This window comes from Muscardinus avellanarius (assembly GCF_963383645.1).
Source record: "Muscardinus avellanarius genome assembly, chromosome: 1".
NCBI classification, from domain to species: Eukaryota; Metazoa; Chordata; class Mammalia; order Rodentia; family Gliridae; genus Muscardinus; species Muscardinus avellanarius.
In genome coordinates this window covers 64,483,392-64,555,480 of record NC_137786.1, presented here as the reverse complement: position 1 = coordinate 64,555,480, position 72,089 = coordinate 64,483,392, and the positions used below count along the sequence as shown (strand labels likewise).

Here is a 72,089-nt window from a genome sequence, read left to right as displayed (position 1 = left end):
CACTCAACAGAATTCATTGAATACCTGCTACATGCCAAGCACTGCTATAGGTACTCTTGAAAACACAGCATTTAAAAAGACAACAAAAGCCATTTGTGGTGGCGCACACTTGTAATCCCAGCATTCGGGAGGCTGAGACCAGAGGATCACAGTTCACGGACAGCCTCAGCTACTTAGTGAGGCCCTCTGCAACTTAGTGAGACCCTGTTTCAAAATACAGAATAAAAAAGGGGGCGGGGGGCATAGCTCAGAGGTCAAATGCTTCTGGGTTCCATCCCCAGACCCGCAAAAATAAATAAATACATACATACATACATACATACATACATACATACATACATACATACCAGAATCCCTAACTCCGTGGCATTTATTCTAGTGCCACTGACTCCCAAGTTTTTATCTCTAGGCTTAGGCACTACAGATCCAGATACTCAGTTAATGGCCTACTTTATATATATGCTTGGGTGTCCAAAATAAAAATCTCGATCATTCTTCAATCCAGCCTGCCCCCTTAAAACAAAAAAACTGTTCATTCTTTGATTTCCTCCATCTCAGAAAATGATATTTCCATTATCCAGATATCTAGGCCAAATATTTGGTGGGTACTTCTTAGTACTTCTCTATTTTTCTGATAACCCCATCTATATCACGAGGCCCTAGTTTCTTTTTTTCTGATCTTGTGGTACTGGGAATTGAACCCAGACACATTCTGCCTGTGAACTACACCTCCAACCCTATTTTATTTTTTATTTTATAAGAGGATCTTGCTAAGTTGCTGAAGCTAGTTTCAAACCTGTGAGCCTACTTTCTCAGCCTCCCAAGTACTAGGATTACAGATGTGTACCACCACCCTCTGCCAGGTTCTATTTCTTTTTCCAACTATATTTGTCTCTGTGACCACCTTTCTAGTCCAATTTACTATTACCTCTTGCCTTTACTATCATAAAAGCCTCCTAGTTGGCATACCTTTGATTCTTGACCCATTCTTTTCCCCCCACAACAGCTAGATCAAGCTTTTTAAAATGTACCTCAAATCACTTTTTCCTCTACTTAAAAACTAATGTACAGCACATTTAAAATAAAATCTAGATGACAGTAGGATAAAGGAGAGTCAAAACCATCTAATATAGATTATGTCTTAAAACTTTGGTTTTCACCATGTAAATTATGATCCAAATGTTCATAACTCACTTAGCCCAGACTTAATTCAGCAAAATTAATCACTAGAGTGGATTTTCCTATAGGTAGATGCTTTCTGCACTGCAAAAGGACTAGAGCTGAAACCTCCTCTTCTTTTGGCTATGCAAGAAGAGAGTCATTTATCCTCGCAAGCTAATAGGAGAACCTGCCTTCTGTATGTGGATAGCAATTTGTGTATGTAAAGGAAATTTGTGACTATTAGTCAAAAATTGAAGGAGGGTCAGTTAACAGAGGAATAGATATAGAATGACCCAGATATATTGATCTTTATGAACTAACTGCTTTTCTGTGGGTTTATCTATGTAGTGAAATTTTTTATTCTTAAAATGATGATACATACTACTTTTGTACTTTTCTTGCTATGTCTTTGTTTTTTCACATCTATTTGGAAAGTATTACAACATAGTATATAGCTTTATTTTATCCAGGACCTTCTTGGACCCTATCAACATCTTTTCAAAGTCATGTACCTAGTGACCTCATTAGGTCTTTTTCTTTGCTGTTTTTTCATTACTAATAATGTATTTAAAAATAACCCTATAACTACCACAGTGGTGAATGCCTGTAGTCCGTACTTAGGAGGCTGAATCAGGAGGATTGCAGGTTCAAGGTCAACCTCAGCAATTTGTCAGGGTCTGCAGCAGCTTCGTGAGGCCCTGTTTCAATCATCAGTACCTTAGCTTGGAGTTAAAATACCCCTGGCTTTAATTCCTAGTGTCAAAAGAAAAAAAAAGAAAGAAAGCTCTATGTAGATAGAATGGAAACTTTAAATGTAGTTGGGGAATGAATGTTTTCTCTTTCTAAATAAAATTTTACAAATAATGTCAGATTTTACAGAACCTGTTTTTTTTTAATTTGCATTTATACATTTATCTTTCAGTAAAATTACTACTTTATAAGTAAGGATTAGCTACATACTAGTTTTATCATTGACTATATATGCACATATAAAAGGAAAAGTTATTGTTCAAAAGTCCCTTCTGTGTCCAGCCATGTTAAAGTTCTTCCTTGTCACACTGGTCATGGTTTATGACATTTGTTAGATTCATAATAGTAAACTTAGTACTTAAATTCATAACTATGTTTCATATCTAATTATTTTGCTATTGTCAACTCAAATGCAGTTTTATTCCAGAATCTCCTAGAAACTTGTCTTTAGCCCAACCTTTGCCGTGCTTTTCTTAATTTCCTTTCCTTGATTTAGTTATATTGTGGTCTTTTTTTTCTTTTTGGTACTGGGGATTGAACCCAGGGGCATTCTACCTCCTACACTCCCAACCCTATTTTTTATTCTTTATTTTGAAACAGAGTCTCACTAAGTTGTGGAGGGCTTCACTAAGTAGCTGAGGTTGGTGGCAAACCTGTGATACTCCTTTCTCAGCCTCCCAAGTACTGGGATTACAAACGTGCACCACCATACCCGGCCATTTGTATTTTTATTATATACAATGGCTACTGTGGGGACTGCTCTTCCTGATTGCCTAGGAGTTTTAAGGTCAATAATGGCTTCTTGATACTTTCTTTATCTCTTAGAAATATTAAGGAATCTAAGTGCTGTGTTTTGTAGGCTCTCTACGATCTCTGGATTTTCTCCTCTTCCGAACTTCATGCTATCCTTGGCCACTACTCACACTACCTTGGCTCTTCTCACACCCAGAACTCTTCTCCTCTGGCTTTCCTAGCTCTTCTAAACTGGCCCAATTTATAGCATACAATATGATGCTGTCTCTCAGGCCATACCAAACTTACCTGCAGTTGTTTGCCAAAAATCAGGAGAAAGTTCCTTTCTGGACTAAGTCTGATCTATTTTAAAAATGATGTAACAGGCAGAAGGTTTCAGGACCTTAAAAGGCCAAAATGCCAGTCATTTAAAGTTGTGTTCTATTACCTTTTCTTTTCTGGCTAGCACAACATTTAATATATTGCCCCAATTGATATTATCCCTCTGCTACTGATATCCCTTCTCTTTGCCTCTATCCCTAGGCCTCTCGATTAGGGATAAATACAGAGAGGTTTTACCCTCAGTAGGTGAAAATGTTCTGGGTGATTATTTTAATCTAGTCTAGAGCAGAAATGCTTGGCAGTATAACATTTAATCAGACATCTCATTTCTTCTGAGGTACAGCTCATTTTTAATTTTTCATAAGTGTTATAACACATGCTTGTACAATTTTTGGACAATTTCTCACAAAAACTTTGCAGTTATTACATGTGCAGCAATTGTGGTGAATTAAAATTTGTCTTGGGAAAGATGAACCACATTTTTGTGACTTGAGTTGTGAGTTATAATTAAATGTTTCTATCTTTTTCCTTAAAATGAAAGGCAGAATTTTGTGTGTGTGTGTGTGTGTGTGTGTGTTACTGGGGTTCCTGGAAGCCCTTCTACCTCCGGGCTACACTCCCAGACCTATTTTATATTTTTATTTGGAAACAGGGTCTCCTAAGCCAGCACGCGCGGCTGGCTTTGAACCTGTGCGATCCTCCTGCCTCCGCCTCCCAAGCACAGGGATTACAAGTGTGCACCACCACGTAGTTTATAATGTCAAACATATTTCCATATACTTACTGCTTTCTGTGTGTTCTCTTCAATGAAATATCTGTTCACATCCTTTGCCTCTTTCTGATTGCTTTGAGACCTAGAGTTGAGTTTTGAGTTTAGGGTTTTGAAACTTCTTTATATTTAAGATACATGCTCTTTAGCACATATGTGGTTTCCTTTTTTTTTTTTTTTTTTTTTTTTGCGGGTTTGGGGATGGAACCCAGGGGCATTCGACCTCTGAGCTACACCCCCTGCCCTATTTCTTATTCTTTATTTTGAAACCCGGTCTCACTGAGTTGCAGAGGGCCTCACTAAGTAGCTGAGGCTGTCCGCGAACCACGATCCTCTGGTTTCAGCCTCCCAAACACTGGGATTACCAGCGTGCGCCACCACGCCCAGCTACATATGTGGTTTTCAAATATTTCTCTGTAATTTGTCCTTTTATCCTCTGATAGAATCTTCCTCTCTACCACAGTTTCTAATTTTGAGAGCATTTCAGTTTATCAATGGAACTGATCCATTGTTTCTAAGTTGTTCATAATCATGAATATTATGATTATTGATAGCATTTCTTTATTCTCTTTTTAGTGGTTGCAGGATCCATACTAATATCTTCTAGTTTGGTACTGCTTTGGGTGACTTATGCCTTTTCACTTTACCTTTGTCTTGCTAGAGGTTGTTTTGTTTCACTAAAATAATAACAGCTATTTGTTTCATTGAATTTTTTTTTTTTTTTGCTGTTTCTAATTTTATTGATTTGGGCTCTTATTGTTAGTAATTTCATCCTTTTTGCTTGTTTTGAGTTTATTTTGCTTTTATTTTTCTATATTCATGAAATAAGAACACAGATTATTAGTTTATAGCATTTAGTATTATAAATTTTCCCCTTGGCACTGGTTTAGCTGCATCCCACAAAATTTGACTTTTTTCCCTGTCTTTTGAGAAGATTTTATACTTATATTTTTTTCAAAACTTTTTTGTTGGTCCATAGATTATTTTGAAGTATGTTGCTGTGTTTTTTGTTTGTTTGTTTGTTTTTTGTTTTGTTTTGTTTTTTTGTTTTTTTTCCAGTACTGGGGATGGAACCCAGGGACATTCTACCTCCGAGCTACACCCCCAGCCCTATTTTTTATTCTTTATTGTTAAACAGGGTCTCACTGAGTTGCAAAGGCCCTCACTAAGAGCTGAGGTTGTTCGCAAACCCAGATCCTCCCATCTCAGCCTCCCAAATGCTGGGATTACAAATGTGCACCACCATGCCCAGCCCAGCTCAAGAAATGACCTAACCAATGGAGATGCAGGATTTTTTTTTTTTTTTTTTTTTGTACTGGGGGATGAAACGCCAGGGCATTCTACCTCTGAACTACACCCCCAGCCTGATATTTTATTCAGTTACAAAGGACCTCACTAAGTAGCTGAGGCTTTCCTCAAACCACAATCCTCCCATCTCAGCCTCCTGAAAGCTAGGATTGCAAGCGTGTGCCACCACTCCTGGTTCTGCTTAATTTCTTTTCTTTTCCTTTTTTCCTCTCTCCTGGGGGTGGAACCCAGGGACATTCTATCTTTGATCTATACCCCTAGCCCTATTTTTATTCTTTATTTTGAAACAGGATCTCAGTGAGTTACAGAGGGCCTAAGTAGTAGCTGAGGCTGTCTGCAAACCGTGATCCTCCAGTCTCAGCCTCCCAAATGCTGGGATTACAGCCTCCCAGGTACTGGGATTAAAAGCATGCCCATCACACCTGATTTATTCCTTATTTTGAAACAGGATCTCATTGAGTTGCAAAGGGCCTCGCTTAGTAAACTAAGCCTGGCCGTGAACCGGAATCCTCCTGTCTCAGCCTCCCAGTTGCTGAGATTACAAGTTTGAGCCATGATGCCCGGCTGTTTAATCTTTCTAAGTAAAGATTTTTCTTCCATCTTTCTGTTATTGATTTCTAATTGTATTCCATCATAGTTAGAGAATCTACTTACTGTATATGATTTTAGTTTCTTTTTTAATGTGTTGGGATTTTTGTTTCATTTTGTTGTTTGGCTGAAGATAATAGAATATTGCAGTAAATGTTTCATGGGCACTTAAAAGTATTTGTATTCTTTTGTGTTTGTTTGTTTGTTTGTTTGTTTGTTTTGGTACTGGAGTCTCTGGAAGCCCTTCTACCTCTGGGCTGCACTCCCAGACCTATTTTTACATTTTTTAAAATTTGGAAACAGGGTCTCTTAAGCCAACGCGGCTGGCTTCGAACCTGCGCAATCCTCCTGTCTCCACCTCCCAAGTGCGGGGATTACAAGCGTCCGCCACCACGCCTGGCAAAAGTATTTGTATTCTTAAAGTCCTCCTTTCTGAGGTGAAGTATTCTATAAATGTCAGTTACAGCTTGTTGATTGATGGTATTGTCCAGTTCTTTCATATTTGTGTTGATTTTTGTCTGGTATTTGTCAGTTGTTGAAAGTGAGGTTTTGAAGTCCAGCTGTATGTATGTATGTAATCTGTTTCTTTTTTCATTCCTCCCAGTTTTTGTTTTATGTATTTTGAAGCTCTATTGTTTAGTGTATATACAATTAAGATCACTATATCTTCTTGATGAATTGACCATTTTATGATAGCATAACATTCTTTTTTCTATAATGTTTTTGTTCTGAAGTCTACTTTATCAAATATTAGCATAGCCATGTCTGCTTTTTTATATTGTTTGCATATTTTTTCATTCTTTTATTTTCTATTTGAAGTGAGTTTAAAGTTTGAAGTGAGCTTTTTTTAAGTGAGCTTCTTATAGACAGCGTATAGTTGGGTTCAATCAGTTAATCTCTGTCACTTGTTACTACAAGAGAAAGCATGTAATTGTTATTTTTCATATGTAAATCATGGCCATTACTGTATTTTTTTTTTTTTTTTTTTTGCTTTTCTGTGGCTTGGTTTTGTCAAGGCAGTATCAGATGTTTGTTTTCATGTTTATGCTCTTACACTGGATTGAAGACAGAGAACTTATCTTTTTCATCTTTATATCCCTGCACCAGCATCTTGCACACATGTAATCTTCCTTTGGTACCCGAAAGATATTGGTTTAAGTACCCTCCGTGAATACCAGAATTCAAGGATGTTTGAATCCCTTACATAAAATGCCCTAGTATTAATAAAAACTTACATATATCTTCCCATATACTTTAGATCATCTCTACATTACTTGTAATACCTAAAACAATATAAATAATCTTTATATTGTACTGCATAAGAAATAATGACAAGAAAAAAGTCTGTACATGTTCAGTTCAGGTGCATTTCCCAGTAACTTAGGAGGCTGAGATAGGAGGATCGCAGGTTCAAGGCCAGCCTCAGCTACTTAGTATTCAAAATTAAGAATTAAATATAGGGCTGGGGGCATAGCTCAGAGGTAGAATGCCCCAGGGTTGAAACCCCATTTTCACAAAATAAGTAAATATAAGCAAACAAGCACATATTTTCAACCCACCATTGATTGAATCTGCAGATACAGAATCCATTAATATACAGAAAACTAAACATAGAATAAACTTATCATAAATTGGGGTGGAATATAGAAGACTGAACTTCAGGCCTGCTTAAGTCAAAGTCCTATTTTGAAACACTAATTTAAGATTCTTACTGCACTAATAGGTGGAACAATAACGGGTGCGCATTATTTTGGATAGGATTGTTAAGATGGGATTGGTAAACTTTCATAAAATTTTTATAAAGATACATTTTGACTGATGGGTTTGAACTAATTTTTTGTATTCATCATATCCTCCTTATAGTAATTTTTATAAGGTATTCTGAAGGAATTTTATAGCAGAAACATGAAGTGTTCCTGTCACTGATATTTTATGTGTATTCAAATTAACCAAATATGAAAAAAATAATTTAGTGTCAGTGCTTACATGTCTAAGCATAGCATAATTATCTCTGAAAGTAAAGTCATAATCTAGTGTTTGAGGCTTTTTACTGTATCTTATTATTAAAAAGTCACAAGTTTAGCAGTACATTTCCACCTGAGAAAATATATGGGTAGAGAACATTCTTATATCATTTCTGGTTTCGTTTACAATATGAGCTAGGACAAAACTACTAGAGAAAGGATGAAGACACTGGGACTTATTAGAGTTTTTACTAAAGTACAGTATTACTACCATTAAATTATCTCTCCTTTTTATTTTATGTAAGCTAGATAATAAATATTCATATTGAAAGTTCAAATTTTTTACCCATTTTTCTGAAAGTATTTGACCAAACATAATATTTTTGAAGTAAATGTTAAGATCTGTGAGCGTGGTAGCATACACCTGTAGTTCCAGGTACTCGGGAAGATCAGAAATTCCAGAATCGTTTTGGCCATTAAGGAAGCTCTATCTTAAAATGAAAAGGCCTGGAGATATAATTCAGTGGTAGAGCACCTCTGGGTTCAGTTCCCAGTACCACAAAAACAAAACAAAATAAAATGGTATCTGCGTTTCATTGTTGGAATAGTTTAAGGAAATAAAGCGTACTACCACCTTGAGAAAAAAGTCTTATTTTAGGCTCGATATCTGACACTTAATTTATTGATGAGGTTCCCAGTTATTGATTTCACTTTTTTCTTTTATAATTTGATTTTTTTTTAATTCTTTATATATTCCAGATTTTAGTCCTCTGTCAGCTGCCAAGGATTTCCTCCCATTCTGTAGGTTCTCTCTTTAGACTCTTGTCAAGAGATGGGCAATAGAACTGAATAAACACTTCTCAAAAGAAGAAATACAGTTGACCAATAAATATATAAAAAATGTTCAATTTCTCTAGAAACCAGGGAAATATCAATCAAAACTACACTGAGTTTCTACCTAAAACTTCATTTAGAATGGCATTTATCAATAATACAATAACAAATGCTAATGAGAATATGGGGAAATAGGAACCCTTATGCAATATTGGTGGAATTATAAGTTAGTACAGCCACTATAAAGATCTGTTTGGAGGTTCCTAGGAATGGAACTGCTATCTGATCAATGTCTACCACTTTTTGGTATCTTTTCTAAAGAATTAAAAGCCAAAATGGTATAGTAATACATGTGTACCCATGTTTATAGCAATGTAATTTACAGTAGCCAAATTATGGAACCAACCCAGATGAATGGATAAAGAAAATGTAGTCTAAATACACAAAGGAATTTTGCTCAACCATAAAGAAGAACAAAATTCTGTTATTTGTAGGAAAATGGATGGAACTAGAGAATGTTAACGCTAAGTGAGATTAGTCAGTTTTCAAAAGTTATGGTTAATGCATTTCTCCTCGTATATGGAAGCTAGAGAGAACATAGGCGATATAAAGGACTTTAAATAATGCAGAAACACTTGTAGAGTAGTTGAAGAGGGCTAGGGGTGTGTGTGCAAAGAAGGAAAGAGTTTAAATAATACTGTGGCAATATGTGAAGGTGTTACTACCAACCTCACATATGTGGGGAGGGAGTAGGGAGAGTGGGGTGGGATGTGCAGGGGAATACACAAGGGCTGTGTGCATGTATGCCAATTACATTGAACCTCACTATGATGTCTAATTGCAATGTACTAATAAAATAATTAAAAATAAGCTTTAAGTGGCAAATGTTCCGTCCAAAAATGTCTTCTAGAAAAAATGTGTCTATTTTTAATTCTTTGGTATTTGTCTTCAAGAGAAATAGGCAAGAAGTTCAGATTCAGAGGGGTGCCACATTGGTAATTTGGTTCAAACTGCATGGGGAGCATAATCTCTCTCCTAAAATGAAGCACAAGGATAAGTAATAACTTTTTATGCATGATAAGCATCAAAAATATGAACCTGCTGGTCTTTGCTTTTCATTTTTCTTTACCTCTGTCTTTCAGTGAGAACCTCCTGCAGTGTGCACACGATGTGATCAATAACTCAATAACTTTTTTCATGCAGTAATTATCTCCCTGTGATATTATCTCAACACTGTTTTTCTTTATTACTCAAAAGATGCAGGAGATATTTATATAACCAGCTGATCCCATTTTGGATAAAGGTGCTTTGTGACAGCAGGGGAAATAGTTTATTTTAAATAGCCTTTTAAAATAAATGTTTTATGAAAAGGTTTTCCACTTAATTTTACTTACCATGAGGTGATTACCAAAAAATAAAACATAACAACAAAAACGAACTTTAGTACAAGTTCTGAAATTTGTACTTTGTATATTTTAGAGTCTGATCTAACTTCTCATACACAATTTAATTTAGATATGGAACCACTTACCATCATAATTTTTATGATTATCCTAAATCATTATATACAGTGATATAAGCTAAACACACATAAGTTCTATCATCTCTACATAACTCATCAAGATTCTCCTTATAGACAGAAATCCTACAAGAGTCCCGGATGATGATACCAGATTGCCAGCGCAGGTTAGAAGCTGCATATACTGATCTTCAGCAGATATTAGTAAGTAAAGATTTCTGTCTTATATTTAATAATATATGGAGGGCCAAAATTTTAAATATTTAACATTCATTTTGAAACAGTTGCTGAGGCTACCCTTGAGCCTGTGATTCTCCTGTCTCAGCCTTCCAACTACTAGAATTACAGGAGCACACCACTACATCCCGCCTTTTAATCTATTTTTAATAATGAACTCTTTTGTATGATGATGATATAATGACAAAATAAAAGTTAAAGTTTTATTTAAATTTTTCTGAGGTTTTTAATTACTTGATTGCTGATAGCTTTAGATGGCCAAATCGTTAACTTATTGTATGAGAATATACAGTAAAATAAAACCAAGCCTATTATTTCTTCTCTTTTCCTATAAAGAAGGAACAGAACTGTGAAGTCTATGATTATTTTGCTTTTAATTTTTGAATTGTTTACATTAATGGTTTGAATATTTTCATAAATAACCAAGTACTGAAATTTGAGAAGGATAAACCTAATTTTTATTATATTTCACTTCAGGAAACTGAAAAAGACTTGGAAGAAGCTGAAGAATATAAGGAAGCACGTTCAGTACTGGATTCCGTGAAGTTAGAAGCCTGAACCTTTTCCGTACAGGGTATATTATGCATTAAATCCTAGATTTCATTTTGCAGTTCATTGTTTGTAACCACTGCTGTGTGCTCAAGTAGTATGAGAATGTAATGCCTTTTTTGTAGTTGCATATGTTTATTTGCATATTTCAATGTGTCAAATAAATGATTTCCTCTAATAAGATTATTGATTTCATACTTTACAAAACCTTTTACCATTAAATTGTGTAAACATTTTTGACTTAATTAAAATTTGTTAGTTTCTATCTGAAGTTTAAATATCTTACTTCATAAGCATAGATTGAGTTATAACTGGTATACTCTGTTTTTAGATAAAAACTCAATTTTCAATTAATTATTTTTTATAGGCTCACATCATAATGTAGTTCAGAGCAATAGTGACAAAAATGCACAAAACATCTTGTGAGCTTCCCCCGGCCTCCCTCCCTTTCCCCAACTTGATACTGATATTGGCATTGGTGTTCTCACGTATATACATAACGTTAATGGACGTGTTTCTTCATTAATTCTCCCATCACACTCCCCTAGACCACCGCCCTCTTTTCACTTCTCCGTTATCTAATGTTTCTCTTGTATCTCAATTACTCTCTTGCTTCTACATATGAGAAAATATATGACCCTTCACTTTCTGTGACTGGCTAATCTCACTTAGCATAATATTCTCTGGGTCTATCCATTTTTCTAAAAATGACATAATTTTGTTCTTAATTGCTGAGTAGAAGTTCTTTGTGTATATATCCCATAATTTTGTAATCCATTCATCTGTTGATGGATACCTAGGCTGGTTCCATAATTTGGCTATTTTGAATTGCGCTGCTATAAACATGGATATGTATGTATCACTGTAATGTTCTGATTTCAGTCCCTTCAAAAAGATACCCAGGAGTGGTAGGAGTGGTATAGCTGATTCATATAGTGGATCCATTCTCAGTTTTCTGAGGAATTGCCACACTGACCTCCATAATAGCTGCACTAATTTGCAATCCCATGATCTTAGAGTTTTCACTGACATAATCCAAATAACTGAGCATACAATTTAAAAGAAGGAAGATTTATTTGCTCACAGTTTCTTTGGAGATTTTGGATTCAGTCCATGTGAGGCAAGTGTGTATATATCTGACACGGTCGTGGGAAGCAGAGAGAAGGAGAGCACAAGGGCTCTGTTCTTTACATCATGGAAGATGGACACAGGAGAGAGCACGCAAGGGGATTCAAGACACAAGCAAAGTCCCCAAGGCCACACCCACAGGAACCCAACCTCCAGCCACACCCTACTGGCCCTGGTCACTACCCAGGTAAATCCATTGCATGTCAGCTCTAAGATAATACATGAGCTCTTCAGGGAACATTCTGTATCTAACCATGACACCCACCAACAGTGCATAAGAGTTCCTGTTCCCCATATTCTTGCCAGCATTTTATTGTTAGACTTCTTGATGATTCCCCCCCCCTTTTTTTAAAACAGGTCTCATTGAGTTGCACAGGGCCTCACTAAGTAGCCGAGGCTGTCCACAAACCACGATCCTCCTGTCTCAGCCTCCCAAATTCTGAGATTACAAGCATGCACCACCATGCCCAGCTATGATTTCCATTCTAATTGGAGTTAGATGGAATCTCGGTGTAGTTTTGACTGGGATCTTCCTGATAACACATATTGTGCATATATGTATGTGTCACACACACACACACACACACACACACACACACACACACACACACTTCCTCTGGTATTCTGTTCCTTTTTTTTTTTTTTTTCCTTTTTTTTTGGTAGTACTGGTGATGGAGCCCAGGGGCATTCTACCTCCGAGCCACACTCCCAGCCCTATTTTTCTATTGTTTATTCTTTATTTTGAGACAGGTTTGTAAGTACCTGAGGCTGTCCGCGAACCGCAATCCTCCTGTCTCAGCCTCCTGAATGCTGGGATTACAAGTGTGTGCTATCACGCCTGACTTGATTCATTTTTTATGGTGATTGTGATCACTAAGTTGATTTCAGTGATCACTAGTTGATTTCACCCCTGTGAAAAACCCTGTTCTAATAAACAATATAAAATTATTCTATTTATGAAAATTAAATAAGTACATATATACACACAAATACATACACACCAACTTAAAGGTTATCACAGCAGTTAACTCGGGAAATGTGCAGAATTATAGATATGGCAGATATAAAACATCTTGGTAAAGTATAATCATTTGGCATTTGTAATACGCCTTCAGTCTTTGCACAAATAAAGTGGCTTCCATAAGAAAGACGGCAAACCTATCTGTATTTCTTTGTACAGTAAAAGGTGCATCATTTCTATGTAATAAAATGCATAGGACAAAGAAAGTAGAGGTAAGGTGTGGAACCAGTTAAGTGACCAAATCTCAGCTAATTTTATATATATATATATATATATATATAATATTGTGTGTGTGTGTGTGTGTGTGTGTTACTAGGGGTGGAACCCAGGGGCTTTTCTACCTCCAGGCTATACTCGCAGACCTATTTTATATTTTATTTGGAAACAGGGTCTCACTAAGTTGCTGAGAGCCTCACTAAGTTGCTGAGGCTGGCTTTGAACCTGTGCGATCCTCCTGTCTCAGCCTCCCAAGCGCAGGGATTACAAGCATGCGCCACCACGCCTGGCTAAATCTCAGCTAATTTTAATTTCGTTGAAAGAATTCCCAAGTCCTAGCTTCTTCCTTGTACATTGTTGGCTAATGGGGAGATCAATCCTAATACATCAAAGTAACTTCCCTATATGGTCCTGGGCAAAGACTTTCTGGCTGAGCTTTTGGCACATTTACATTTCTGAATGAGTATTAATATCCCAAGAACTAGGTTTTCCTTTATTCTATTTTATACTGTGTGGAAAAGTCAGGAAGCAGTTCCTTGGGAAGGAGTGGAACATGTGGAGAGGGAGGAAACGTACTGATAAGCACATGTTTATTTTATAAGTAATGAAAACTAGTTAAGCTGTGATATAATGTTTGACACTTCTCAACTTTCTGGTCAGCAACATTGAAAGACTAATATTTAAAAATTGCCTTTATGCCTATACCTGTGCATAGAACCTCATCCAAATTGAGCAGTCAAACCTGTTTAAATCACTTTGCAAACTTCATTGCATTGCTTAGCTTTTTAAAAATCCTATCAAATTTAATAAGGACATATCCTACAGCTGGTTAGCACTTAAATCTTATTATTTGGTCATTTAGATAAACCAAGGACAAATTAATCCTTTCTTGGATGGGGAATTAGGGCCTTTAAATGTCAGTGGGAACTTGACATGTATGTGTTAGCAAAAGCTAGGACGCATTTGGCATTAAAGGGTTAATCAGATCATTTAGTCCTTGAAGATCCTTTGAGTGCTTTAGCTGGAAAGAAATTGAATGGTTCAGAAATGGTGCACTATGAAACAAATTATAAGTATTAGTGTACTTGAAATTTTCAAGAGTGCTTCATAAAAATCTACATTGCACTCCACTGTTCATTTTACTGCTCTTTCAGCATGAGAAGTATTTGTTCATGTATTGGACTGTTGCACAGAAAGGTACCATTACTTTCTGTTACAGTAGATCTGCATCCTATGGTTTGTTTTGTGCTTTCTGTTAGCTGCTAGTTAGTTGACAAGGTGCTTCCAAAGTCTTGGGGGGGGAAATATTTTCAATGTCATAAGAGATTAATGCACAAAAACTCTTTCAAATTAAAAATGTGCAGTGTAAAATGTAGACAGCAGACAAAAACACATAGTTTACAGAAGAAGAAATGCAAATGGGTATATATATATATATTTTCTTTTTTGTGTGTGTGTGGGTCTGGGGGTGGAACCCAGAGGCATTTGACCTCCAAGGTACACCCCTTGCCCAATTTTTTATTCTTTATTTTGAAACAGAGTCTCACTAAGTAGCTGAGGCTGTCTGCGAACCACAATCCTCCGGTCTCAGCCTCCCAAATGCTGTGGATATTTTTAAATATTCTCCAATAGTAATCAAATTTCCATTTTTTAAAACAGTGAGGCCGAATTTATTTTAACAATAATGAATACTTACCTGTTGACTGGGTATAAAAACAGGCCAGCTAATGAGATTAGAAAGGGAAGAGCCGGGCGTGTGGCACACACTTGTAATCCCAGCATTTGGGAGACTGAGACAGGGGGATTGCAGTTTCCAGACAGCCTCAGCTACTTAGGCCCTTTGCAACTCAGTAAGACACCGTTTCAAAATAAAGAATAAAAAATAGGGCCGGGGAGCCAGGTGTTGGGGGGCATGTGGCACACACTTGTAATCCCAGCATTCAGGAGGCTGAGACCAGAAAATCACAGCAGACAGCCTCAGCTACTTAGTGAGGCCCTCCACAACTTAGACAGTGTTTCAAAATGAAGAATTAAAAAATGCTGGAGGTATAGCTTGGATGTCAAATGCCCCTGGGTTCCATCTCCAGACCTGCAAAAAATAAATAAATGAAAATAGGGCTGGGGGTGTAGCTCAGAGGTAGAATGTCTCTGGGTTCCATCCCCAGTACCACCCCCTCACCCCCCAAAAAAAGGGAAGAAATGAGTAAATATTGGAAACGAGATATCATTTCATTATATAAAGAAGAGAAGTACCAGAAAAACAAAAATAGTTAGAAGCAATTAGGAAATTAACAGGCTCTTGTAAAATATATAGGACTGTTAGACGTTATATTATGTCACCCAGAAAAATATGTTGAAGTCCTAACCACCAGTACCTCAGAATGGACTAGAAAGTCAGGTCCTTGCAGAGGTAAAGGTGACGCTGTGCTATAGCAGTGATGTCTTAATAAGGAAGCATGTCGACGCGGGAAGGCCACGTTACAACATGGACTGGAGTTATGTCCCTGAAGCCAAGGAATTCCAGCATGACATCAGACACTAAGAGGAAGAGGAGGAAAAGAGTTTTATCCTTTGTTGCACAGAAGTTTGTTTGTTTGTTTTTGATGGCTGCCACGCCTTCTTCTCAGTCTAAAACTGAGCAGGTCTCGTTTTTGCAGGAATGGCAGACATTCCCTGGAACGGGCGTGTGATGTCTCCTGGGGAATAGTATTAGGCATGGGTATTTGGGGATTTTTTTTGAAATTGGCCTTATTACCAAAAAGATACTTGAGACTTATGTTATTAATGCCGCCAAATTGTTTAAAATAATTCAAGATTTACTCCCTGAAGCTTTAACATTTATATATGGGTTACACTTAAATTTCCTAATGACCCATCTAACAAGAATTCTATAAAGACTCAGTAACAAACAGAACAAACCTTAAAGGCAACCGATCCTCCCCAGGCTTTTCCCAAGCAAATATTAACAATAAACCTAAAACAGAGCCAAGACAAGTTGTTCCCACCATCATGAATTCTAAAAGGCCAGCATATTTAATCAGAGGTAGGCTATGGTGGAGTGACCACTGACCCCTAGTAACCCTGCCCCCTTTGGTTGTACAATGGATACATGGACAGCAGCAGAATAGATGGGTACCCCGCACAGCCTTGGGACATGGGAAAGTATGAAACGTTCCTCTCCTCAGTAGTGCCTATTGATTAAAAAACAATGTTGTATGTTAGACAGTATTATGCTTAGTATAGGATATTATTTTGATATTACATTAGTAGTTAATAATAAACTTTTGATCTTTTCCATGGTTGCTTGTAAGAGGAGATGTCCCCTTGAAAAAGAAACTGGCCGTTTGTCACCTTGCCTTGATGTATTAGTTCTTTATATACTTACTGATGTATTAATTCTGGAAAAAATTGTAGCCAAAAAAGAAAGTATAAAATGCTTGCCAAAACCGAAAGTAGAAAGAGCAAAAGTAGAAAGTAAATAGAGCAGCTTCACTCTCCATTGAGTCTGTGTGCCGTTTCTCCACTGTACTTCGCCAACTCCTCACTACACCGCTCGTGGACCCCCGACTCTTGCTAGGGCTGGACCCTGGCAGATGGCATTTCATTTAGTAATTTTTTAATTTTATTTCCTGAGCTATAGGACTCTTGTTATGGAAGTCTACCAGTGCCTCTATGTTGGAAAATTGGTCCTATGTTTTCTTCTTAGTAATTTCAAGTTTCTGGTTTTGTACAGGTTGAGAAATAGAATAATTTTATTCTTTTACACACGATGTCCAGTTTTCACAACACTATTTTCCCCAGTATATGTTTTTGGTACCTTTGTCAAAAATCAACTGACTATAAAAATATGAGATCTATTCTAGTCCATTCATCTATATGTCTGTTTTTAATGCTGGTACACTGTTTTTGTTACTGTAGTTCTGTAGTATAATTTGAAATAATATTGTGATACCTCCTGCACGGCTCTTATTAATCAGAATTGCTTTGGATATTCTGGGTCTTTTGTTCTTCCATGTGAATTTTAGGACTATTGTTTACTATATGAAGAATGACACTGATATTTTAATAGGGATTGCATTGACTATATAGATTGCTTTTGGTAGCATGGCCATTTTGACAATACAGATTCTGCCTATTCAAGAAGATGGGAGGTCTTTCCATCTTCTAAGATCTTCAGTTTCTTTAGTGTTCTATAATTTTCATTTAGAGGTCTTTTTGCATTTTAGGTTAGATTTATTTTTAATGGTTTTTGTTGTTTTGTTTTTGAGGCTATTGTGAAGGGATTTGTTTTCTGGATTTTTCAGTTGATTTGTGATTGGTGTATAGAAAAGCTAGTGACTTTTTTAAAGTTGATTTTGTACCCAGCTACTTTGCTGAATTTATGTATCAGTTCTAGAAATCTGATTCAGTTTTGGGGGTCTTTTTTTTTTTTTTGGTGGTGGTGGTACTGGGGTTCCTGGAAACCCTTCTACCTCCGGGCTACACTCCCAGACCTATTTTACATTTTTATTTGGAAACAGGGTCTCTTAAGCCAGCAAGGCTGGCTTTGAACCTGCGTGACCCTACTGTCTCCGCCTCCCGAGCACGGGGATTCACAAGCGTGTGCCACCACGCCCAGCTTGGGATCTTTTAAGTATAGAATCATACCATCTGCACATAGAAATCATTTCACTTTCCCTCTTTGTACCCCTTTCATTTTCTTCTCTTGCTGAATTGCTCTGCTAGCCTATCTTCTTGATTAAAGAAGGTATATGCATACTCTTCACCCAAATCCAAAAGACAAGGTTAACTTTTCCATAACTTTTTAAAATTACAAACATCGGTCTTTGAACTATGTAATCACCAAAGGTGTCAGTTGTCACTAATATGCACTATATTTGTTACCTCCATCAAGCCCAGAGTGCACGAGTCAATATCCAGTAGCTCTAAAAATTTCCTGAGGCTCACTGTAAGTGGACCAGTTTAGACCTCCGGGCTGTGCCTAAATCAATTCCTGTGGCTGGGGTAATGCCACATGTGGTAAGCCCAGGCACAGGTTATGACTTATTATTGAGCCAATCACTGTTGATAAAGGGAAGAGGTACACTAAGAACTTCAGCCAACCAAAGAGCTACCTCCAAATCTAGGGAGAGGGTAAGGTCTACACAAATCTTACAGTATGGCAGAGATGAGTTCCCCAAAGGTAAAAAGGGACAGTTTGCCGGAGAGAGGGAAGTGAAAGCTGGGGTAACAACTCACATATCCACCCACCACCGTACCGCACTACACCACAAGCCAGAGCCCATCACATGAGAGGGTCTGAGATTTCCAGGAGCAGAGGAGACCTTTACTTAGAGCTTCCCGGTTCCTGTCCGCATTGCTGAAAAGAACTGAAGGATGTGCCAGTTATGAGTGGGAGAGCGTGGTTTTATTATATAAATGGAGAGTGTGCACTTGACAGTGGAACTGAGCAATCTCAAGTTTAGAGAGGTACAGTAGCTAGGGGCTGATAGAGAGATGGAGTCAGGGTGGGCTATGCAGTTTCCTGCTAGTTTTTCTTGTACTTGCGCAGTGTCCTCGAATGTTCTCATTGTGCTATTTCCTACATTGCGTGTCTTGTTTGCATCAGTAAAAGAGCAGAGTAAGTAACCCCAAAAGCAGTGAATGACATCTTGGCAAAAAACACCTACCAGAATCAATTTTGGGGAGACTGGAAATTAACCATACCTTGCAGCAACCTCTAAGAAAGGGCAGGCCGGGTCTCAGTAAGGATTGGGTGATTTGTGCCAAGGTTCATTCGCCCTGCCCCGCCTGGATCTAGATCCAGGTGGTTCATTTGCTCCAGCTGGAGTGTCTCAGGTCTGAGTATAAGTCTAACTCCTCTGAGGAAGTTTTCTTCATTCATCAACTTTTTGTCACTGTGACTAGAATACCTGAGGAAAACAACTTAGAGGAGGGAGATGTCTTCCTGCTCATGGTTTCCGAGGATCTAGTCCATGGTCAGCCCACTCAGCTGCTGTGGCCTGAGGTAAGCAGAACATCATGGTGAAGAGTGGGGGAGGAAAGCTGCTCAGCTCACGGCAGCCAGGAAGCAGAAAGGACCTGGGGAGATGAACCCTTCCAGGGCACACTCCATGGCCCACTTGCTCCAGCTGGGTCCCACCAGCCACCAGCATTCAGCTGCCAAAGGATGAAACACTGAGAGGTCAGATCTAGTCACTTCCCAGAAGCCCCACCTTTGGGCTCCATGCTCTGACCATGTGCATTTTGGGAGAGGTTCCAGGGGTGAACTGTCACACCTTCCCCTCACCCACAGTGACACTGGATGCCATCCCTACACCCCACTCCTGGGATTCCCGTTCTACACGCTTCATTGTATTTGCTCTTGTTTTTTCTTGTGGACTGGAGGTTTTCAGAGTGCAGGAAATGTACTGCTCTACTCTATTCACAGTACTTTACACAGTAAAGATAACGAGTGAATGATGCAATCATTGAGACACTAGGGACTCAGTGTCATTTCTCTGATTAAGAAGATCTGAGTCTCCTGTTGTGTGTGTCATTTTAAAGCCCACGCTCCTGCTTGGCCTCCAAAGGCCTCCAAAACCCAACCTCAGCATCTGTCCAGTTTAGCTCCCTCTACGATGTCTTGAGTCCAGCAAGCCTCACTCCACACAGGCCGGTGACTTTGCTGCCTCTCTACCCCTTCTCAAATGCACACACTCCTCCACTGCTGCTGGAACCTCTCACCTTCCCTCTGCATAGCCTGCTGTCCTGCATGGCTCCCCTGTTCCCCTTCTCCATTCTAGACAACACTTAGCACCTGAAAACTGCTGTCACCCATGCCTTTTTGTTATCTCCAGCATCTTACCCCCCACCCTCATCTACCCACAGCGCTACAGAGGCAGAACTTGTCTTGAATAATAGAAGCTGAAAAATGTCTTAACACTTGCTTTTCCAGCCTCCCTTGTCAAAGCAAGGATGGGAGCCATGTCCTCCCTCCACTCGTCAGACACTCTCCACCCAGACTTTGGAGTGGGAGCTGGTGCTGCTGAGCAAGGAGGGGCATAAGTGCTTCTGGTGGTCCTGGTGGGGTTATAATTGCCACAGATAGAGAAACAGGACCAGCCTCACACGATGATGCCTGTACACACTCAGTGTACAGACTCACACACACGTGTTTTATAATTAGTCAAGCTACTTCATCAGGAAGACAGAACCAAGAATTTCAAAGACGGGTTTAATGCAGGGATTTAGTTACCTACAGGATAGAAAAGCTGAACTAGTAGATAGTGAAGCAACCAGAAATGAGCAAGTGCCACCTCCAAAGGCTGGAGGCTCAGAGGGCAGAAGAGGCTGTCCAGAGCCCCGAGAGCCCAGGGCTGCCTGAGGGGCTAGAACCAAGCGAGGGTCTGCTTGGAAGAGCAGGAGTTGTCTCCTGCCCCAGGGGCCAGTCTCCTGGGCACTGGGAAAAGGGACGGGAGTCAGTCATGAAAGTGATCAGGCTAAGCTGGGGAACTTGACATTACAGGAAACTGGCATGTGTTAGTTTATCTCAAAGAGAAAGACTGTACTTGGTGTCTCTGCCTTTTTAAAGCAAATGATTTTTTTTTTTTTTTTTTGAGGAGTTAACCCCAAGTCCTAGAGGTAAAGTGAACACAAAGAGGACAGGAAACTATCAATCTGCCTGCTCAAAAGACTAACTTTGGAGAGCGTTTCCTCTTGCAGAGCAGGGACCTCCAGCCCAGCCTCTACTTCCCTGACTTCCAAAGTGTGTGGCTGAGAGCCCCACAGCAGGCAGGACTGTGGAGGGGAGGCGAGCCGGGCTCCCTGATGGCAAGCCTGCCCACCCACAGCTGCCCCTCCCCGAAGCCTGAAAAGACGCAAAGGGAGGCTTCTCGGAGCACTCTGACAGGGTAGTCTTAAAGATTGTGGTATGACTGGGGTGCAGCGGCACATGCCTGTAGTCACAGTACTTGGGAGGCTAAACAGGAGGATCGCAGGTTTGAGGCCAGTCTTACTTAGCAAGACCCTGTTTCAAAATTTAAAAATTCAAATAGGGCTTGGGGTGTAGCTTGAAGGTAGAGTGCTTCTGAGTTCAACTCCCTAGGACCCCCCAAAATAGATTTGTGGTGTAAGGATCCTAGACATTACAGCTTAGCCTTGGGCTGTCCCTGGGGGTGTCTTGTGGTCTCCTCACCTGAGTGTGCTCAGCCTAGCAGGGCAGCTAATGTCACTGTCCTGATTCCCTTTCTCTCCATTCCCCAGCTTGTCCCAGACCCTCCACTTTCTCCAGGCCCTTGGAAAAACAGTTAAGTTTGGAAGTAATTTCAGTTAGGGGCTATTCTCTTCTGAATATCTACCCTTTGAATCTACTTCCTCTATAAACAGAGATATAGACACCCCAGGGGCCATGGAAAAGGTATGATTAAGAGCAAAAGCTGAGCCAGGCTGGTGGCAACAGACCTGTAATCCCAGTACTTGGGAGGCTGAGACAGGAGGATCACAGATTCAACAATAGCCAGCAGCCTAGTGAGATCCTGCTTCAAAACAAAAAAAGGCCTAGGGTGTGGCTGGGAGTTAGAATGCTTTTGGGTTCAATCCCCAATAATACACACACACACACACATGCACACACACACACACGCACACACACACACACACACACACACACACACGTTTCTGTTAGGAGAAGTGCTCCATTGTAAATTAAATTCCTAAATTGTTTATAAACAGATGGGAAGTAGTAGACTCTTGAATAAGGAATACCTGGGCCTATAGACAAAAGAAAAGATGCAGCGGGCACACACGAAACAGTGTCAAAACCTGCTCTTCATCTGCTCCTGACAGCCATTCACCCACCCCCGTCCTGTGTTAGGCACTGTGCTGGGCTCTGGAGATACAAGATTGAGAAGCTGTGGACCAAGTGCTGTGATAAAGGTGGTACAAAGCCCTCTGGGAACACAGGAAAGGACAAAAAGATAGATTTCAGTCTGGATTTTGTGGACCGTGCTACAGCTGCCCAAGTAATCTCAAGTAGGAGATAAATGAAGACAGAGTTTTCGGAAGACCTCAGGAACATGTAGAAAATGTCTGCTGCTAGTAACTGCACACCTAGCCAACACTGATTCAACAGTACAGGTTATCAAGGGCCCCACACATCTGTCCTAAGCTTAGAGCAGCAGACCATTGATGTGACTTAATGCCCAGGTTGTCTCGAAATTTTGGGCTCCCCCCAGGCAATCTTGTAGGTACTGTCTTCCCTCTAGTACCAAGATGGCTGCCACCACCCTTGTGGGTAGCATTGCAATCTCTGGTCCTCTATTTCTCATCGATGAGAAGTGTGATTGAATGATGAGGAAGGCCTTTTGGGGATCTAGCTTTCCATTTTACCAACAGCTAACTAGGGATGATAGTTCTGTCCAGTAATTCTCAAACTTGAGTGTACACCATGCTTACCTGTAGCTTATATTAAAACACAGGCTTTCTCCCATCCAAGTACCAACAAGGACCCATCCTGCTTCACCTCCAAGATTGGATGCGATCAAGTACAATCAGGTAGGTGCAGCTATTATACAAAAACACAGACTTTCTGAGCCCTGAGAATTCCCAAGTTCTAATGAGTTCTAATTCTAGAGCTTCCCAGATGTTGCTGAAGGTGCTGGTCTAGGAGCCACACTTTGAGAACCACTGGTTTAACTTGCCTAGATATCAGTTTTTCTAAACTGCAAGATGAAAATGTGGCTGTTAGGGAGGGGACCTGTCACTCCTGGGGAGTTATAATAACACAGCTCATCGGCTGTGCCCTTGGAGATCCTGATGAAGTAGATCTGTGAATGGGCCCAGGAATAGAACTCTTATTTAAACAACCCCCTGGGTGCGTATTATGATTCACCAGGCCTGGGGGGCGGAGAGTTAGATACTCTGTCTAGCTCCATATTCGAAAAGCAGGATCAGTTATAGCAACTTGAGTGGTCAAAACAGGAAAAATTAACCCCCAAAGATGCAATATTTTTACCATCCTTCCCTCAAATGTCATAAACATCTGTGGATCAATATTTCTTATTTATTTAAACATCTTTCACTGGAGGGAGAAAATGCTGGAAATTATTATACTAGACAAGATAACAGTAACTCAAGGAGCAGTGAAAGTCTCAAGCCCTTCTTAGAAGCTCGCTCAACTTTCCTCTCTAGAGGTATAGTTTCTTCAGCACTTAACTTTCAGCATTTATTCATATTAATACCATGACTTGTATGGATATGCATGAGAGATGTCGTAGATTGTTCTGTATTTGTACTGTCCAATACCATATGCCCTAGGCATTTGTGCCCCTTGAACACATAAACTGTGAATTGTCCAAATTGAGGCATGCTCTCCAAGACTTAGTATTTTTTTAAAAATGTAGCCAACTGTGGTGGCACACATCTCTAATCCTAGTACTTGAGAGGCTGAGACAGGAGGCTCCCAGGTTCCAGGACAGCCTCGGCAATGTAGTGAAACTCTCCGTAACTTAGCGAGACCCTGTTTCAAAATAAAAAATAAAATGGGATAGGGATGTAGCTCAGAAGTAGAATGGCCCTGGGCTTGACCCCAGAGAAATACACACACACACACACACACACACACACACACACACACACACACACACACAGAGTTTCATTAGTAAGCTTTATATTGTTGAGAGGCTGAGACAGAAGGATCACAGGTTCAAGACCAACCTCAACAACTTAACCAATTTTATGTTATAAAATAAAATGGGTCTGGGAATATAATTCAGAGGTAGAATGCCCCTGAGTTCAATCCTAGTACCAGATTCACAAAATAATGATAAATTGTATATTGAGTGTATGTTGAAATGATAGTAACTTAGATTTAGTGCATTAAATAGATTACCAAAATTAATTCTGCTAGTTTAGTCTTACATCGTCATTATTATCATTATTACAATTATTATTTGGTTCTGAATATTGAACTTAGGGGCAATCTACCTCCTAAAAATTTTTTGAAAAAGAATCTCTCTCGCGAAGTTGCTGAGGTCTTGCAAGTTGCTCCTGTCTCCCAAGTACTGGAATTACAGGCGTGCAGCTCCACGTTCAGCCTGCGCCAGGCTCCTGGCTCACAAACTCTCCTGGCTGGGTCTTCTTGCACCTAGCAGGCCTTCCCCCTTGTCCAGTGCTTCTTGGCTATCCACCCAGGTCAAGGAGGCACCAGAGCTGCCTGGAGATTGGCTTTCACTGGCCATTTTCCTTGTGCAAATGTGGAAAGTTGGACTTTCTTAGCACCACCATCACCGCCCCCACAACAAAGTGCCAGGGTGGAGGCTTTTTCTCCGGTATCTTTTATTTTGCTAGCAGACTCCTGCAGGCTGCTGTCATGGTGAGTAGTAAAGAGGAAGGGACTGGCATTTTAGGAATGGGAAGGAGATTTTAGGAGACGCATCCACTTTTCACTTAATTCCACTATTCTCAGTGACTGCGCATTCCTGGCTTCTCTGTATTTCTAAATCTAGATCTCCTCAGGTTCAGTCTTTTTTTTTTTTTTTTTTTTTGGTGGTACTGGGGTTCCTGGAAATCCTTCTACCTCTGGGCTACACTCTCAGACCTATTTTATATATATATATTTATTTGGAAACAGGGTCTCTGAAGCCAGAGAGGCTGGCTCTGAACCTGTGTGATCCTCCTGTCTCTGCCTCCCAAGTGCAGGGATTATAAGCGTGCACCACCACGCCCGGCTTAGGTTCAGTCTTTCTAGAGAATAAACTTTCTGTGTCCTGGCAAAGCCCAACTAGTCACCTGACTGGGAGTCAGGGTGGGACCATGGGAACAGCTCTCCTATCATGCTAGGGGACAAAGGGCCATGCCTCTCCTTCCTGTCCCCATGAATTACTACATTGTCCTTTTTTGTCTTCTAGGTCAGTTACCACTGCACTTTATGCTTTCTATATTTAGAAAACTAAGCCAGATACAGTGGTCTGTCATCCCAGTACTTGGAAGGCTGAGGACAGGAGGATTGCAGGTTGGAGGCCAGCCTCGACAACTTAGTGAGACCCTGTCTCAAAACAAAAAAGACTAAATTAGGGCTGGGATAGTACCAATAAATAAATAATAAAAATCAAATTTGAAACTACGTTAAAATCTTTTTTTTTCCCTCTGGTGTACTCGTGATTTAACCTAGGGGTGCTCTATTATTAAACTACATCTTATTTATTTATTTATTTATTTATTTATTTATTATTTTTGATGGATTGGGAATTGAACACAGGGGAATTCTACCTCTGAGCTATATATCCCCAGCTTGATATTTTATTTTTTTATTTGGAAACATAGTCTCACTGGGTTGCTGAGAGCCTCACTAACTTTCTGAAAGTGGCTTCAAAGCTACGATTCTCCTGTCTCAGCCTCCCAAGTGCTGGGATTATAGGAAAGGACAGTCTAGTAATTCATGTGCCACCACACTTTTTCTTGGCGGGGAGGGGGTTACTGGGGATGGAACCCAGGGGCATTCTACCTCCGAGCTATACCCACAGCCCTTTTTTTTTTTAATTCTTTATTTTGAAATAGGATCTCACTGAGTTGCCAATGGCCTCACTAAATAGCTAAGGCTGTCTGCAAACTGTGATCCTCCTGTCTCAGCCTCCCAAATGCTGAGATTACAAGTGTGTGCCACCACGTCTGGCTTTACTTTTCTTTTTGAAACGGTTTTTCCTAAATTGTGCAGGCTGGCCTTGAACTTGCCATGCTCCTGCCTGAGCCCCCTGAGTAGCTGGGTTTACAGGCCTGCCACTGCACCTGACTTAGCTCAAAAAATTTTTCCAACGCTCACTCTTCGGGTGTTGGAAATCAAGAAAAGGAATAAAATAGAATCCTCACCTCCTGAGAGCCTACGGTCCATGTAGACAAATACACATGAACTGAATGTGATAGAGTCTCAGCAGCGTCAGCCTTGCAAGTATTCCAAGGGGAAGGGACTTGGGAGAGCACATGGAATGAAGCTCTTCTGGGGAAGGCAGAGAGCCTGACCACAGCCACCAGCTCTCTGCAGACAGAACCAGGCTCAGCCAGTCTCCCGATGCCCAGCCAGGGCCTTGACTACCCTGGGGCCCTGCCTGTGAAGCTGGAATGAAGAGGATAAATAACACTCTTTTGCATTTCAGAGAGGGGGGCATCTCACAGAAGCGAGTCCCTTACCCCGAGAGCAAACGCTACTGGTAGGTTCATTGAGCCCAAGGACAGAGATCCTGTGCGCATGCTCACATGATGAAGCGGCCCCTGAGCGGCATAGAATTCCTCTGGGCATACACTCCTCTTCACTCTGTGGATAACCAGCAGTCCTGACTTTCTAAGTACTGCATTCAATCAGCAAATGCTTCTTGCATAACTCCCAACCCACGGACCCAATCTTTGGCCAGCACAGGTCATTTAAAAATGAGGGAAAAGGACAGAAATTTGGGGTCCTGGTGTATGACGCAAGATGAGGGAGAGAGCCATAAAATGTCATTCTGAAATATTCTAAAGATACTAAATGCAGTCTACTCACTACAATGGCCGCTCTATTTTTTAAATTAAAGTATATTTTATTCTGTTTGGCATAAAGTCTGGAACGAGCTTATTTTGTGTTATTTATTTATTTATTTACTTACTTATCTTGAAATAGGGTCTCACCTAGGTTGATGAGAGTCTTACTACTTACTGAGGGCTACCCTCAAACCTGCAATCCTCCTGTCTCAGCCTCCCAAGTACTGGGATCATTACAGGAATGTACCACCACGCCCAGCGTTTTTGTTGGTTTTGTTGTTGTTGTTGTTGTTGTTTAGAATGATGAAGTTAATGAAAATTACAGACTGTCTGGCTGGCAGAAACAAAACAAAGTCACATCTGGAAACAGCTGCACTGGCAATTAAATGGCATTTAATGTGACTAATATCAAAAGGGTGTTTTTTCTCTCCCTCTAGCATTAGGGATGCAAAATTCAGGCTTCTGAGTTGCTCTATCATAATAGTTTTGAGTCACTGAGTGTTTAGAAGTCATTCTGATATTTATAAAGAAAACCCCCAGTGAGCCATAGGAAGGAATTTGAGTTGAAAAAAAAATTGAACAAGAGCTGCACAGTTTGAATTTTGAAAACAGGCATAAATTTGACGTGCTTTTTTTTTCCCCCAAAGCATTAACTGTTCAGTGTTTCAGTTAAATGAAATAAAGGCCTCTTGTTCCCCATACCAATCAAGTGACCTCCTGCTTTGCTGTAATTAGTGGTAAACTTCAATATGCAAGCTCAAAGACCACCTAATTAAAAAGTGTAATTAATTTGCATAGATCATTCAAAATGGCTAGATTAGATAGCTTATGGAGATAATGTAAAACTCTTTGAGCACCAGTTTACTGGCTTCTTTCCCTGCTGTTCCTCAGGTTCGGAGTATTTTCATGGGAACAAGTTTATCAAAGTGGGAAGGGCTTAGAGGTGATGATTTTAGCTAATCACCGCTAAACATTTAAAGCTTTGCAATTATTTTTTATCAATTACCAAAGTATAAAACAACAAAGAAATGGCCTTATCTTCCTGCTTGGTGCTGAGTGGCCTAATGTTATTAGTGAGTCTTTATTAAGTGCCTGTTGAGTGCTAGATGCCACTCAAAACACGCAGTTATTTTAGAGTTTGCCATGGTTAGAGACGAGTCCACTGGGCTCGACAGCGCTTTGATCTTCTGATCACAAGGGGAAGGCTCAGGCCTCTGAAGAGAGTGGCCACACGGTTTCCCTCTCTAGATTTAGGATCTAAGCCTGCCTTTAGTATGAACAGTGTTGGCTCCAGAGCTTGGCCCAGCCCCGTGAGACAGCCAGGTGACCGCTCCAATGCAGAGGGAGAGACTTCTGATTTCTTACTTTCCTCAGAACAGAAATGACGGCTCTGTGGTGACAGCTGCTCATAAATGTCTTCCCCTTTTCTGGGTAATAATGGGAGAAGTCTCTCCCCAGTTTACTTATGGAGGCCATGGATCAGATCAACCAAGCCAGACTCCTCATCAAGGAAGCTTCAGACAGGACTTGTTAATGCAGCCTGTCTTTAAAGAAGTTGAGGAACCTTCGCACCACCTTACCAAAGAACCACAGATACACCATCATCCTCTTTTAATCTTACCTGCTTCTCCTAAGAGGGCAAAATTGTCTCAGCTTCAGCTGACCTTGGTCTAGATACAGGATTATTCTAACCATAGCAAATAACATAAAAGAAAATGACAATTTCCTTCTCAATATAGACCATTGTGATATCAGCCTTCTATAAGTTCTTACTACGTAGGGGCTTTGAATCATTCAGCAAGGAACCCCCTCCCTCTCCATGAGATAAATGGTTGTATTATGACTTGCAGAGTCATAATACACTACACTCTGGAACCCGAATTCTATGGTTTGCTCACATTTACCTTTTTGTTCTGTGTAAACATAGTCAGATTCGACTTTACTGCCCATATGCCCTGGTTGCTTTTCCTATTGTATATCTATTTCAGCAAGTGAGTAAGAACAAGGTCAGCAACCAAACAGAAACATGAGTGTACAGTTTACAGAAAAAGGAAATAAGAGTGATTCTTAAACATCAGAAAAAATGCTTTGTCTACATGTACTAATAGATGATAACAGAAGTGCATACTAAGAAGTGCATACTAAAAATGTACTGAGAGACTTTTTACTGACCAGGTTGGCAAAGATCCTGATGTTTGATAGACACTGGATTGGCCAGAGGACCAAGGGAAATAAGCCTTCTAATACATTGTTGATAGAAGTATAAATAGGTATGCCTTGTATGGATGGTATTTTACCACAAACACTTTGTCTGGATGGTTCTTTCCACTAGGAATTTATTCTACTGATAAATTTGCATATACATGAAGTAATGCAGATCTTTTTTTTTTTTTCTTACAATGCTGGGGATTGAGTCCAAGGCCTTGTGCAAACTAGGCAAGCACTATAACACTAAGCTACAAACCCAGCCTTTTTTTTTTAAACAGGATTGCGCTAAAATTACTAGGTATGTTGGTTGTGAGCCTGCAATCCTGTCTTAGTCTTCCAAGTACTGGTATTACAGGCCTGAACCACCACATCCAGCCATGTGTCTATTTCATAACAGTAAAAGGATTTACAATGTTTTTGTTTTTATGTTACCTGGTCTCATTCTGGAAACAGAGGGGCAAGTCTGCCTTTTGCCAAGATGTGGCCTTACCAGTTTGGGCATGGTTTATTTCCATATTTCATCCCCACCCCCTGAAGTCAGGCTCGCAGGCTTCACCTGAGATGAACACCAGTCCCTTTCTCCAGACCCGTGCTCCCAGGAAGACGGAGAGCTGGAGTTCCTGGACAACTCAGATGCTGAGTGTGGGGTGCACTTCCCCCGGGTGCCTGGACCTTCCTCTTTTGTAGCTCTGGCTTCTGTGCACCATCCCCTCATATGAACGATCCAAATCTGATAGCCACTGAGAGGTGAGAAAGAATGACGACAAGATTATTGAAATCACAAGCTCCTAGCTGGATGCAGTGGCACACACCCATCATCCCAGTACTTGGGAGCTGAGACAGGAGGATTGCAAGTTTAAGGCCAGCCTCAGCAACTTAGTGAGACCCTCAGCCACTTACCAAGACTCTGTTTCAAAATAAAAAATAAAAAATAAACCTCCTGACTAGAACCTGGCCACATGGTAACCTGGAAACAGCTCGAGGGCCTATGTGCAGCCTCTAGGTGGGAGGCCCAGCCTCCCTCTACGTCAAGCACTGTACCAGATTCCAAAAGGGGGAAAGGAACAACGAATCAATATTTTCAGTTTACCTCTTTAGCTACAAGGCCAAATTGAAAAGGAGATGGTGAGAATCTGAGGGCCAAGGCACATCCCTGCCCTCTAAGGAGCAGCCTCTGTGGCCAAATAGCACCCCAGAGGTTCCCAGGGGCTTGCTTGGGAGAGTGGGTCGCTCCTGCTGCTTGGGCACTCACAGGCTTGAAGGAGCTACTTTTGAGGCCATTGGCACCAGGCTTGGTTTGAACTTTTTAAATCCAGGGACATTCTACCTCTGAAGTACATCCCAACCTTCTTTTATATCTTATTTTAAAACAAGGTCTCACTAAGTTCTTGAGGGTCTCACTCACCGAGTTTCGGAGGTTGTTCTCAAACATGCGATCCTCCTGTCTCAGCCTCCCAAGGACTGGTATCACAGGCATGTACCGCTGCACCTGGTTTCTGATTAGAACTTGACCCCCATGAGACAGAACAGGCTTCAAGGAAAAATTCTTTTATTTCCACAGTAATTGTTACCAGAAATACAGCTTCTCAGCAAGGACATGGAAAATTTGTACAAGAATGGATGGAATTAAAATGGTAAATAACCAACACAGCAATAGCTGTTGCTGAAATAGCCCTTACTATATAAGCGTTCCACATAAAGCCTGCTAAGCCGCACCTCACCTTAGGAGAAGGTTTGCAAGAAGTGTTAATAAGTCTTACTACATTAACACTTGATGGAAACTTCATACCAATTCAGAGGTTTCTATGAAACTGATAATCTGAGTGGAAACAGACCTAGGGCTTGGAGGACCTGAGCCCAGTCCTAATTTCCATTAGTTATTATGGGCCTCATGTTCCATCTTGAGTGAAAATCTTATGCAATGAACCCTAAGGGCTCTTCTGGCTCTGAAAGTACACGACTCTTCACTCAGCATCCTCTATTTGTTCTGTATCAAATTTCAACCTTGTCCTCTGTCCAAACTCGTAGACCCTCACTACCAGAGAGACAGTAGGCAGTGTCTGCACTGGGCTGCTTTCCAGGGCTTACTCTTGAACATACACCTGGAGAGAGCAAGTGCCGGAGAGAGCCCAGCTACAGTCACAAAAGCGACATGGGCTCCCCAACAACAGGCCGTCCTAACCTCACCAACTGACCACGCTCACTCCGGATCTGGTTGCGCAGGTGGAGTTGGTCAGGTTGACCCCATCTTGAATCAGTGGCATGAATTCCAATAATAAGGAACTCTTCTTCGTAGTGCAGGTTGCTTACTAAACTGTTTTAAATGGGAAATCTGATTGCCCTCTGCTGTTGAACTAGACCATTATTAATTAGTTGGTCCTTCCTCTCATTCAGTGGACACTTTTTTGGACATCATTGTGCAACAGGCACTGTACGAGGCTCTGGGGATAATGAGGTGAAGACACAGTTTTAGCCCTCTGGGACCTCAGATTCCACTCAGCAGAGAAAGCCATAAATTAAACAAGTAAGCACAGGGCTCACTTTCAGGATATTTTTTCCTAGGTAGTGATGAGGGCTATCCTGAAAAACTAAACCAAAGTAAGGGATTGTGTTTGTTAACTTTTCGTCACTGTGGCCAAAACACCTGACAAGAGCAGCATAGAGGAGGAAAGACTGACTTAGGCTCACAGTTTCAGGGTTCTTGGTCCGAGGGTTCTTTGACTTCGGGTGTGTTGAGGATATGACTGGCATGTGGGACTGCAGGCTGAGGGAGGGGACAGTCCTGCCCCGGATGTGGGAAGAACTGTCCAATATATTTGGGGCCCCGGGTGGCATAAGAGGCTAAAGAAGGGAGACGCGGTGAGGAGAAAAGCTCGTTTCTTCCAGAATGAAGGTGCGTCTGCTCTCGCCTCGGGAGACCAGACTTCAGCGCTTTGCTCCTCTAACTGCTCCCTCACCGACTGTGAAGTCTCCTGGCCTTTCCATCAGGGACGGGGACTGCATTTTTGCTCACTCCTATTCTGACTCCAGCTCTTGGACCTCTTGACCAGCTTCTGGTTTCTCCAGGTCTCCATGTGCAGGCGGCCACTTGGAGCTTACTAAGCTAAGTTTGAATTGGGAAATCTGATTGCCCTCTGCTGTTGAACTAGACCATTATTAATTAGTTGGTCCTTCCTTTCATTCAGTGGACACTTTTTGTCTAAGATGATTAGATCAAGTCTCTTTGTATGATATACACATCCTGTGATTACTGTTACTCTAGAGAACCTTGACTAATACACCCCTGTTGTTGCTTACCTAGATCACAACTGTCCAGGATAAGGATGCTATTTTCCAAACTTCTTTGTCTATAATTTTTACCACCTCCCAAGTAGTCCATTTACATTATCAATCCATCATGGATTAATGTGATACCATCTTCCCACCTCGGAGCACTGCTTCGTTGCCTTACACATGAGCTTCAGGGGACATAGCAGTCCATAACAGCTGGGTGATATTTGGTCAATGGACTGAGTAGGATTGGCATGAGAACCTTCAGGACTGTGCTTTTAAAGGACAGTGGATACACTTCTCTGCCTCTTTTCCCTTCCCGCTGGCTGGAATGTGACATGATGGAGACCCCTTTTGGATAACATGGCAAGGGGGACACCTCGGCAGACAGAATAACAAGACAGAGGGGCTGGGTCCCTGACACCACAGACTTACATAACAGGCCCGGATTTCTTACATATGGACTCTTCAAGGAGATAAATAAACTTCTATCTTGTTTAAGCTGCTGTTGGTTTTATTGCTGTTATTGTTATCTGTTTTATAGCCATTGAGCCCTTGTCCCAATAAATACTGGTTTTTTGTTTTTTTTTTTTTGTTTTTTTTTTTTTTTTTTGGTGGTATGGGGTTCCTGGAAGCCCTTCTACCTCTGGGCTACACTCCCAGACCTATTTTATATTTTATATTTGGAAACAGGGTCTCTTAAGCCAGCGTGGCTGGCTTCAAACCTGCGCTATCCTCCTGTCTCTGCCTTCCAAGCGCGGGGATTACAAGCGTGCGCCACCACGCCTGGCTAAATACTGTAATTTTACCATCTCTTGGAATGGACTTCACAGCTTTTCCTTGCATAAAGGACTTCCTTTTTTTCTTCAGTGAAGATTGTAGGCTGTCTCCTATTCCATGCTTACCTTCTTGTTACCTTCTTGAATTGTAGAGATTTTTAAATTTTATTTCACTTTATTATAAGTTCTGGAAATTGAACCCAGGAGCATTCTACCTCTGAGCTACACCCAGTCTTATTTAATTGTATCTTTTACTTTGAAACAGGGCCTCGCTAAGTTGAAGAGGGTCTCACTAAGTTCCTGAGGCTCTCCTTGAGCCTGTGATCCTCCTGTCTCACCTTCCCAAATACGGGGATTATAAGCATATAATTATATGCTTTCTGAATTATATAGATTCTGACCATATCACTCAGCACCTGTCTTTGTTGAAATCCTCTGAGTGTTTTCCTGACCTCATAGAGAATGATTCAGCATTTCCTAAAATTCAACTTCAATTCTCTTTCCCCTGCTGTGGGAACTCTCTCCAAGACCTGACTCTCCCGTGGCTCATGGTGTCCTGGTGTCCATGTGGGATGACACACAAAAGCCTGAGCTATAAACTCCAGAACCCTGGACTCACCTGCCAGGCTGTCTCTTTGAAGAGAAAATACCTTTTAAAGTGTAAGTTAATTCAATTCGAAAAGTATTTGTAGGTTTGGGGCCACATTCCCAGCCCAAAGACAATAGCCTGTGGTAGCAGGCTGGATGCCTGAGGCTGGATGGGGCAGGAGGTCCCGCCCACTTTCTACACATTCTTCATGGCTCCTTGGATGTGACATCATTTCTCAGTTTCCTAGAGTAGGTTTGTTTCCTCGGAGTTATTTTCTCAAAGCCTCTGGGACTTGCTTTTTATCATGCACATCATATTTATATTTACCTCTCTGCTCTTTGTCTACTGTAAACCATGATTATGCCCATCGTTTCCATAGGCTCCGGGCTGGAACCCAGTGCTCAGCAACGTGGCAAGTGAATGAACGATTAGTTGATGAGTAGATCAGGAATGAATGGCATTCCCTTGACTTCGCTCTCATGTCCCACATTTAGAAGCAAACCCTGGGCTTCTTAAGAAATACTGCTAGTATTACTGTTTTCGCCTATCATCCCTGTACTTGGGAGGCTGAGACAGTAGGATCATAGATTTGAGGATAGCCAAGCAAGTAGTGAAACTCTCATCAACCTAGAGAGACCCTCTTTCCAAATAAGAACAAAAAATTTGGCTGAGAGTGTAGCTCAAAGATAGAATGCCTCTAGATTCAACCCCCAGTACCGCAATAAATAAATAGCAAACATAGTGGCACACACTGTAATCATAGTACTTGGGAGGCTGAGACAGGAGGATAGCAAACATGTCCATGGCCTCAGTAACTTCTCATACTCAACAACTTAATAAGACCTGTTTCAATATATAAAAAATAAAAAGCCGGGTGTGGTGGCTCATGCTTGTAATCCCAACATTTGGGAGGCTGAGATCGGAGGATCACGGTTCACGGACAGCCTCAGCTACTTAGTGAACCCTCTGCAACTTAGTGAGACCCTGTTTCAAAAGAAAAAGAATAAAAAATTGGACAGGGGGTGTAGCTTGGAGGTCAAATGCCTCTGGGTTCCATCCCCAGACCCACATAATAAAAAAATAAAAATAGGCCTGAAGGTGTAGCTTAGAGACAGAATACCTCTGGTTTTAATCCTGTGTCACACACACACACACACACACACACACACACACACACACACACACAGAGGTAAAATAAATAAATAGGGTTGAGGATGTAGCTCAGAGGTAGACCACCCCTGAATTCAATTCCCAGTATGTACTCTCTCAAGAAGAAGAAGAGGAAGAAGAAGAAGAAGAAGAAGAAGAAGAAGAAGAAGAAGAAGAAGGAGGAGGAGGAGGAGGAGGAGGAGGAGGAGGAGGAGGAGGAGGAGGAGGAGACCACCTCTGGTTTTAATCCTCTGTCACACACACACACACACATACACACATACACACACACACACACACACACAGAGGTAAAATAAATAAATAGGGTTGAGGATGTAGCTCAGAGGTAGATCACCCCTGAATTCAATTCCCAGTATGTACTCTCTCAAGAAGAAGAAGAGGAAGAAGAAGAAGAAGAAGAAGAAGAAGAAGAAGAAGAAGAAGAAGAAGGAGGAGGAGGAGGAGGAGGAGGAGGAGGAGGAGGAGAAGGAGGAGGAAGAGAGAAAGAGAGAGAGAGAAAGAAAGAAAGAAAGAAAGAAAGAAAGAAAGAAAGAAAGAAAGAAAAAGATATTGCTAGGTTCATCACCTCCTCCATGCTCTTATTCTGGTCCATAAAACCCTCCTCTCCCTTCCATCTTTAGTACTAAGCTGCAGCTGGGCAAGGAGGAGCGGCAGCTTTTCTCAGGGTCCAGATGGGTCTGGCACATGACTCAATTCTGATCAATGCTTTGTGAGAGGAAGTAATAGAAGTCTTTTGGCGCATGTCCTTATACGAGAGGAGACAGCCTTCATCTTCCTCCCCAGGCAGGAGCTAGAGCGGCCACCTTAGGCTACAAGGTGGAGCAAGTGTTAAGGAAAGCAGAGCAACAATAAAAAAAGGCTGGGCTTCCAACATTTTAGAGTTACAGTATTAGTCTTGGTATATTTTTGCTTTAGGCTGTTACCTTTGAACTAGATCCCAGGCTATTTTATTTTATTTTATTTTATTTAGTTTGAAACTGAGTCCTGCTAAGTTGCTGAGGCTGCCTCAATCCTGCGATCCTCCTATCTCAACCTCCAAGGTACTGGGATTACAGTGTGTGCCACAGAGCTTTAGATCAATGAAAGGTATTTCATAAACTCCGAACACTCAAGAAAGATACTGTCTTCTCCAGGACCCTAGGTTTCGGGATGGCAAGAGAATACCAATGGGAAAGATGAAAGAAGACCAGAGTGCACTGAAACCAAAAGAGTGGCAGGGATGCGGCCGGGGGCAGAGTGCGTGCTTGGTGGTCAGGAGACCTGGGTTCAGTCCTGTGATGGTTTGGATCTTAAATGCCCCCCCAAGGACATGTGTCAGGCTCAGGTGCCACCCGTGGTGCCACTGGGAGGTGGTAGGACTTTTAGGGGGAGGGGCTGGTAGAAGGCAGTTAGGGCACTGGGTGGTGTGTGCCCTAAGGGGGTATTGGGACCCCAGCCCATCCTTGGTCCCAGCAAAACTAGGCAAGCAGTTTTGCTCTTCCAGGGTCCCCATCATGATGCACTGCCTTGCTCTCGGCCCAGACCTCAAAGCAGAGCCCGGTGACCAGGGACTGAAACCTCTGGAACTGTAGGCTGAGGGGGTGGGTACTGGGAGCTGAGCCCAGAGGGGTTCTGCCTTTGAGCCACACCCCCAGCCCATTTTATTTTTTAATTTTGAAACAGCATCTCAATAAGTTTCCAGTGCTGGCCTGGAGCCGATCCTCCTGTCTCAGCCTCCCAAGTACTGGGATCACAGGCGTGCACACCATACCTGGCTTCTTTCCAAGTAATACCTTTTTCAGGTATTTTGTCGCAGTGATGAAAGGCTGGCTGCCACAGATCCCCAGCACCACAAAACAAGGCCAAAACCAAAAGCAAAAACAAAACAAAAACAAAAAAAAACACGCTACGTAGGGGATCGATGCCGTCCGACTAAACTGTGAGCTCTACCAGGCCAAGAATCTGTCCACTTTTACCTCTCACTCTCTAGTATCCAGCACATAGTAGATTCACAGCAAATAATTGGCTGGATGAACAGGGGCCTCGCCAGCTTCTCTTAGTCACTTCGTGTGGATACTGTAAGTTCCCTTGTTCAGTGGAGAATGGTTCCAAACGATGAGACTGAACCAAGAAGGCGGCCAACAGTCTACTGAGAAAGAAACCGGGTGCTCGCCCACCTGGAGATGGGGAGTCTAAAGAGGGAGGGTCTTCCCGGGCCTTGCTGAGGAGCATGCCCGAAAGCTTGGAGGCACCAGGTAAGAGCTTTGGACTAAGTTATTTTTTTGTGTAAGGAGGTAGTTAAAATGCACAGCTGCGGTTTGCACTCGGGTGAAGTTTGGAAAGTGAGCTGGAGAGACAGAACCCGCGGGCGCCTCCAGGCCAGGACTCTGGGTGGGCAGCCCACGACTGCTCCCAGCACCGGGGTTTGTCGAATTCGTGCCGGGTCCAGCGGAGAGGGGCTTCCACCCGTTCGGCCGGCCGCAGCTCGCAGAGGCCCCTCCTTCCCACCGGCCCTGCCGCGAGCGTCCCCGGAGGCTGCCCGGACCCCGCAGCCCCGGCGGGAGGCGGCGCGGGCGCAGCGCCCCCTGCAGGCCGGGCGGCGCGGGGCCGCGGGCTCGGGACCCGGGCGGCGGCCACCCCGGGAGGGCGGGCCGGGCCTGCCGAGGAGTTGGGCTATTTTGTAACTGCACCATCCACCCAAGCCTCATTACCACCTCTTAATGAGACCCCTTTACTCCGTGACGTGCAACCGCTCCATCTCATTAAGGAAATCGCTCTTCAATGCTGATTATTTTATTTGCAGCCATAATTATATTTCTTTCGGCTAAATCACGGTTTAATCGAGCCCACATGGAGGGCAGCAGCACTAATTACGGCGGGGGATGCGGCGGCGGCGGCGGCGGGCGCGGGCGGCCGGGGGCGGCAGGGGGCGCCCGGGCGCGGGGCGCGGCGGGGAGGGGCGCCGGCGGGGGGCGGGGGCCCGGGCTCAAACACAACAACTTATTACTTCTAATTCCCCAACTGTCACCAAATCACCTGCACGAAACAAGAATCTAATTTGTTAAGCTGGCATGTCTGCAGATGGAAGATCGATCTTCTCTGTAGATTTCTCTAATTGAGTGAATATAGACGCCCGGAATTAGCCGCACTCGGGCTGCGGGGAGGGAGGAGGGGAGGGGAGGAGGGAGAAGAAAGAAGGGGCGAGGGGGGAGGAGGCGGAGGGGCAGTGGAGAGAATGCAGGAAAGAGTGGAGGGCGAAACGGAGAAAAGAAGAGAGAAATAAAGGAAATAGGGGGAAGAGTGAACAGAAACCAGGAAAAGCCGAGCCTGGACAGGGAGATGAGGACTGGAGGGGAGCACGGGGGAAAGAGAGCATCCCCTTCGAGGAAGGCCGGCGGCCTGTGGAGTCCCGCATCCCTGCCCCAGCCCGCCCCTTGGAGTGCGGGGCGGCCGCGGAGCGCGCCCGGGCGGCGGGAACCCGGGGCCGCGGCTTCCGAAGGGAACCGGGCCGGGGCGGGCGAGCCGGGCGGGAAGCGAGGGGGGAGGGGCGAGCGGGCGGCCCGCAGAAATGGCTTACAGAATTACATTTGTTTTTCTTGTGATTTTATTAAAAGTCACTCCTCATCTCCAGAATGCGTGAAAATATCTACTTTCCACTCAGATACACCGCATTAACTTGTTGGAAGCGAATTTGTTTGTTTGTCTATTTTATTTATTTGCTAGATAAGATTGATGCAGTCTTATTAGCGCTATATCTAGTTATAGAAAGAGATAAGGATCCGATTTTTTTCTTTTTGTTCCAATTACTAGCCTTGTCACCTAACTGAATAACTGATATATGATTATTTATCCCGAGTAAATAGGAATCAGAAAAGCAGCAAACTTAACACATGCAAACAAAATTTCTATGTGCCTAATTGGGGCCACTAAAATTACAGAAAGAAAGGCACACACACACACACACAAAAAAAAGCTAGATAAGCTGTCAGGGGGCAGGTACTGATGGGTCATTGTGTTGAGGTTTCTGAGTCCAGGGCTGCGCAAGCGTCAGTTGTCAGAAGAAAACGGTGAAAGAAAAAAATAAACCCGGATCGGGGTCCCTACGCCCACGAAGAGTCGCACGCAGGCGAACTGGCGGTAGTTTGCAAACTCCGAAGTGTAGAAAGCGACCTCCCGCATCACCAAAGGCTTCCAGGAGGGGCCGGAATCAGAGTTTGGGGCCTGTTTTCTGCTCCTCCGCAGCCCCTGGCTCTCCCTTGCTGTGCAGGTGACCAGGAAGCAGCTGGGCACTGCTCACTCGCACGTGCACACAAGCACATGCAGCGTGCACATGTAGCCAAAAATTCCCGAGTGTGGGTCCTTGTATTTGGTTCTGAGGCTGGGAGACTGGATCTGCTGAAGCAGCTTTTGTGGCAGTTTTAGTGGCTCAGGCACCTGAAGAAGGCCCAGAGTCACCTTCGCTCCTGGTCCAGAAAGGCCTAGATGTTGGGCATTTGGGCTGGGCCCAGGCTAGGAGTTGAAGCTGCTTCCCCCTGCCCTGGATAGACCCCCCCCCCAAGTGAGCTCAGAGCACCTTTTCAGTGAATGAGTAGGGGGCGCAGCCCATGCCTCTTTGACTGGAAACCTCCAGAGAGTTCTCTTTTGCACAGTGGAAGGCCCCGCCACCACTTCACAGACACCTGGCCACTCTCCCATATTTTCCTTCCACTCACCCCACAATCCCAAATCGACCCCCACAAATGAGCCATGGCTGGAGCAGTCCCAAACTCTGGGGTGGCCCTTGGTGTGGTATCAACCCTTGTTAGGGATGGGGCTGAGAGGCAAAGGTAGAGGCTGAGGGATCATGGGCTTCCGCACCAGAAGCAAAAGCATGCTCCGGGCTCCAGAGCTCCCTTAATTTTCCTCCGGTGTTTGTCCTCCACCCTTTAATCTTTTTTTTTTTTTTTTTCTTCTTCTTCTTCTTCTGGTTCTAAGGCAGGCCTGAGAACAGGATCTGATTTGCCGCTGCATTTGGGGTTATTGCATATCTGGAAAAGTAAACAGGAGTGTTCAAGTCACTTGATTTGTTTTCTGTAAGCAAATAATACCCAAAAGCATGGCTGTAATTTACCACGAATTAAAATTGATTCTTTTCATCAGGCAAGAAAATAGGAAAATGTGAGATCGTTAATTATTGAGGGAGGCGCTCCTCATTAAAGGGAACAATGTTACAATCCAGCATTTGATAGCAGGAATGTGAATAATAACACGCCATATTTCAGTCCACTGTCTGCAAAGAGAAGAGAGCAGTTTACAAACAGACGGAGGGCCCAAAAGTTACATAGAATAAACACCCGAGGTTTCTGTAAGTGGAGCAACAATTAAGGCTCCGGGCTCACTAGCCAATTCTTCCCGAGCACCCGGGATATATGTTCATTAAGCTCTCTCTTTCTGTCTCTACAAAGGACTCCAATGAATGCCGAGATACAATTAGAAAATCAAAAATTGCAATCATGATCGCTACAAATCCATCTTTAAGACACTTGCTGCCCCATCTCCCACCCCAGCCCACCTCTCCCCACCTTCGGCTGAACTCTATTTCCAAACCCTGCTCCTGCTCTGCCTCCCTGGACGGCAAGAAGAAAGACATCTATTGTGTGTTTGCTGTGTTTGTAATTTACATAATGGGCCATTAAGATTTTGTTTTTATAAATATATCTCTCCCAGAAAGCCGGCCTCAGCCCACAGCTACTGCGTTCTCCTGCCCGGGCCGCGCACCCCGGCAGGCAGGGGACGGTTCCCCGGCCTCGAAACGGTCTTTGTGCTTCGTTAGAAAGGAGAAGAGGGGAAGAGGAGAAAGAAAAAAAATGATTTCCCTGTGCATCGCCCCTTGGCAGGCTCTTGTACAAAATTCAATCTCTATTTTTTATGAGAAGTAAACTGTCTAAATAAATTTTATTAGGGGCAACCAATATATTTTCTGGTAGTTCCCTTTGTTCCACTTCTACGTGTGTGTAACAATCTAAAACCTATTTATTGAGGAAAAATCACTGGATCCGTCATAGAAAATCCTTTTACTTTGCTTTGAAGTGATTTCTGAAGACATTCTTGTCATTCCGAAGATTTGGGGGCCAGGGCGCTAAAGCCTCGCCTTGTTAGGGACTTCAGTTCCCATGATCATGTGGGGAATGCCTTAAATTATCAACAGCGCTGGGCCTGACCGGCACTTTCCCGGCTGCCCCAGGAACGCGGGAAGATGACGGGGAATAAAACTCAGTAAATACATCTCAGGCGCTGCCCAGGTGGATTCAGACCTCCGAGCTGCCTGCCGAGGGGACCGGGCGCGGGGCGAGCGTCCTCCGCTTTCATCGCCCCCGCCCCGCCGCCCCCGCGCTCGGATTTCCCTTCCCTCCTCTCCCCCTTTCCTTCTCCCCCCACCCCCAGTTCTGAGATGCTTATACTCTGAAGTCTTGGAAGAAATGATTTAGTTTGTTTATACTGCTATAAAAATCAAGACCAATAGAAAAGTCATAAAATGAAGCGGGCTATCAATCACGCCGCAACATTGTTATTCAGCGGTTACTAACAGAGATGGATAATCCTCTGATTTCGTCCCATTGTTATTACTCTGATGTGTCTTCACATTAACTATTACACATTTATTTATCGACCTGAAAGATACAGCAACACAGAATATACCAGCGAGTGCGCGCGGGCGAGCGCGGCGCGGCCGGCGGCCGGGCGGGCGGGCAGCTGCGGGATGCGGACACGCGCGCCGTGGGCACACTCGTGTGCACGCGTGGCCGCGCCCGCTCCCCGGGTCCCCGGGTCGCGACCCCCTCCAGGCAGCCCGGGCGGCGCGGGCTCCGGCAGATCTGCCCCCCTGGGGGAGCCGCGGGCCGGTTCTACCCCGCAGCCCGGCCCGGTGCTCGCCCGCTGCGCCCCGCGCCTTAGCTTGTAGGTTTGGGGCGTCGTTTGGGGATGAGTGCGCTTTTACAGGAAGGGCTCTGTTTGCTTTAGGGCTTGAGATTCTCCTCGCGGTCAAAACCTTCCTGGAAGGGGCCCGGGCTCCTGCGAAAGCCCCCGCGCTGTTCTGCGCGCTCGGCGCCGCAGCCCGGGCTCCGCCGAGCGGGATCCGCCGCCCCGCCGGCCCCGGGCCGCCGCGGCTCGGAAGGAGCCGGCGAAGCCGACGCTCCGCACTCACACGCGCGTGTGCTCGTGCGCGCGCGCACACCTGTGTGTGCCCGGAGAGGAGGCCGAGCGGGCTGCAGGAAACCAGGCGGCCCCAGAGCTCGCTCTGCCGGCCCCAGAGCTCGCTCTGCCGCCTCCTTTGTCTCCTGGCTCGGTCCCTGTCACACGCACAGCTGAGGACACACACACACACACACACACACACACACACACTTCCTCTCGCATCTGCTCTCAGGCAGCGTTTCCAATGTTTTGTGTAAGTCAATTGGACGGCGAACAAAAAAAGCCATTTGCTCGGTATTATTTAAAACAGACTTCATAGGGCCACCCTTTTGTGGGAAGCTTTATGTGCACTAAATGAATAATCTTAATTGCATCACTCTCGAATTAAAAATCAATGTTAATCAAGTCGGGAGTAGTAAATATCAGTTTTCATTGTGCCTGGGTAGAGGGCATTTTTCTTGTGTGGCAAATAAAAATACAAGTCAAATAACTTTAAAGGGGCATTATGTTCTGCTACAAATACAATTGAAACGGATTGTTTAGGAGCAGATCAGAAATAGTACAGAATTTTGCACTTAATTTCCTCAGTTATCATTTACAATAAGAACCTCTGGGCTTGACAGCCAAGTCTAAACAGTAGTAAATTAGTACAAATTTATACTGATTTTACTCTAATAATCGTAATAAAAGCTTATAGATTTGGCACTAATTACATAAATGCCTAATGATCTTGAAAATTACTCTGGTTAGAAATATATTACTAATCTAAACTTTGTTGTTGGCTGGCTCTGAAAAATCAGAACATTAGAAATGGTTCGCTTCACTTGTGCAAAGCACTTTAAATTGTTCAAGTAGTTTAACATATTCAAGAGGAAAATAAAGAACATTTAACTTTATTTACAGCCTTAAGTGGAGTTGGGAGCCGAGTTTAACTTAGAAACTTTGACCGAAAGACTGGGTCGGGGGCCAGGAGGCGAGCGAGGACCGGGCAGGGGAGCGGGGCCCGGGAGGAGCCTGGCGGGAAGGGTGCGGAGCGCCCACGAGCCCTGAGCGCAGGCCCCGGGAGCCCCGGCGCCCGCAGGCCGGGAGCCGGCACCTCTGGGCGCTCTGCGCCGCCTCGGAGATGGCTCTCTGTCAGGCCTCGGGGCTCAGCCAGGGCGCCTAGGGGTTTGGCGCAGGCCTGCCGGGTAGCCGGGGAATCTAGGCTTGGTGTGAAGGCCGCAGAGCGCCCGGGTCTTAGCCACAGCAGCACAGAGTCGCCTGGAGCTCTTAGGAGGGGGCGACCTTCGGGTCACGCGGGGGTCAAGCCCCGCTCTGGTCCCAACCTGCCCTTATTCCAGAAAGATGCTGCGCCCGCGACACAGCTGGACCCGACCCGGGGAAGGAAAGGTGTGCCTGGAGACAGCCCCTGGGAAGAGCTGTCGGAGGCCGGGCTGGGAGCCCTGGGCGAGGCCAAGGCTGCGGCCGCTGCTGCAGCTGCCGCTCGGGGCTGGAGCTGCCAGGGCTGGGGCCGCCGCCGCCTCCTCCGGGCGGGCGGGCGCGGGCGGGCGGGCGGGCGGGCGGAGTGGGGGACTCTCCGGGCGCTGACATTTGCAGGCTGCCCTCCTGATTGGTCCCCTCGTCGAGCTGCTCACGGGTTCATTCAACTGTTAAGCACCTCCCCGTCTCTCTAAAGGACATTATAATGCAAGAAGCCCCCTTTTTAACCACAAACCGAATTTTCTTTCATTTAGGTGATCTATATATATCTATATCGTATAGCTTATAGCTTATATCTATTTTAAATAACTTAAAGCCGCTAAAATTTGGGGGGGAACAGCTTTCGCCCTGGAGCGGTGCGCGATGCTGTCTCACGCCGACCTCCTGGACGCCCGGCTGGGTGAGTGCGCGCCTCTGGCCCCGGCAGCCAAGAGAAGCCGGGGCAGGAAATTGTCAATTTGTTCCTTATTTTACCTTAATGCGCCCTAAATGGACTAATTTCTTTAAAAGTAATTGTGCTGCATTAAAGTTTAATTTGATTTAACATCGTCTTTTAAAAAAAATCTATGGAATATGTGGATCCCAAAAAGGAGTTGGGGGGACGTTGTTACTTTTTGTTTTTCTGATTTTTTCCCGTACTCCCTCCCCTTTATTATTTTTTTTTCGGAAGGCGATCTACTCCCTGATAATTTGTTTGAAGGTGTCTCTCTTTTTCTTTCCTGTTTACTCTTATTTGGGATTTCTTTCTCCCCCCCCTCTTTCCCCACTGTCTTCTCCCTTTCTTTTCTAGTGTAAGTCTAGTTGAATTTGTTTTTTTTTATATATTAAAAAAAATCTGGCGTGGAGGAGACACTGCTGCCATGAGGTGGATTTGCTAAGTGTGGTGGTTGAGGAGGAGGACCGCCAAATCCGTCCCCACAGCCATCTCTCTGCCTTCCCCGGGAGACTCACGTTGCCGATGGCTGAGAGAAACAAGCCTTTTATTTCTCTGGAAAGCAAAGTTGAATCCTCTAAAGTTTGATTCACTGGTGTGCCTACAGTTAACTCTAGTCTCTTTTATGCCTTCTGGGTCGTGGAGCTCTGGGTTTCCGGTTTGGGAATCTTTTAGTGATGGATGCGACTCCATTTTCCAGACGCTTTCTCTGATTTGAGGGGGAGGCGGAGCTGATTTGAGTTGATTTCGGGGGGTGGAAGGCTCGGAGACTTACTCTTCTTCGGAAAGTGAGAGGTAAACTTCCTCAGGCTGCCTAAACCCAGGTGGGGCGGCAAGCCGGGAATCTCTTTCGTTTTCTTTCTGTATTCTCCAGCTCCCAGCCCAAGAATTTGCTCGGGGTTTCTTGGAGCGCCTGCGGGTGCGGTTTCCGCAGGGGCTCCGGAGGCCTGTTTTATTGACCGGCCAGGGAGCTTTTCCTGGTAAAGGAAAGCACGTGCCGTTCACTACCGGAGCCGGCTGCCGAGAGAGGGCGGAGGGCTAGATGTTATTTCAGCCCGGGTCCGAATCCTGGGGAGCTCAGCTGAGCACCCCGGGAGTTTCCTCGTAGGGCCAGCGCGGGCGCGAAGGGAGCGGAAGATGGGGATGGAGCCGCAGCTCGCGGGGAAGACAGCCCGTCCTGGCGTCGCCAGGAAAGTAGTGACCGCCCATCCCCTTGCCTCCGTAGGTATGAAAGATGCCGCCGAGCTTCTGGGCCACCGGGAGGCGGTGAAGTGTAGGCTGGGCGTGGGGGGCTCCGACCCCGGGGGCCATCCCGGGGACCTGGCGCCCAACTCCGACCCGGTCGAGGGAGCCACTCTGCTACCCGGGGAGGACATAACCACGGTGGGCTCCACCCCGGCTTCGCTGGCGGTGAGCGCCAAAGACCCGGACAAGCAGCCCGGGCCTCAGGGCGGCCCGAACCCCAGCCAAGCCGGCCAGCAGCAGGGGCAGCAGAAGCAGAAGCGCCACCGGACGCGCTTCACTCCGGCTCAGCTCAACGAGTTGGAGAGGAGCTTTGCCAAGACTCACTACCCCGACATCTTCATGCGTGAGGAGCTGGCGCTGCGTATCGGGCTGACCGAGTCCCGAGTGCAGGTACCCGGGATTTGGGCTCCGGGGCAGAACGGAAGGAGGGAGCGCGCGGGGGGGGGGGCTTTGGATCCCAGGAGCCCGGTCTTCCTTCCCCTGCCCGCATCCAGCGCCGCCTAAGCGTCCTGGGAGGAGTTAGCGCGCCTTCTCTGCGCAGAAAGTGGCCCGGTCGCCTTCTCGCAGTGAACGCGCCAGGCCCGTTCCCCACCTCGCTGAGATTCGTCAAAGCAGAGATCGCCCTGTCGGGTCGGCTTCACTGTCCGCCAGAGAAGGCAACTTCCGAGTCTCCCAGGCCGCCAAGCTCAGGGCGCGCCTCAGTTCTAGCTCTGCTTATTGACAAATATTTCATTACTCCCTGAGTTTGTGTTAAGTTTTTGGATAAAAGGGGGATAAAATAATTACACAGAAAGCATAAAGAGAGGAAATAAGGCGTATTGAGAGTCTTTTTTTTTTAAGCTACAGTGGGATTTCACGGTGTGGATTTATTTTCTTAAATATCACACTCCACTCTCAGGCGAAATACCTTCGATATTTGCAAGGAGTTTGAACTTCGGTGGTCTACCAATGCCTTGGGAGTGACTAGGAGATTCTCTGCAGCTTTTGAGCTGGTGTGTGTGTGTGTGTGTGTGTGTGTGTGTGTGTGTGTGTGTGTTGTTGTTTGTTTCGTTTTAGATTTCCAGAAGAAAACTGGGGGGTAGTATGGTCTGGAAAATGAAGGCTTTCTATTGGAGATTTCCTGCCCCAAAACAAAATATTTACAGTTTGAAAGGTTGACCCCCTTATTCTCATCCAACTTCCTTCCAGTTGTAAATTATATATAACTGAGAAATCACACTTTTCCAGAAATTGGGGAACAAAAGCATAAAACTAGCGAACCCTAGATTTCTTCCCGCTTTTCTAAAACAATAAAAGTAACACTAAATGTTTAGGGACCGGTGCCTGGATATGAAATTCCAAAACACAGCAGTTCACAGCGTCTGGAGCTATCCACGGTGCTGAAAACCCTTTCTTTGCTATCTTGCACGTGGGTATTTTCTGTTCAGCATATTTAGTGTCAACCTGATTAAATTTATTAAACCAGTGCTATCTGCTTTGAAAAATTAACTTTAAAGATCTGAGATATTTTACATGTGATCTGAGAAGTGATCAGTGAGAGTATCCATAGTCATGGTATTGGATAGTTGGGATTCTGGCATTTTAAAGATAAGTAATCTAAACCTAAACGGTAAAAGTAATACATGTGGTGTTCTAACAGTAAATAAATGCCATTGGGAACTTCAAATGGTCAAATTAATAGCATAATATTCCAAGTATAATATGATGATTAACATTTTTATTAAATATAAGTCCAGGTAGTTTTGTTAGTGAACTCTAAAAGGCCTGAACTTGTGGCCGCTGAAATTACAAACCAAAAGAGTGCCAATTGCATCGCACAGATATGCTATTAGCATCCTTTAAGTCCTTTATCTTTCATCTTTTTTAAAATCGGAAGCTCATCTTTTATCTTTCATTTTTTTAAAGCCGGAGTTCAAGCCTTTATAGAAATACACAAGGTCAGTGCTATGCTAACAGCGATACTTGACTATCAATTCAATGTTGTAGGGTTTAAATTCATAAATTTGCTTTTTGTCCCTCAAGAGAAATGTTAGCCCTTTTTGTTTTGTTTGAAAGAGTAAAATGCTGTGTCTTAACCTAAACATACTGGCAAGTAGTTCAAATTAAAATAGAACTTAGAATCACAAATAAAATATAATCATACAACTGATTTTATGAAAAGAAACAAGCCCTATTAAGCTTTCTTAGGTCTTCCAAAGGTTAATGATAGGGATTCTTTTAATAGAAAAAGTTGCAAATGAAGTAAAATATAAACTATGTGATAGAAATTGTTATTTTTAAAAGTACACAAAAGAATACACAAGAAGAAAGAGACAAAGTACTCTAATTGTTCTAGCATAATGTTCAAGCAAAGATAATAGCTTGAGGCTGTTGATAGAAACGATTTAATAGAATGGCAATTTCAATATTTTTAAAAATAATGTTTCATAGTTTAAAAAGTAATCAGATCAACATAACCTTCTTAATTAACATTTCAAAATGATTAACATTATGTAATGTAATGCAAAAATAATTTATGGAAAATGTATTTACTTCACAATTCACTGTACCATTGCTCCTTGACCAAATTCAAATTAAATAGTAATTGGTTTATGCTCTTATATGATGAGTACGGCATAGTTTTCTTTATAGTTAACAGATTGCCACACATTCTTTTCAGTATGTGGGCCACTGCACCGATTAAAAATGATCTAAACATTTAATTTATTGCAATTGTATGTTTTCAGAGATGCTTTTTGATTCTAGGCTAAATTGTCCAATGTACTTATTTTTATCTATTTTTGTCATACATCACACATTTAAGTATTTATGAAGGCACCTCTACTCACAAGGAGGCCAATTCCATGTCTGATACCGCTCCCCTTTTCTGGCTAGTGTAATAAAACCGTTCCTTTTATAGCATGCCATTATTAGAAACCAATTTCAGAATTATTTATAACCTGGAATGGCTTATTAAGCAGCAATGCGAGAATCATGCAAATTATGCGATCAAATGCAATATAATAAGCATAATCATTAGTCTCTAGCACGGATTAATTAACTTTCAATATTTTATTTACATAAAAACCAAATCAGTGAAATAACTTCTGCACAGTCAGGCTTGCCTTTCAATATTTTATATGAACAAAAATAATGTGCTGTAATTCCATTGACCGTGTCCCCCAGAATGGCCCTGTCACCTGCCACGTCTTAATAGGGGGACAAGCTGAGAGTATTTTCTAGTTTTCTAATGGAATGAGAAATTGCATTTTCTTCCTCTCCCAGCACTATTAAAGTGTAATGAATTCGGCCCAGAGTTCACGGCTGGCTGATCGAAATGAACCTGAGATCTAGGCTTTAATACAGCTCCCCAGATTTCCTCCCAAATCCTCACATTAATCACTTGCTGGATTCCAATGAGATCTTCATAAAACGTTTGTTTCGAGGGGTAAAAAGTAATATTCTTTCTTTCTCCCCTTCTTTCTCTGTTCCTGAGCCATTTATAGCTGGGGAATTAAATGGGCTATATATTTTAAAATACATTTACAGTATGTCTATATTACTGTAACAGCAGATATCATGAAAGTGGATTTTTAGATTCCAACCTCCATTAGATTCTCACTGTTGTATTAAGCATTTTCTGGGAAGAGCCGCATTTCAAACTGAGTACAAAGCTGCCTGGTGGCTGCGGTTAATATATTTCCTGGAGTTGTCATCTGTGCATTCTGAAAATCTCCCTTAGGTTTTGCCTGCATTTTAATCCGTCATGCTCTAGTTTTCAAGTGGAAACATTCACATTTTAAAAACATATGCATCATCGCTTGGAACGGAGGTGCTCAGATCCCATGCAGATTTTTTTCCCCAACCCCAGTAAGCCATGGAACATAAAAAAATTTGTAGCCATCATTTGACTACTAACCCTCAAACATAATTGAGCACAATTTTTCGATTATTCCTATGATATTTAGTTCTTTAACAGCTTTTTTTTTTTTTTTCTGCCGGTGCCTGAGCAGATCCTAGATTCAGGAACCTTTCTGAAAGTGATGTTTGCTATTGAAATTCTCCTGGACAATTTCCTCCCCTTTTCTCTCCTGCTTCTCTCTCATTCCTTTCTCCACCTCATGCTCTCCAACCAAACATCTCAGGACTCACTAGCTCTGGCAAGGTGTTAGGTACTGGTCTTGACTTTGGAAGATACCACTCAAAATATATCTGGATGCCGCATATTTGCTATGAGAGCAACTTGGATGCAGAAGCTGTCCCTATCAAGGGCTCCATCACACTCACCCCACCCCACTCCCTACCTATGTTGGGTGGGTGCTGCAAAGGGGCCTGCCGCTCCTCCTCATCTGAGAGGTGCTCTACTCCTAAGGGCACTAACAGCTCAATCTGGTCGCATTGATCCCACCTACCATCAAGGGCCCCGCTGCCTTATTAATACCCGGCACCACCAGCTCAGAAGCTGCAGCCAGGAAGGGGACTTCTGCATTTACCCACTGCTCAGACTGGAGTCGGTAGCAACATAGGAAATGGAGTAGAAGCCAGAGAAAGAGAAAGTGGTGGGTCATGCTAGGGCAAGAAAAGAAGGCAAAGGCCTACTCAAAGGGAACTCTAGGTTCAGTGCAGTTCACGCTAGTAAGCCCAGAATATGCTTTTGCTCCTAAGGGTGTGTGAACACAGGGCTCATGCATGGCTGGCTTACTGAGATGAAGGCAGGTGTGGCCATACTTCTGATACTAGAGCTTGCGAGGTAAATACCACCGGATCAGAGTAATGATTGAATCACCTTTTGGACCACAAATATGGTAGTCAAATCAAATTGGCCAATTTTAAGAGGAAAGAGTGCCGGAGCTTTGTCCCACATTATTTATGTTTAAGCCCAGCTAACCTCCAGTTAACTAGATTTGAAACTACAAGTCTGCCCTGAAAACACGCTGGAATATGTTTTTATTTTCTTAATGATCAAATTCAAATAGGTGGCGGTAGGAAGTTTTTTGGCCAGGCAGTTTATCTAATATCTTTCAGACAAAACTCTTCCCCGTGAATCTGACATCCATAGGCAAATTTGCCTGGTAGAGTCTGATTTTCCTGAGCTGCTGTTAAGAAAGAAAGAGGCTTATTTTCATTTGGAATGTATTTTTCAAACTCATCTCCCTGAAAAAGATATCTGGGTTTGGCTAAGCAAACATTACATTTGGCCCATAACTAATGCGAGTTTTAAACTTGACTTCTTTTCATTTGTATTGGTTGGAATATTTACTTATAGTTTATAAGTGAATACATGGAGGTATTAGGGGCCATGTTATTTGGGACCCTCAGTAGGTTATTGAAGAAGAATAGACTTGAAAGCCCCGAGGCTCAGGTCTCCGGAAGCCGGTTCCAGCACACCAGCTCAGCTCAGCTCAGCACAGCACAGCCCGGACAAAGGTGCCCTTAGAGTGGTTTGGAAATGGGCAGAGAGACTTGTGGCTGTAAGCTCTAAGCGCCCTGGGAGGAATCAGAAGTTGCCACAGCGACCCAAACAACCCTGTAGCTGAGTGGCGCTCCCTCGCCCACACGGATCACTATATTAACCTTTCTGCTCTGTCAACCGTTGCTGTTAGGAGTTTCCTTTGTCTTTCGATTTGGAAACTGGCTATGTCACCCCCCCGCCCTTCATCAATTTCCAAATTTACAGCGTTTCTGAAAATTCTATACCCCATCAGTGTTATGAGACATGCTATTAAGCCACATGGGTACACATGTTTATCTTCATTTGTACACCTGTGGGTCGAGCCTTGACACATGCCTGCCTGCAGGCCCGTGCCTCCGTGCACTGCGCGGGAGGCGCCAGCGTGCAGGTTCGTGGTGACCCCTGGCGCGGCTGCACGAGGTCGCGGGAGTCGGGGGCGAGCCAGGATGGCGGAGATCAGGGTCTGGGGCTGGGTGCGGGTGCGTGTGGGGACCACGGCGCGGGTCCCCGGGGGCTGAGTGGCCGCAGCTGACTTTGGGGGCTGCAGCCCCTGCCCCTCCAGGCCTCGGGGCTCGCTAACAGCGCCGTCTGTCTTCTGTCTCGCCCCCGCCCGCTCCAGGTCTGGTTCCAGAACCGCCGCGCCAAGTGGAAGAAGCGCAAGAAGACCACCAACGTGTTCCGCGCGCCGGGCACGCTGCTGCCCACCCCCGGCCTGCCTCAGTTCCCCTCCGCCGCCGCCGCGGCCGCCGCCGCCATGGGCGACAGCCTGTGCTCCTTCCACGCCAACGACACCCGCTGGGCGGCGGCCGCCATGCCCGGCGTGTCCCAGCTGCCGCTGCCCCCCGCGCTGGGCCGGCAGCAGGCCATGGCGCAGTCGCTGTCCCAGTGCAGCCTGGCGGCCGGGCCGCCGCCCAACTCCATGGGCCTGTCCAACAGCCTGGCCGGCTCCAACGGCGCGGGGCTGCAGTCGCACCTCTACCAGCCCGCCTTCCCCGGCATGGTGCCCGCCTCCCTCCCCGGCCCCAGCAACGTCTCCGGCTCGCCCCAGCTCTGCAGCTCCCCGGACAGCAGCGACGTGTGGCGGGGCACGAGCATCGCCTCCCTGCGCCGCAAGGCGCTCGAGCACACAGTCTCCATGAGCTTCACCTAAGGCCCGGCCCGCCCAGCCCGCGCGGGACCCCCGCCCGGCCCCGCCCGGCCCCCGCCCGGCCTCCAGCCTCGCCCCGGCCTCCGCCCACCCCGGCCTCCCGCTCGCTCCCGCCGGCCTCGGACCCGCGGCGTCCCCCCCCCTTACACCCAGGACACCACGCCCGCCCCCACCCGCCCCGGCCCGTCCACCCCGCGCCCCCCGCCCCGCCTCCCGCGCCCGGCAGAAAGCATCCTTCCCGCCATTTTACTTACCAGGGAGTCGACTCAGGATCTGAAATCAGACACCAATGGACTGGTTTGTGGGCATAAACACACACACACACACACACACACACACACACACACACACATGCACACGCACACACACGCACACTCGCTCACGCTCACACACTACCCACGCGCGCGCGCGCACGGACACCAGTGCACCTAGGGCGCACACGGACGTGTTCAAGGGACCGCACAATGTTAGGGGTTTGGGTCTTAACGGAGGACCAGGATCTGCTACCCACCGCCCCATCCGAGGGCCCACCGGATAGGATTGGGGTTCGCCTCGTCTTCTCTCTCCGCACTCCTCCTCTCGTCCTCCTCGTCCTCCTCCTCCTCCTCTCCCGCCACCCGGCCCTCGCCCGTCGGTCCAGGCACACCCAGGCAGCCAGCTGTTGGCTTGCGAAGGAACGCTTTCAGTTTCTCTTATTTCTATTTTTCTTAAGCACAACTCTGTGAGGGCAGAGAAGGGAAGGTTTCTCAGGAGGAGCGTGCCAGGGGAGTGGGTGGCTGGAGGAGACAGCGGTTAGGTGAGGAAGAAGAGGTGATCTTACCTATTTTGATAAGTCTTTGTAAGGAAGAATAAAATACACATGTAAGCAACATTTTCTTTTGTAAAAGCAAAAGCCACACCTCTTTTCTGCACCCTTCAGGACTGGGGTCTGTTTGCTTCCTCTTCGGTTTCGCTCTTCCCGCTGCTCTGCGCCCTGGGTTGTTTCGTGGTCGTCCTGTTGTCCCTCGTGCCCCTCGGCCACCTGCCGCCGCCCACGGTGGCCCCAGACATCTACCACCCTGCAACTTTGTACAGAGAAACACAATCAGCCCCTTCTGCATGTGCTGGCCAAATCCAAACCCAGAGGACAGAAGCGCTTTCCAAGAATGAACAAACACGTGAAATAGGATGTTTTGTGTAGATAAAGCATTCTTGTTACATACTGGTCAATTTGTGATATGTTTTAACTTACTGTCTGTGCTTATTTATGGAATTTGGTTTTCTTAATAAATGTTTGAGCTAATATAAAGCATATTATTTGACTTTTCCGGACAAGTTTATATCAAGTTAAATGTAAATGGATAAAATAAAATCATTTTCAGTATGTGATACGGAGAACCAGGGGCTTTGGTGTGCTGGATGAAGGGCAGGAGGGATCTCTTGGGAAGCAAAGGGACCGGTCTTGGGATTCTGGATTCCGCCCACTTGGCCAGATCCAGCATGTGGGACTGGACCCTTGCCCTGGGGCTCAGCCTCTGGGCAGCCTCGAGAGGCTCCACAGCGAGGCCGCGCACTGAGGGGCAGCGTTGGGCCTGGATGGCCCGAGTGGCGACCCGCAGGCCACAGGTGCAGAGGCCGGAGGCTCGGGCAGCTTCGTGGTGGGACACTGGGCTCGGGCGCAGCTGACAGCACTGAACGCAGGGCCTGAGGGCTGATCCACTTCTCAGGTGAATGGTTTGGCTCGGACAATGGAGCCGAGGGTACCCCTCACAGGCTTTCTGTGGAGGGGCGCAGCCAGGAGGGGACCGAGGTTCGAACCCTTGGCCTTCATCACCCGGAGCGCTCCCGTGCAGCCTAGATCAGCTGGTGGACTCAGGTTCTCATTGAACTCCATAGGTCTCGGTTTTCACCTCCCGGTAGGTAGGGCCTAGGTCGGCCACGGCCCAGCCCTCCCCAAAAGGAGGGCCAGTACGCAGACTCAAGCCCGGGCCTCACGTGACCAAGTGGGGAAGAACCAGACGATCCAGGAGGGTTGCACCTGTCAGGTCTTCCCCTCCGGGATGCTCTGGTTTCCCTCAGGGTCCACGCCTGGTGCCAGCTAATCTCCAAGTTAGCCACTGCTCCAGGGGATTTCCTCCAAAAAGTGGTAAAAATGGTTGTTTCTTCGGTAGCCTGAGGGGAAAGGTTGCCAGTGTTTTAAACTTGGAGTCAAAATCGATATCACAGACTTGCTTTGGAAAACTAACCGAAATCAATCTTGTGGTTTGAAATTTAATGGTCACTATAGGCCTTGAGAGGATACTCCCCCCACACACACCCTTGGGAAGGTTTCTCATTTAGTTACCACAGAGTGTAAACCCGAAAAACACCCTTGTCCTAAAATATAGTTTGCACCACTGAGCTACATGTAAATTTTAGGAACTATATATGTTGTAATTATTACTCATGTAAGAGAACAGTGTGGAATGTCCTCAAAGGTGAGGACAAAAAGATATTATTTCCTGTGGTAAAGAAAATCATATGCTCACGTTATCCTGGGAATTTTAACGAGAGGCAAGTTGGTGAGTAAATTTAGAGAATATCTCAATTCTACATTTTCTAAGGAGTATAATATTAAGGTTTTAATAAGAGAAAACATTTCAATTTGGGATTTTATATAACATGGGATATTTCTGGGCTTCACAAGGCATCCTAGAATTTGGTAACACAACACACTAAATTTCTAAAATATCAGTAGACGAGTATTACTACTTTTCTTTGTTTTTACATTTCCACGTATTTTCCTTTGTCTTATGTTAGTGTTCTTTTTTTAAAACTTTGAAATCGTGGATACAGCAATCTCAAGTCACATTTAAGAGATCAGTACAAATCACAGATTGCTTCACCAGTGAGCATGGAAGGTTGTTTACAAGGATGCTAATTTTACAGCTTTTTTATGCTGCTATAAAGCATAACTTTATGATGTAGGAATGCAATAAAGGATGCTAAATGGAATCTTTAAAAATTGTATTTCTCAAAGGCAAGGGAAATGGGATCTTTCATTTGAAAAAAAAATGGGCCAACTCAGAGCACTGATGAGAAGTTACAAATCAACTAAAGTGATAGATGCTTTCAAAGACACTTATATTTCATAATATAGTGATTATTTATCAATATTAAAATGAAAGTGTACAGAGTATTTCAGTTGACTTGACTCTGAATAATATTTGTTCCTATGGCAATAGATTTTTTGAATTAAGGATGCTGAACATCTTAAAGTCATATATGCCATTAGGATAAGGGAAGGCAGCCTGGCCTAAATTGTTAAGGTTGACAGGTTAGCAGAGATAAAACACAGAGAATGAGGACCTCAGTCACAAACCTGAAATATTTCTGCTTTCTGAAGAGGAAAAAAACTCAACAGAATAATGTTTCATATTATTTTTACTCATTCTTGACAGTAATTCTGGCTCAAAACTGTTTGAGTTATAATAACTAATTATCTGTAATAAGCAATAACTAATGGTGAATACTATCAGAACACAAGGTAAGTAAGTACAACATGCCAGATGTCCTGCTTCTGATGAATTGTGCTTTTTGCTGAGTAGCTGACTTGGCATTGAATGCTGTCATCACATGCAAGCCAGAAAAAGCCAACGTCCATTATGATGTAACTATATGATTGATTTATTTTAGCACACATCCATCCTAGTATTTTTGGTTTCTTCTCACTATTGGTACTAAATATCCTATGTGGCATACAGGTGAGGCTATGATAAGGATGTACTTACCTTTTGTTGATGGTGGAAGAAATATGATATAGGAATGCAAACTGTTAAAGATGATGTGAAATATTGAATACTAAATAGGATGGAGAGCAATTTGGGTAAATCAAGGTAGATGTGAATAGAGATGCACAGAGGAAATATAGAGGAAATTCCAACTTTGGGGGGAATTTCTTTTTGATGCCCTCAATGACTTTGTTCCCTGAAAAGGAAAATGCTTTTAATTTGTATTTTAATTTAAATTAAAATGCTTTTAATTTCGGATTTTACATTTTAATTTTTGGGATAAAGAAAAGACTTAGCCCCCAAAGATGTGTGTTCTAGTAATGGCAGTAGTTAACCTGTCAGTTGAAAGAATGTAACCTTCCTTTCCTCCCTTTCATGACATAAAGATAATCTCATCTGAGGGCATTTATGTGAAGAAATAACAGTATGGCATGGTGAAACGGCTGGCTCATTAATCCTGGCATCTACTTCCTACAGGGTTCCTTGATTAGTTAGACTCATTCATTGGGTATTTCAGAGTTTTTGATTTGTCACCATTGACTAGGTTCACTGAGTTCAGGCTAAATTGAGCCAGAAGCAATGTTTATTAGTAATTTTGTAGTACAGGCTACTCTAATAATTCAGCCCAAATATCTCATCTGAAAAAATATCCATTCACCCTCGCTCCTAATGTGGGTTGCAGCTGTGTTCATAGGGAATTGAAAGAACACAAGTGATTGGGCATGTATTTTCTAAATTATTAATATGATGGCTAATAGCTGTAAGCCCATCTTCGTATCCAATGTAGAAATTATGATTCATTTTAAAAATGAAAGCAGAAACAAAGGGGGGGGCACCCCCTGCCTGGCCCTCTGCTAACTCCTGTCAGCACAGAGCTTCCAGGACAGGAACCAGGGTCTACTTAGCGTGTGGCCATTGCAGAGGGAAACAGAACAATGCCTTTGACTTTTCTCATGCAGGTTTTGTGGAAGGAGGCATAGACTGATGAGACCGACTGGACAATGATAAGAAGGAATTTCAGATATGAGCTGCACAGAGGACCCTCTTTGCTTTTGGTGATGTCACAGTCAGTCTTTAAGCAGGTATAATTAGTTATTTGTGCGTTTGAGCTCCCTCTTCCATTCTCATGATTGACTCTCCTACACATCCACGTTTTTCTTTAAGGCCATGTTGGATCTGAGATATACTTGTTGCAGTCTTTCATGCTGCCACCATCTCTCTCTGTTATGTTGAAATAATTCACAGGTACCAGGAAATCTATAATCAATCCACATGACATATATATGCCCTTTATCTCTTTCACTGAAGTGTCACAGGGCTTTATAAGCTTTTAGTCACAGTACTTATGGAATCTGTTTATGATAAACTCAAACAAGGTCAGATAAAGAACTGTAGAAGCCCTTCGTGCTGAAGATTGTATATGATTTTTATGAAATTAGATATAAAAACAATAGGAACTTGTAAAACACAAAACATAAATTGAAATGAGAATAAGTTTTTTCTGGCTTTTCTCATTTTAAAACTCTGAGTGGGTTCATTGAAGCTAAGCCGGTCTTTCTTTTTTGCTGCTCCTGCTTTATTAATTATCATATGCTAGTGTACCTACTAGGTATTTTTGACACTGATTTCAGACATCACATTTTCAGAGGGCATTTGTTTCACTACTTTCCCTTCAGTTCCTTACATTTGAATCTCACTGTCAATTTACAGAGCACATAGCTCATTGAAATCATACTATTATGAAGTAGCTATTGTAATCCTTATGTTGCAGATGAAAAAACTGAGACGCATAGAGGCTAAGTAACCTGCCAAAGCTCACATGCCCAGCGAGTGACAGAGATCACTCTGCAAGCCAGCCTTCAGATGGCTCAGCAATGTCACTGTGGATGTGACATGGAGATACTGCTCTTAAAATATTTTCAGGAGAATGAAATAAATTCCCTTACCTTAAAGTTTAGCAATTCACTCTTGCAATTTAACAGAGAATTCTTTGAGGAGACATGATAGCTGCAAATAAATAAATAAATAAATAAATAAACAAACAAATAAATAAACAAACCTGGTTTCAGGAATCCGGAAGCACTACCTTCCTCCTGAACCTCACCTCTCTCCAGAGGCTCACTGGAGAGAGTTCTAATGGACCACTAAGTGGGCTCTTGCATGAAAGTCTTTATCAGTCCAGTTGTCTCCTTGTGCCAGAGGCTCTGAGTTGATACAGCAAGCAAGACACTTGTGAGGATGTTATGTGAGTCCTTTGAGAAAGGAGGCATCGTCGATGGAGAAGGGAAAATTTGGCTCAAGAGAGAGGAAACTTGGTGTTTCAGATATGTTTTCTTGCCTCTGCGAGAATTTATAGAGGAATTTTTTTTGGTATTGCTTCTATATAATATTAAATAGTTACAACTCAGGATAAGATGTTTCTTCTTTTTCTGTCTTACACATATTAGAAATTGATATTAGGAATCCATTGTCAATCATAGATCATAAAACCTTAGCATCTGAGGGCATGTTTGAAATAATCTAGTTGAAACTTCCTGACCATACTTGTCCTGTTTTCATTTCTTCACAGATGTTTTTGCTGGTTGCATATACAGTGAGTCTTTTGCTTAAAGGCAAAGAGACTCTTCATTTTATTAAGCCTATTCTGCCTCCCACTTCTTTCTTCTACGGTCTTACTTAAAAACTTCCCATGCTTCTCCTAATACTTAAATGGTGTTTCTTTCTAGTCTTCTTTTATTAGTATTTTCATCAATCAGTATAACACTTGACAGGGATATGGTACAAGATAAACCCCATATCTAAAGCTTAACACAACCGAGGTTTATTTCTTGCCCACTCAAATATCCACTGTGCACAAAGTGCTGCCCCAGGACGGCTCCCCTTCATGTGTGACTCAGTGTCCCAAGCTGTTTTCCTTCTCTGGTCTACCCACCCTGTTAGGGGCTTTCAGTGGTCTTTGTGGTAGGGAGAGAAAACTGGAAGGTTGTGAATGGTCTCTTAGTGCTTTGACCCAGAAACTAGTGTTCATAACGCAATAAGAAATAAGAATGAATCACATGGATTCTCTTAATTGCAAGAAGGTTGGCAAATGTTGGAATGCACATGGTTGTTTGGTAAGTAAAAACTATTTCTGCCGTGGTCTTATTTCTCTGTGATAAGCACCATTAGTAGCCTCATGCTAATAAGTATCCTTTTATTCTTATGTCAACAACAATTTTTTTTTTTTTGCTGGTGGCAAGGCACAGAGTTGGGGGTACTGGAGAAATAGATGACACGCAAGGTCTTGAGCTTGCTATAGAATTGAGGAAGATAAGATTTTATTTATTTATTTATTTATTCATTTATTTATTTATTGTGATACTGGGTATTGAACCAGGGCCTCACACATGCTAAGCAAGCACTTTCTCACTCAGATACATCTTCAGCCCTTTTCATTTTGTTCTGAGACATGGTCTGGCTAAGGTTGCCCATGCTGACCTAAAACTTGTGATCCTCCTGCCTCATCCTCCCAAGTTGTTAGGATTATAGATGTGTGCCACCCACCATACCTGGCAAGGCAAGGCAAATATAATGTAAAAAGAAAACCATATAAGGCAGTTTTTAAGAGATTGATGAAGTGCTAAGTACTCTGATACAACTTATGATTGAGACAAGAACTCAAGGAAGCACAGATCTTGGGAGACAGAGCTTCTGAGTAAGGCCCCTTGGAGGAACCAGGCTTTAGAGGGTAGCAAAGTCACTCTACATCTGCACTTTGTTGGAATTCTTTGGACCTTTCCTTGTGGGTCTTATGTTTAGAATTATAAAGTATGTTTTGTGTGTTTATGTATGTCATTAATAAATTCTCTACTCTTTTTAGATGTGTAACCATTAACCAGCCTCAGGTCTCTTATAGCCAGGGCATAACACGTTCTGCCTTTTGCTAGACTTACTTTTTTTTTTTTTTTTTTTTGCGGTACTGGGGATGAAACCCAGGTGCATTCTACCTCCAAGCTACACCCCCCTGCCTGATTTTTTATTCTTTTTATTTTGAAACAGGGTCTCACTGAGTTGCAAAGGGCCTCCCTAAGTAGCTGAAGCTGTCCATGAGCTGCGATCCTCTTGTCTTAGCCTCCCGTATGCTGGGATTACAATGTGCCACCATGCTCCGCATTAGACTCACTTCAATAGTGCTTCATACTCTGATATAGGGTTAGCATATAGTATTACTGAGTGTTGGTGCTAAAGCTCCCAGCATATTGCATTTGCTACTGATCTATTATCATATCTAGGGAAGATAGTTACAAATTTAAAAATATGTATTAAAGAGCGTATATGATTATTAAGGTAAAAAAATCACTCCTGATAACATGCAATATAATGTTTTCATCTTCCACAAAAAGACCATCCTCATCCTGTGGCGAGCACAGTGCTCAGCTGGAATAAAATAGTCACCCATGGGAGGCTAATTACCTTCTCCAAAGAACTGAGAAACCATGTAGTATCTTCAAAAAGGTAATTTAGTAAACGATGCCCTGCTATCTTGGAAGAGTTAATATGCCACTCTTAGAAACTCCAGCGACTGGATCTTTTCCCACAATAGAGGGAGGAGCACACACTTGCCAGGAACCTGGCTATCTTAGATTTCCCTGTTGGAAGACTTGAGAGCTTCATTTTCATTTAAAACCTAGTGGCTTCTCTGAGAACTGGTTGTGTGCCATGAGACATTTCAGATTTGAAGAGTTAGGATGCGAATTTCCTCTTTAGGCAGAAGAACACCAAACAATGACCGAAGGGCTCCAGTAGGGTTTGCTCTGGTTACAGGTTAAGGGATTGTTGCTCTTTGGCGAGAAAGGTTTGCTTTTAGTTATAGAACAATCCTGTCCTGTTACTACTATGCAAAGTCAGGAACCCGAAAGAAATATTAGCATGGTTTGGAAAACACTTGTGGTTCTTGGGCAGGTATTGCCTGACTGTGTGACCTGGTCCAGTCTCTTAGCAAGCTGGACACTTCCATTTCCTCATATAACATCTGAAGTTCTTTGCCAATTATACCATTTCTAATGATTTCTAATGGTGACAGGGACTCTGTACTGCTGGCTGCTGCAAGGCAAGCCAGTTAAAATATACCAGTTGAATGTTGGGTGCAGCTACTCAGGAGTCTAAGATATGAGGCTCAAAAGTTTGAGGCCAGCTTGGGCAACTTAGTGAGATCTTGCCTCCAAAATAAACAATAAAAAGGACTGTGGGTATAGCTCAATAGTAGAGCATACCCAGGTTCAATTCATAGTACTACCAAAAAAATTAAAGTATTAATTCTCAATCTTCGTTTCCAACTCCAAAAAATAATTCCTATGTAGTCCCAACACCTTCCCTGGGTCCCATGACAAGGAAGCTGGAGGGTGGTCAGCAGTAGCCCTCCTCAGCAAGCACTGATGTCAGGTGGTCACCTTTTACCCCTAACACAGTGCTGACCCTCTCCTCCAGAAAAGAGGACACTTTTAACAGAAATAGGTCAGAGTGGTTCTGCCACTGAGCTACACCCCCAGCTTTTTAAATTTTGAAACAAGGTCTCACTGAGTTCCTGAGGATAGCCTTCAACTTGCAGTTCTCTTCTCTCAGCCTTCCTGGTGAGAACATAACTGTTCATAGACAAATATGATCATTGAACAAGTCCTTTTTCCTCTCCTTAAACAACTAGTGCCATGTGTTTCCATATCACCCAATAAAGTATGTTACTTTATGGGTTTAACTAAAAAGGAGAAATTAGTGAAAAGACAACGTAGCTGGGCATGGTAGCACATGCTTGTAATCCTAGTACTTGAGAGGAGGATCATAGGTTCACAGCCAGCCTCAGAAACTTTGGGAGGCCCCCTGCAACTTAGCGAGACCCTGTTTCAAAATAAAAGAATAAAATAAGACTGAGAGTGTAGCTTACAAGTAGAATGCCCCCGGAGGTTCCATCTCCAGTATCACAAAAAAAAAAAAAAAAAAAGGAAAGATGAAAAGACAACAAACTAGACAAGTCCACTTAAGGGAAGCACTTAGCAAATTTTGGCTAGAATGATTAGATTCCAGTAGTACCAGTTCCTTGTGTAAAGTTAGCTTGAAGGTTGGCTAGCTACTTAGAAGCTAGAGTATGTGTGCGCGGAGGGGATGCCAGCATATGTATTCAGTTGCCAAGGCAACGAGAGGTGTTTATGACCTCATGGGAGAATGAAAAGAATGGGCCCCTGGTGGCTGCCCCGTGAGCGGTGAGCACATGTCCACAGGCCAGGGAGCTGCTCTGCTCACACCTCTCCTGTGTGTGCATGAAGGGGATTAGTACAAGTCCAGGGAAGCTGGGTGAACTATGTAAAGGTTTTAGGGAAGCCTTCAGCTCTCTTTCCTCTATGACATTTTCATGGTCATAGGACCTTATCTTTCAGTCATTTTCTCAAATCAAAGCAGGAAATTAGCTGGGCTCATTTAAATTTTGACTGGATAGATTACAATATACTAACTAATCCACTTAAAACCCTTTAATTTTAATGTGCCTTTATTTATTTTTTCATATGTGTGTGGTGCTGAGGATTGAACCCAGGGCCATTCTACCTCCAAGCTACCCCTCAATCCTGTTATTTTTTTTGTTTGTTTTTGTTTTTTAGAAACAGGGCCTTGTTATGTTACTGAGGGTCCTGCTAAGTTGCTGAGGCTGACTATGAACCTGAAATCCTCCTGCCTCATCCACCCAAGTACTGGAATTACATGTATGTGTCACCATGCTCAGCTAGGAATGCCTTTACCTTAATTTGTGTAAAGAACTTTTAAGCATAAGGAGGCAAGTAAGGGCAAAGTGGGGAGTAGAGTGTTTGCACAGGGCCATTCTGCACTGCAAGGAAATTACACGCCAAAGATGAACTTTTGGTTTGGGGGTGCTCAAGGGGCTGGAGATAAAGGACTGGAAAAATATTTTTTTATTTGGGAGGTGAAAACATGGATATTTCAATTGTAAATTATATATACTTTTTGCTTATTGGACATATTTCATAATAAGAAAAGAAAAATTACCAGTAGTAATTTTCTCCATAATGTCCTATCTAAAAAAACCCAGCTTTTTCTAGAGTATTAAGACTTTAGAGATTTCCTTGGGGATTGATTGCCTCAAAGCTACCAAGTACACTATACAGAGGAATGTTTTGGGATTGTTGACTGCTCCTAGGTGAATCCAGGATTCCAGAGTCCTCTCCAGTTTCCTGGCTTCCCCAAAGCCCTCGTAAAACAACTCTAAAAACAAAACAAAACAAAAAAATCCTCGCACTTTTTTTTGGTCCATCTCTATTCTTCTGCTTTGAAATCCTCAGAGTCCAATCCTACTATATAACGTCCTTCTCTGACTTTTCTTTTTTCTTTGTTATGCTAATCTTGTTCCCTTTAGACAGGGAATCCTCACCATCCTGACTCCAAATTTCTGCTGCATCGGGGACACCTGGAGTTGAGGTCAGGGCCGGGAGGAAGCAGCAGCCAGACATGTTGCTCAAGCATCCTCAGGTACTGGGGTGAAGGAAAGAGGGGAATTGGCTTCTTGAGGTATAACACAGGAAAGTCTGCCCTGGATCACAGGTTAGGTTGAAACAGTGAAACCTGACTTTGGGAACTTCTGACCCAATTCCTTCTATCTATGATTAGGTTAGTTACTTTCTGGCCTAGATGCATGGTATCTGCCACTAAGTAGCAAGAGATAATTAATTTTTTATTTGGGAGTCGAAAACATGGATATTTATTTATTGCCAAATAAATTATACTGGGGCTGGGTGTGGTGGTGCATGCTTATAATCATAGCACTTAGGAAGCTGAGACAGGAGGATCACAGGCTCAAAACCAGCCTCAGCAACATAGCAAAAACCTGTTTCAAAATAAAAAAAATATGGCCGGGTGTGGTGGCACATGCTTGTAATTCCCGCGCTTGGGAGGCTGAGACGACAGGAGGATCATGCAGGTTCAAAGCCAGCTTCACCTACTTATTGAGGCTCTCAGCAACTCAGTGAGACCCTGTTTAAAAATATAAAGTAGGTCTGGGAGTATAGCCTGGAGGTAGGAAGCCCCTGGGTTCCACCCCCAGTACCACACACACACACACACACACACACACACACACACACACACACACTACAGAAAGGACTGGGAGGCCAGGTATGGTGGCACATGGATTCTCGGCCAGCCTCAGCTACTTAGTGAGGCCCTCTGCAACTTAATGAGAACCTGTTAAAATAAAAAAAGTAATAAGAAATAGGGCTGAGGGTGTAGCTTGGAGGTAGAATGCCCCTAGGTTCAATCCCCAGTACCGCAAAAAAAAAAAAATAAAATAAAATAAAAAAATACTGGGGAAGCATGAGGGAAATGCAGCCTTGACTTTGATTTTAGGTACCACAAAAGCCAGAGGTGATGGAATGACTTACTGCATAAAACTAAAAACTATATTTATGTAAGCTGCTTATCTAATCACCCTAAGACCTTGAAATAACTATAGGTAAACTCAAATACTTTCAAATGAGCTTTGAGTTCTAGTTTGTATCAGTAGTAAATTCAACCAGGTAGTAGGTAGGATGTGTCCAGGTAAAAAGAGAGGTAACTAGTCATTTAATCTTATTGTTGCCGGTTAAATTAGTCACAGAATTATAGACAAGTGGTCATTTAGCAGAGTCTAGATGTCTCCAAGAGATAGAAAGCTCACTGTATTCTAGGGAACCCCATTTCTTCTAAAACATTCTTATATTGAACAGAAACCACCCTCCTTCTGGCTTATCCTTGATGTTCTAAAAGACAAGTTGGCATCCTTTATTACTAATGAGTTCTCACATATTCAAGGACAGATTTAAAGGAACAGTCCCTTTCTTAAAAATCTATGAAGGGATAAGGGGCTAGGTGCTAAGTTTCCTCAAATCATCAACAAAGTTTTTACTGGTCTTTATTAAATAGAAGACAGATTTTCTCTATAAGGAACATCAGACATCTGGACCCTTTTTCCTATCCCAGACATTTAAAACAAGTTATTATTATTTTTTGAACGAGAATGGGGTTTAAGAACCTCATTTTAAAGTTTGAGAACCACTACTTCAGTTGCTAAAGCTAAATATAAGGGGTGCTAATCTCAGAAATGGGCCCACCTGAAAAGCAGTGATGAGGCTTTCTGGCCTCTCAGCTAACAGCAGGAGGACAGTGTTGACTCTGCTACTCACTGAATATGAATGTCCATCCCCATGAGCTGCTTCTACTTTATTCTCATTCACAAGCTCTTTCTTTCCTCTGTCTCTGTCTCTCTGTCTGTCTTGTCTGTCTGTCTCATTTATTGTAATTCTAGGAATTGAACCCAGGGGAATTCTACCTCCAAGCTACACTCTCAGACCATTTTTTTGTTTGTTTTAAAACAGGTGGGTCTTATTAGGTTCCTAGAAGTCTAGCTAAATTGCTGAGGATGTTCTCAAACCTGTGATCCTCCTGTCTCAGCCTCCCAAGGACTGGGATCCGGGTGTGCACCACCACAGCGGCTCTTACATCTTCCCCCTGGAGCATATGACTGGGGTTCTTTTCAGTGTCCATAGCCCCAGCTCTCTCAGGTTGCTGTCTACATAGGATAGTTATCCACTCTCAACATTCAAGTTTTATGAGGCCTTTTCTATGCTCAGTCCTTTAGATTTCACTGCTCTTCAATCTTTTTTCTAGAACTTTATTTAAATACAAATGTTAACATAACTCAGAGCTAATAAAATCCACTTACAATCTATTCATCCAGATGATTATTTTCATGATTATGTTTACTTTGAATCCTTATATATACATGTACCTACCTAATTTTTAATATTTGTGTTCAAAATACAGATGGTATTTTGCATTTTTGCTTCTCTACATTTTCCATGTTATGTCTTCAGAGGCATAATTTTAATTTTATTTTATAACCTTTTCTTATTACAAAAATGTTACCTACTTATTGTAAGATTTGTTAAATACAAACATGTATTCATTCAAAATATGCCTTATTCCATCGCCTCTCATCCAGAATTAAGTGTTATTGAGATTTAATATGTGTGTGTGTGTGAGAGAGAGAGAGAGAGAGAGAGAGAATTATTTTAAAATATCTTTGTAAATAGCATGTCTCCTGAATGAAAACACAACAAATAAAATCCTTACTTATTGTAATACTGTCCAACATGGTAGCTACTGGCCATAGGTGACTTTAAATTTAAGTTAAGTAAAATTAAAAGTTTAGTTCCTCAATCACAATAGTCACTTTTTTTTTGTGGTGCTGGGGTTCCTGGAAACCCTTCTACCTCTGGGCTACACTCCCAGACCCATATATATATATATATATATATATTTTTTTTAATTTTATAACCTTTTCTGATTACAAAAATGTAATCTCCGCCTCCCAAGTGCGGGGATTACAAGTGTGCGCCACCCGCCCGGCTCAATAGTCACATTTTTAAGTGCTCAAAACCTGCATGTAGCTGGGCATGGTGGCGCACGCTTGTAATCCCCGTGCTTGGGAGGCGAAGACAGGAGGATCGCGCTGGTTCGGAGCCAGCCTTGCTGGCTTAAGAGACCCTGTTTCCAAATAAAATACTGGAATAGGTCTGGGAGCGTAGCCCGGAGGTAGAAGGGCTTCCAGGAACCCCAGAACCACCAAAAAACAAACAAACAAACAAACAAACAAACCCTGCATGTAGCTAGTAATGACCATATTTGGATAGCATTGCAGAAAGTTGTTGGTCAGTGCTGACTTAGAGAATTCTAGGCTAGCGAGACAGAAAATCAAGTTGTTCTGCTTCTCGCTGATTTTCATGGAACTTAATTCTGTGACATATATATATATATATATATATATATATATATATATATACATACATATATACATATAGATAGATATACACATATATACACACATATATGTATATATATATACATATATATATATGTATTGGAAATTGAATAATGTACAGAAATACTGAGTATCCCTGAAGGCCTCAAAGGTATTTCTTCAAAAGAAATGAACATATGTAGAAACTTAGCTAGCTGTGATATTTCTATCTTAATTTAATGTAAAATTTTATTTTGAATAGGTATGGGGGTATGAGGAAGAAGCTTTTTAACCAGGAAAGGTATAAAATGAGAGAAATGTGCAGTTCAGGTCTATTATTTCTGCACTTGGCTGTATGCCACTGCTCAAATCCAGTGATTTGAGCTTCAATGATTTTCTGTCAGTAGTAACCAAAGGCTTTTAATGTAGGATTTTACATGTATCTGTACATAAATGTTGGGACTAGGCCTTGGTAATTTGGAGTGAATATATGAGGGGTATCGTAAGAAGTGCAAGAAGAGAGCAACTGAGATTTGAGGTGAGCATGTGTGTTTGTAATACATATACATATACGTACACTAAAAATTTCCTCCAGTATTGTCTTAGCTATTTTAGGAAAAAATGGCCTACCACTTTCAGCTTGTCCAGGCCTGATCTGAAATTGGCTTATCTTTCTCCCCAGGGCATCCTTAGTTCCTGGTGGATCTCAAAACAGGTTATACATTAAAACCCCATGGATCTGGTCAGATGTGCTGCTGCATGAATTATAATGCAGACCATGGCTGTGAATTCTGTATGCAGATGTGTACAGAAGCCTGCATATGTGCACAAAGAGAGAGCTATTGAAAAGGCTTGAATATACTGCACCGGTGCCAGGCGTATTCATCACAGGCGAGTTACTGAGAATCCTGATGGATTTATTTCATGATCTGTGCAGTGCCAAGTATGTAACGAGCAGAGACTAAATTAAGCTAGTAGGGAGAGAAAATATCTACATACCTATCTACCTCCTCTTACCCTCTTCCCCCAAAAGAAACTCCAAAGATAGAGTACGTTTATAAAATTTTCGCCGGGCGTGGTGGCGCACGTTTGTAATCCCCGCGCTTGGGAGGCGGAGACAGGAGGATCGCGCAGGTTTGAAGTCAGCCGCGCGCGCGCTGGCTTAGGAGACCCTGTTTCCAAATTAAAAAAAAATAGGTCTGGGAGTGTAGCACAGAGGTAGAAGGGTTTCCAGGAACCTCAGTACTACCAAAAAAAAAAAAAAAAAAAAAAAAAAAGAAAGAAAGAAAGAAAAAGAAAATTTTTTTGAAGTTTCAAATGGTGACTCAAAGGTAAGATTTTTTTTTTTTTTACTTTGGAGATTTAAACTAATTTTTAAAACTGGAACTTAAGTTGATAGCCTGGTGTCTTAGTTGTAAGTAATATTGGGGAATCACACAAACATGTTACTGTTTTGGTTTATGGTACTGACCACAAGAGGATATTGTAGTAGCCATCGTTTTTTTTTTAAATTAAAAAATTTCTCATAGACAAATATAGAGAAAAAGTATAATAAACTCCTTTGTTATCACTCACTGCAATCATTATCAATATTTTAGTTCATTTGTTTCATTTATTTTTCTAAGCTTTTTCTGCTGTAGTAGAGTATAACATATCTCAAACCTTATATCTATGAATAAAAATCTCTAAAGAAAAGAACAATTATGCCATTTATTCCCAATAAGATAAATAACAATTTTTTTGCATCATCTAATCACTAATCAAATTTCTTTCTCTATCTCAAAATGTCTTTTGTGAGGGAATGTAGTTCAGTGGTAGAGTAATAGCCTAGCATGGGTGAGGCCCTAAGTTTGATTCCTAGCACATAAAAAGAGAAGGAAGGAAGGAAGGAAGGAAGGAAGTTAATTAGTTAGTTGAATGTGGTGGCACACACTTGTAATCTCAGCATTTTGGAGGCTGAGACAGGAGGATCACGGTTCACGGACAGCCTCAGCTACTTAGTGAGGCCCTTTGCAACTCAGTGAGACCCTGTTTCAAAATAAAAAAGAATAAAAAATAGGGCCAGAGGTGTAGCTTGGAGGTATAATGTCTCTGGGTTCAGTCCCTAGTAATTAAAAAAAACAAAAACAAAAAAACGTTCTTTTAGGATTAGTTTATAAGAATCAGGTCCAAACAATATCTCTCTATATATATATTTAGTGAACTTGTAAAGTTGGGTGACCATCGTCACAATCCAGTTTTAGAACATGGACACCACTCCCTAAAATTTCCTCTAGCCACTTGTGATCAATTTCTGTCCCCCTCCCAGCCCCTCCAGATCCAGGCATCCACTGATCGCTTCCTATTTGTACAAACTTTCCTTTTCTGGACATTTCATATCTTAAGTCTTCTAAAGTCTTGAGTAGTTTCCTCTTCTCTCCCCTTCCCCAGTGGTGGAGTGCTTGCCTAAGATATTTGAGGGTCTAGATTCAAGCTCCAGCACCACACACACAGATCAATAGGGAACATTTTTTTTTTTTTTTACCCTTTATCATCCTAAGACATTTAAAACATGTTTGAAACCAAACATCTTGGAATATCAGGTCTAGAAGAATTATTTAGAACCTAGTTAATCTTTTTAAAATGGGACACCGGCCCAGCAGGCTGGGCTTGTTCAAGGTAAGTGGTGGTGGAGTGGCAGATGGCTCATCCAGCCTGCTGCTCCTCTGTCTGCACCTGGTTACCTCTAGTTCCCCTCTGGAACAGGATATTGACATCAGCCTTTCAGTTGTAGCACCACTACTCTAACTACCAGGCTTACAACAGGGAGGTGATCATTCCTATTCTCCCTTCTTTCTATCTGCTGTCTAAAAACTGAAGTCTTCTTGAATTTTTTCATGCAACATGGCATTTTCACACCTCTCCCCCATTTCCTCTCTTTTATCTCTCTATCATCTTTTTTTTTCTTTCTCCCCTCCTCTCTCAGTACTTGGGATTACACCCAGGAGTGCTCTACTACTGAGCTCTACCCCCAGACGTTTTTGTATTTTATTTTCAGACAAGGTCTCATTAAGTTGCCAAGGCTGGCCTTGAACTTGTGATCCTCCTGCCTCAGCCTTGGTCACTGGAATCACAGGTAAGCCTGCTCCTGCTTGCTTTTAGTGCGGCTGTGTTCCATCAGTGGCTGTCAGTATTAACTGCCTTACCTTCATTGCTCAGGTCCATAACAACCTTTATGTAAGTTTTATCCACTGATGAATATTGCTCTTATCTTAATTTAGACCTTTGTTCCATCTTGTTCATTTCTCTCCAGCTTCGTTTTTCTCTTTTTGGTTGTCTCCTCCTCCTCCTCTTCCTCCTCCTCTTCCTCCTCCTCTCCCTCCTCCTCCTCCTCCTCCTCCTCCTCCTCTTCCTCCTCCTCCTTCTTCTTCTTCTGAACTGGGAATGAAACCCAGGGGCATTCTACCTCTGAGCTATACCCCCAGCCCTATTTTTTATTATTATTTATTTTGAAAAAGGGTCTCACTAAGTTGCAGAGAATATCATTAAGTAGCTGAGGCTGGCCACAAACCTGTGATCTTTCTGTATCAGCCTCAGGGGCATTCTACCTCCAAGCCACACCCCCAGTGCTGTTTTGTAGTCTTTATTTATAGAAACAGGGTCTCACTAAGTTGTGGAGGGCCTCACTAAGTAGCTGAGGCTGGCTTGGCATCGCCTGGCTCCCTTCTTCTATTTTTTAAAATTAATTAATTATTTTTTATTGGTGCATTGTAATCATATATCACATTGGAATACAAGACTTGAGAGGATATACAAGCACACATCATCCAATTAGCCCTCATCCAATCCCCATCCCATTCCCTCCCCCTCCCTTGATCCCATGCTTGACTGGTGATTATCTTTGATACATTTGTTTAAGTACCTCCTGAGTTTTAAAGAGGTTCCATCCTCCCCCATCCTATACCCTCTGATTGGTCACCTTAGTTGCTTCACTATAGGGCCCTTTCTATAACTCGATCTCCTCTTGTTATCCCTTTCCTCCTAGTTATTGCTAATTAGGAGAAGCATCTGGTTTTTATTTTCTGTGTTATTTCTCTGTGCATGCCGCATTGCAAGTTCCGATCCCACTCTTGACGGCCCCAGTAGTGGCCTGGCCACCCGGAGGACTCTGATCCCAATCTCCCTGGCTCCAGCACCGGCCTTGCCTCATGGGAGGCCCCGATTCTGGTCTTGCTGGCCCCCACACCAGCCTAACCCCTCGGCTAACTCCGATCTTGGTCTCGGAGGCCCCAGCATTGGCCTTGCCTCAAGGCAGGCTCCGATCCCGGCCTCACTGGCCCTGGCACCAGCCTAACCCATCGGCAGGCTTCGATACTGGCCTCGGAGGCCCCAGCTCTGGCCTTGCCTCAAGGCAGGCTCCGATCCCAGCCTCACTGGCCCTGGCACCGGCCTTACCCCTCGGTGGGCTCCAATCAAGGCCTCAGAGGCTTCACCAACAGCCTTGCCTCATGGCAGGCTCCGATCTTGGCCTTGCTGGCCCCGGCACCGGCCTAACCCATTGGCAGGCTCTGATACTGGCCTCGGAGGCCCCAGCACCAGCCTTGCCTCACGACAGGCTCCGATCCCAGGCTTGCTGATCCCGGCACCAGCCTAACCCCTTGGCAGGCTCTGATTCCGGCCTCGGAGGCCCTGGCACTGGCCTTACCCCTCGGCAGGCTCCAATCCAGGCCTTGGAGGCCCCAGCACTGGCCCTAACTCACGGCATGCTCCAATCCAGGCCTTGGAGGCCCCAGCACCGGCCCTAACTCACGGCATGCTCCAATCCTGGCCTCGCTGGCCCCAGCATTGGCCTAACCCCTCGGCAGGCTCCAATCCTGGCCTCGGAGGCCCCAGCACTGGCCTTGCCTCATGTCAGGCTCCGATCCCGGCCTCGCTAGCTCTGGCACCAGCCTAACCCCTCGGCAGGCTCTGATCCCAGCCTCAGAGGCCCCAGCACCAGCCTTGCCTCATGGTAGGTTCCAATCCCAGCCTCACTGGCTCCGGCACTGGCCTAACCCCTCGGCAGGTTCCAATCCCGGCCTTGCTGGCCCCAGCACCGGCCCTGCCTCACGGTAGGCTCCAATCCCAGCTTTGCTGTTCCCGTCACCAGCTTCACCCCTCGGCAGGCTCCAATCCGAGCACCCTCTTCACCTAAGCAGGTTGTCCCACATTCACAAGGGTGCATAGTGGTAGTATTTTGCCTCTGGGGTTATATCTTCAAAAGTTCCAGGTGTAATGCATCAGATCTCTGCCTTCCCTGAGTACTGGCCGTTGCCATTGCCACTGGCTCCACCATTTCAAATCTTTCCCAACCTCTTTTTCCACTCTGCATGTTGTCCAGTGTTCTTAAGCATGCACGATGGTAGCTTTCGACGTTTGGGGTAATTCCTCCAGAAGATAAGGTTGGTAGGATCAGATTTCTGCCTCTCCCAAATACAAGTCTCCACCGCCATCGTGGTGACCACTTCCAACACTGCCTTCCTCCTAGGTCTTCGCTAAACTCTTTCCTTACAAGTGATGTTCAGGATTCTAAGGATGTAGAGAAGAAGCAGTCCTCCTTCGCGGGGAATTTTCCCAAAAGTTCCAGTTCAGCTGGATAAGTTTTGTCTGCATCTCCAGTATCCTGGCAGCCGCCGTGGCCATCTTGACCTCTCTCCAATATTTTTCTTTTCTTTTTTCTTTTCCCTTTTATTTTTTTAAATAAGAGAAGACAGTATGTATGGGTTGAGGAGGTTGTGGGATCAGGCACTCGATAGCACTGAGGCCCGGGCCCCAGTTCTTCCAGGGATCCAGCATGCCCCACGCGACCCTGCCCGGGTCCCAGGGTCCTCCGACCCGGGCCCCGGTTCTTCCAGGGGTCTGGTGTGCCCTGCGCAACCCCCGCCCAGGGCCCAGGGTCCTGCAATCCAGGCCCTGGTTCTTCCGGGGGTCCATTCTTCTATTTTTAAAGGAGGAGCTATTTATTTTGAGCTGGGCATAGTGGTCCACGCTTATAGT

At 43.5% G+C, this 72,089-nt stretch overlaps 2 protein-coding genes across 2 annotated transcripts in view; both read left to right on the top strand.

Moving 5' to 3' along the window:
• TBCA (tubulin folding cofactor A) overlaps positions 1–10,762 on the top strand; it is a gene marked incomplete at both ends in the record, with an annotated part of 66,631 nt that extends 55,869 nt beyond the window's left edge. Inside the window, one exon of the mRNA XM_080719041.1 lies at positions 10,682–10,762. Coding sequence (XP_080575167.1) covers positions 10,682–10,762 — 81 coding nt within the window. The remainder of the gene's footprint in view (positions 1–10,681) is intronic.
• A 32,857-nt stretch (positions 10,763–43,619) lies between these two features.
• OTP (orthopedia homeobox) lies at positions 43,620–51,515 on the top strand (the record flags this gene model as incomplete). The annotated part of the gene is made up of 3 exons (XM_080697704.1): positions 43,620–43,656; positions 44,915–45,324; positions 50,985–51,515. The coding sequence occupies 3 exons, from the start codon at positions 43,620–43,622 to the stop codon at positions 51,513–51,515; spliced, it is 978 nt and encodes a 325-aa protein (XP_080553830.1).
• Between the last annotated feature and the right edge of the window lie 20,574 nt (positions 51,516–72,089).